Raw genomic sequence first — 72,089 nt, 5'->3', positions numbered from 1 at the left:
ACGAGATAAAACTCTTAAATTTGATAGATTCGAATTCGCGACAGGTTTTCATTAAGCTGCCGCGAAGTAATATAATGGGAGCTTCCGGCTTACGTAAAATGACGGGGAAGAAATCAGCAGAGGTGGATTGGAAATCAAAAGAGCCATATTAATGGTCAGTAATTTTGCGATGCGATTTTTTAAAACTTATTTGACGCCTTGAGCCATGAGCTTAGTATTCGGGCCTGTATCTTTTTCAAACCTGCGGTAATGAGGGGAAATGACTGAGTGAGGTATAGGTGAAGGGAGGGGTGGAGATGTATTTTGGATGGAATTGAGCCGCAGAATTCATTGTAATATGTGATATAGGATTTAGGGGTATTAGGTGTCGTGTTAGTCAGGGCTTAGCGGTGCAGCATTGGTGTGCAATGGTCCACCGAAAACGCTTCCTGCGATACCGAGGGAATTACACGCATTATGCCCATAACTTATGTTGGTGGATTTGACCACCGAGGTGGAATAAAAGAGATAGGCACTGTCTTCGTCAGATTCATTCTTCCTTCACACGATGCGCAACCACAACAAAATTTGAAGCCAAGTACTCGTAATATATATACGTACAGAAAAATGTTTAATGAATTTGTCAAATATTTAATGATTTGTATTGGGTATTGTGTAGATGTAACAAGAGGAAACCTACAGCAAATAATGATAATCATTTTCCAGGGCTTGGGATATAATTTTACTTCTTACAACTGCCAGTATTAAAATTCTATGTATAAAATAAAATTCTATCATTCATATATAATAAGACAAATGGAATACTAAATTGTTTGTTTTGTATATTCATATTTCTCGCCCAGTTATGATCGCACCAATTAAAGCATATAAGCATTATTTATATTCCCCTTTTATAACGTTTCCTAAAATTATTTTGACCTTTCACTCTTCCATAAATACCCTGATCAACCTTAAGGTCGGTTTGGTAGTTGATGGTAGAGTTCACCCAGTACTAAGCCCGACGGCGTGTAAAATTCATACATCAGGGTATATAAAAATCCATAAATCCAGTAATTAACCCGAAGGTCGGTTTGATAGGTGATGGTAGATTTCACCCAGTACTAAGTCAAATGGCGTGTGAAATTCACATATCATGGTAGGGAGGGCAGTTCCTTTCCCTGTGCCAGTTTTGGTTTCCCTGGGAGATCTAGTCCCCGAAAAAAACCACATAGCTTGGGTGGAGCTGCAGGTGCCTTGCAGCGAGTGCTTTGCCTTGGGAATCGAACCCGGGACCTTCCGGTCAGTAGTCCAACGCTTTACCCCTGGACTACCGCCACCGACTTCAGATTCTATATGTATATATATATATATATATATATATATATATATATATATATATATATATATATATATATATATATATATATATATATATATGTATATATATACATATATATAGAAACATATATATACATATATACATATATATATATATATATATATACATATAATTTAGCCCTAGCGAACAAAAGCACAGAAACACACAAAAAAGAAAAGAAACTCGCACATTTTCGAATTTTGGGTGGTACAAGCCCCCTTTCTCAAGTAAGAGAAGGAAAGAACTCTCCGTGTGCGCGCGTGTGTGTGTGTGTGGATCCTACTACTACATCCACTGAATAATGTCAGATGTGCAAAAGCCCTCAAACGTTTGCCCTTGTGAGGGTCCTATGAAAGAGAATGCTGACGTTTCCGGCCATGATGTTTCAAGCAGTCACCGCCGCCATTTCCAAACCGATGCATTCTGTGAAGTACGTCGTTCGCCCATCCCTCGGGATCTAAAATCAGTTCATTCGGGCAGTCACGTCACCCAAGTTATACTTCATCTTCCATTCTTGCCGCATACCAAATGAAATATATAGGCTCTGCAAATTAAGAAACGCTGAAAATTAATCTGTGGGGGCATGGCTGTCAGTGGGTTGAAAAAGTCGCCGTTGATGTACTTAGCTTTATCTGCTGCGGCACAGGATGAGAAACGGAAAACAATGATTAATACCGCGCAAGGTGACACTTGAAAAATATTATTTTAAGAAAAAATAAAATATCAATTGAAAGCTTTCCATGATGTTGAGGGCATATTCTGGGAAGATATTACTTATGATTTATTCAAGGGATCCTGAGGATGAAAATTGATACTTTCGTGAATGTTATGGTGTGTTAAGCAAAAAGGCCTATCTTTCGGTTCTCAATGTGATGGAATTATAAGATGAGAGAAAATCAAAAAAGGAGATTTTTGTTGGCCGTAAATAAATTTACCTTTGGCGCCGATTATATTTTTCATGTTCTCAACTCCCTTGCCAAACTGGGTCAAATCAAGTTTATTCCAAGAGTGTCAAAATAAAAATATCATAGAGGGAGCAATTTTTTTCAAGAGCGAAGTAGGAAAGATTCCCTTTGCCAGACTGGAAATGACGCAACAAGTGAAAGGGATTTCCTCGAGAAACTTTAATAGTATCGACAAGTGAAGACGATGACTCACAATGCTGAATACAGATGGTCAAAGTTATCATCATGCATCCTTTTTACGGATTTACCTATGATCAAAAATGGCTAGCATAAGAATTATTGAATATATTCGAACATTAGTATGTTTTTTGAATCTCTCATGTCATCTTAGTAGAAATGCTTTTTTTTCAAATCGATTTGGAGAAGGATAAAAATTGTATTCTGCGCGATTTTCGGCAAACGCACTGAATTGCAGATGCATGTGGTTATCGGAGAGGAAATATTTATTGAAGTATTTTATTTTTCGAGTTCAGTTTGTTTTTATGTTCAATAAAACCTCCGACTTCCCATCAGTCTGCGGATGAATTGAAATTATCTCCAATAACCAAAGATTTTCTTCGCCTCAAGTACATGTATACATGTGCAAGTAAGCATATGTATAATGACACTTTCGCACAAAGATTGTGGGTTCGAATTCCAATCGAAGAATAGTCCTCGTGTTGTTGCGTTCTCAAATGAAGTCATAAGTACTATGAAACATCTCAACGTGAACCAATTCCCCTGCGCTACGAACAAGGGCAATATTTTTCTGTGATAAATCTAAAGTTCTCCCATAAGAAAGCTCGCCATTGGTTCAGTCATAGTTATCTATTTTGACCCGGTTTTATTCAACTCTACACTCAATTATCTTGCATATGAAAACTTCTTCAGGTCTACGCATCATTCACGTCCTACATTTTCTGTTTACTGTGCCTCTTATCCGTGGTCTTACGTTCCAGTTCTTACTGTTTGATTTTCTTCATTTTAATGTTTATTAAGCAAGGTATTTAGACTCAGATATTCTCAAAGGACTTCTGACGTATAATCATTCTGCAGCATCAAACTTGTTCAAGTTCCGTTCTCCTTTTTTCTTCTGCTGCCACCGACAACTAGGTTTATCACATATGCGTAAATTTCGTATGCATGCCTTGAATGAAGAGATTTCTAATTTTGAAGAATATATTTTTCTTGGATATTGTTGGATTTTATCGACCGTATAAATATTTAAGGCTGTACGCTTACGATGCTATGATTTATTTGGTGAAAATTGCAATTTTTAATGGTTCAGTCCTCGTTGCATGACATTTTGGTGTCACGGTTTTAAATAGGTATTGATGGCATGGCACTCCCGTTTTAGGTATGCTCTCTTTGCAGCGATTGGGCCATTCGATGCGAAAAATCAACCGCGTGCCGTTTTAATCAAGTTCTTTAGGACTGATAGCACGTGTTTCGAGGTGGATAAGTGAATAATGTTCTTTAGGACTGACGTGTGTGAGGTAGAGGATTGCTTTGTATTTGGTCGCTGTGGAATTGATAAGGACCAGGACGAAAGACGGAAATCCCTTCATAAAATTAACATTCACTGATGATGGTGTCCCTTTCGACTGTTTAATGTTTACATATCGTTCACGAGTACGGTGGAACCTCCAGAATCTGGCACTCACACTAGAATACCTCGCATCAGGTTACTGATTAGTTTAGAAAAAATTCTTATATTTTGTCCAAGGTACGGTTATATTACGGAGCCCTCAGCCATGCAGCAAAGAGAAAGAGCAAATAGGAAATAGGGGTGAGCCAGAGAACTGACTTATTGACGATGGAAGTGGGAAAGCTATTTATTTCCATGTATTATCAGTATAAACTTAGATCAATTAGTTAAATTACAGGTATATTAGAAAACGATAAAAGCATTTGCAGTCTCTAATCGTTCAGTTTTATTTTTCACTACTACTGTGCATATCCTCATACTTCGCAAGATTGTCCACACCAGTAGAGGTCTCCTCCCTATAGCGGTCGACTCATCATTCACCGTACGTGACCGTTGTACGTAAGTAAGTCCCAATTTTTTCAAAACTTCAGACGTACGGTTTTTAGTCACCCTCAGAAGCCTACCAAAAACCTCTAGACAGAGATAATGGTGAAACTATTTTATCTTATAACTAGACTCCTGGCGTGACGTATTTCCTCCCGAAACACTCCTCTCGCGGGAAAAGTTTTCCAGTGTACGTGAATGCTCGGAGTTCGAAGCTAGCCTGTGCTCATTGCTCCAATGCGGCCAATGTTCTCTCACATTGGGCAACTTGTTTCCTGGTTGTCTGATAAATGGAGAGCGGCGGGTACCACGATCAGTTTTCCCCAAAACCACACAAGGATTCGCGAGTGAACGGATTCATCGTTTCACTTTATAAAATAAATCAGAAGAGTGATTTTCCACTGAATGACCAAGTCCGTTTTTGATTACGATTTTTCACATCCTGTTTTTTCTAGCACGATAAGATGAACATGGATTCGAGCGATGGAATAGTTTAAGGATGCCATCTCTCCACCCATTAGATGTAGGGAAAAATTTTAGATTGAGCAAGACAAGGTGTTAATAGCCATGAAGGGTTTCTAAAATGATCTGGGGCTTTGAATGTGAATTAATCCCGCTTTATGAGATAGTCAACAGTCATCGCGTAATAATATGACATCGTAATGATGATGTTTAGATTTAACACCGTCTTAAATACCTATATCAGGCGTAAAAATAAGTTTTAATCTCAGCATAGATAACAGGTAACCGCAGCATATATGCATTTGCAAAAACGAACATGTACGTAGCATGCCTATTACGGCATTTGTTTTGGGTTGACTCCAATAAAAGTTTTGTAATATTTTATTAAGTTTTTTTTCTCTATGCCCTGAATGGTTTCATTTGTTTTTTATATTGCTTGCATATACCCCCTGCATTTGGTAATGCATCGGTTTGCAATGAGAGAAAAAGAGGTTTTCAGGAGAGAAAAATTGAATAAAATAATAAAAATGTACAAAGTAATTATTTCAAATAATTTGACGATCTTATCTTCTAGACAACGGAAGGGGGCCATTTGGAGTCCGTCGGATATCGGCGTTACCAACGGATTTCCCTGACTCCAACTTCATGTTGTCTTTCGACATTATCGCGGTGTCGAGTCAAAGCTGGACGTCGTCGCTCGAGGTGTGCTTCGGGGAAGAGTGTTCGCTTCCTTGTGACTGGCGTCACCGCTTCCTGCGATGACTCCGTCAGTTGCCGCAGTTGGATGTCGCAACGGGCGGGGGGCGGGTGAGCATCGGTCCGGCTATCTCGAAGCTACGTCATGCTGACGGGTGAGTAATGCAAGCTATTCCTCCCGAGTTTCCTTGTCGTCGGAGGGTTCTGCCGATTCTACTGCGCAGGAAGAACAAGCCTGTGTGTATAATCGCCGAGGCCGCGGAAGTCAGGTTAGCTGACAGACAGCGGTCGTGCTCGTATCACTCCTCGGACATGGATAGCTAGCGTGGAGGAAACTAAACCTATTCATAAGTCGAATCGAGTGGAAAAAAATCGAATGCAAAATGAAAGGAGATTTGTTGATTCGCGTTAGTGTAACCGCATCTACATATACACAATACCCCGCAATGGTGTGTGGCGGGGAGGTTAGTCTACCAACAAAACAAGCACAAATATAAGTCCATACGTGCATTTGAATATATATTTGATCATATACGAAAACACACGTACGCATAGATACTATGCAATATTTTTTTGTTTGGCTAAATCACTATAAATGTTGGGTTTTTAAATAAATATATACTACCTTTGGGTTAAATTTTCTTGTTTGGGTATCATGCTTGGGGAGTGCTTGAATCCATCGACGGCGTCTGCCTCTCTTCACTTATCCCCGCAGTCGTATTAGCCATTATAATTTGTGGCCATAATAATTCCCTCTGTGTCACAAGCAAATTAAGAATAAACATAGAACACTTGTCGAGCGTCTCAGTTCCTGCGCAAGACTTAATTTCGTAATGAAGCGGAAAGAGAGAAAGCGGAAAGAAGAGGAAAAGCACTGCGTTCCATGTAGAATCGTTACGAGCGATTTAAAACGCCCCATCTATATTGTATAGCCGGGGTTGGGAGATACCAGAAGTACGAATATTACATGCAAAATTAAACCAGTAGATTAATGGGTACTTGCAGGATAATATGTAAATGTAGATTCTACTATGATTAGTTACTCAGGTTTTATGATACGACATAACCATGGTCGTTGGTGAACCTAAAATTCACGCATCAATATTCCTGGAGAGTTTACAAATACTTCGCAAGACTTAAGTGCAACATAACTTAATGAAATAGTCACACACTCAAACTTTGTATGCCAGTAAGGAGAATTTCTCGTTTGCAGTAATTTAAGGTCTCATGACAAAAGTATGCTAAAGAATCTTATTGCAAAAGTCATTTGACTGCCATTAGACTCCAGACGGCTTTGTCTAGAAAACAATATTAATTCAAAATTTTGTTTCGTCGATTAGTTACATGAAAAACCTCGCTCATCTCCTACGCGAGCGATTTTTTTCAGTAATTTATTAGGTCTTTCATAGTGTAAAATTGTATCTCATTTTCATATTGGTCATTGGTCTGAAATATACATTCGGCTGGATAACAAGAGTAATAAACGCACTGTAAGTGTAATGATTTCGCCTTTACTATGGCTTTTCCTGTCACAGTTACCTTTGAGCCGACCTTTGTTTGCATAGTGTGCGAAGGTAATCTCTGAACGTCTTAATCACGTACCACGAGCTGCATAATTTTAAGGATGATTTTAGAAGTTCTCTTGGACATACAAGGAAGTTCCTACTAATCTATTTTTCGGTGACTCCCTTCATGAACTTCGCCCTATAGCGTACACAATGGGTGCAAACTAATGTGTTTGTACTACGTAATCCACACGTATGAAAAGCACGTTCATTAAATCATAGGCAAGGTAGCATGCCTCATTAGTGTGTGCAAATCACTTCTTTTATGTTTACTCCCTTACCTTGAAGTAGTGCATATTTCCTAGAGAAAATTTTCACCTTACCGTTGGAAAGATAACATTATAACGTATCATTTGTAATTTGAGTATATTCATCCAAAAAAAATCACTTCAGTCTACTCCAAGGGGTGTTCGATGTGTTAGGCTCGAGTTCATGTAATACCTACCACCATCTGTAGTATCGTATCGATGAAAGATCTGGTACTCGAAATTTTCGACTCCACCGAAACACGCATTTTCGGTGGAGTCGAGAGTCCTCGGAGTTGTCATCTGGAATCAAACCAGGACCCTCCAGTCAGAAGGCTATCACTCTACCCTGTAGACTTCCACGGACGTCAAGAAAGCGAAAGAGTAATGAATTTTAAAGATGTTCTTCAGCTTGAGAAACGTCATTGTTGCTCCTTCGTAAACAGGGTATATAATTATTATTTACTCTCGAACGCCCTTGTATTAATCTAATATGAATTGTCCTAAGTGCTCGCTTAATTTAATACAATGTCGGCAGAAATCGTCCACTTATTACGTGTAAACTTTTACTCCATATTAATTGACAACTTCATGCTTTTCGTAATTTCATTTCAGCATAGGGGGCCTAATCATCAACAGACGTTGTGATTAACTTTGTAAAATACTCGGTGTGCTTATCCTCTAATAGATTTCGTAAGGACCCACTCACTAATATGAAGTTCCATGGGCAATTACGCACTTATTTCCAGTATAAGAACACATAAGATACGCTAAAATGCTGGAATTTAGTGAAATATTTTTATCGGAATTATATTATTACTATACGCCGCATCGTAAACACAAATTGTTTCATTAATAACGAAATTACATTTCTCGCAGACCCCACGAGGGTGATGTGCTTCCTCCGAGGGCCCTGCATCCACTAAATTAAGAAGCACGACTTAAACATTATAAAAGTACAATTCATTTCATTTTAATGTTGATAAAAAGTTTATAATCCTAGTGTCACATTTAATCGGTAGGCAGAATCACATTGAGAAGTTAAAAGGTAAATTGGCCGCCGAACCGATCGATCCGAGGAATATTTTTCCCACGCACAGTTCGAGTCCACAAAAGAGTGGGAAAAATATTTCCCGACGCCTTGTCATCAGAAATCGTCACTCGTAACAACTGCACACATTTATTGAACCCAAATAGAGCCAATAAATGCATCAGTTTTGCTTGAAATTATTCCCAGTTTGCAGTAAATCTAGCTGTGCCTTTCGTTCCTACGTATCTAGTTATTAAAGTTGCATAACCTATAGCTTTAGAATATGAATTTTTTTAAATTTATTCTCGATCCAGGTTCTAGCTCCTTACAATTTGTATGGAAATATGGAACGAGAATGTTCTCATATTTGCCAGGAAAACCAGAATAAGCCAAGGCCTAATAATTCCAGACGATGGTCAACTTTCAGGCGTGTTTGAATCGTTTAGAGATAATCTTAATTCGAAATCATTGGGCCACGTGGTGCAAATTGTAAAGAGATTTTACTGTGCCAGGACGAATAGGTATATCCATCCTCTCTCGAACTTGAACTGTTCGTAATTTTACGATGTGATTGGTTCTGTGCTTGGGACAGAGTGAGATAATCACTAATCCGCAGCAAAGTAATCACGCGGTACTCTATGCAATCACAAGTTTTGAGCGTTGGGATATATATCTTCCTATCCGCGAATATAATCTCTATTTCCAACATCCAAATAGGTAAGGGCGTCCATTGATCAGTAAATTAACTAATTTCACTCACGTCACCTGCATGCAAATTTAATCTCTTTAACGGGGTGTTTGGGTTAATTTTTTGGACGAAGTTAATGTAGATTTCATCACAAAATAAATAGCATGAACAAAGCGGCATCTTCGGGCAATTTTTTTTATATCCAAGGGGCTATTTCAATTTAATAGAAGACGCAAGTTCCCCGTGTTTTTTTAAATGTCAAAATGCCCAGAGGAATAAAGAAGTTCAACGACTTGGGAAAGTTGGATTGAAGGACCCCCGAGAGAGACAAAAGGGGGGAGGGAGGAGAGGACTGACGGGGAGGTGGGGGAGAAGACTCTGAGCTCCTAATCGCGGAATTATTTTCAACGTGGTGCATTTTTATCGTGCGGTTGGCACGCTGTTAGAGCTAAGGAGAGCGCGACAGTCGCTTCTTCCGCATCGCGTTCCCCGCCGGCGGGAGAACGAGTGGCTCCGACCGCAACAAGCGCCCGAGTCGATAGCCAACATCTCTTTCCTTCGATAGATATTTTCTTTCGAAAAGCGCCCAGATCGAGCTCCCTACGCGTGTTTACAACCTACATCCTCCTGATCCCACCTTTGATTGGCAGTCGGTGAAGGGTGGAAAATGATTCTTGCATTGAAAGTAAACCGATGGTCGATGAAAGTTACGCTTCGTTTGCTTTTATGCCAACGTAATTTTTTTTCAAACTGTAATCTACTTAGTTGACCAGAATCAGACTTTCTTGATAGGCATTAGCATAACTTTACAACGCATTGCATACCTATAACTACGGGTGAATTTGTGAAAGGTTTAATAAGATTCCAGTCATTGAACAATTTGTGCTGTAGATCACATTTTTAGACGTTAAATTGTTTCATTTTATTTTTATGCTTAAATTTACAGATTTTGTGTTACGAACTTAAGGTATCGATCGCTGGGTATGCTTACTTAAAAGTTAAGGTAGAATCAAAACGTTTTAAATGTGTCTGTAAATGAGGGATAATTTATGGAAAATTTATATCTAGGGGGAATTCCACTTGTTCATAATTTTTATTAATTAGCTTTTTCAAAAGCTACCCTTATTTGCTAGGTCATATTTTTTATACAAATTCTTGAGTCATATTGCATTTGAAAGTTATTTACACTACATGAGCCCAAAAACTAATCGGCACCCCGTTTTTGTATGTGACAGCTCGTTTTGCGGATATCACGTAATTGTGATTACCGTCCCAAAAAGCCCAATCGTGGCTGATTTAAGGGTATTCTTCATGTGCTGAAAATACGGATTTCCAGAATCACCGCCGTCGTATTTCAATTCGTTGCATTTACACTTCCAGACTGTCCAGTTTTCCACAGGTCGGAAGTGGCCTTAAATACCTGGTCCAAATCCTGAAATCTTGATTTATTAATAAAACTCGACTGAAGTGCTCTCTCGCGTAATCCCAATGTGGGAAATTCGAATGAGCCGCTTCCCAAAGAACACAATGGGACTAGAGCAACATGGCTCTTCTGCGATGGCTTAGCTAATACTTGAGGGACCGAATATGTGAAGCTTTTTGTATGATGCAATGTAACGCAAAACTAATTTGTTAGCAGAATTTGTAAATAATGGTTTCGGTGAACCCGGACTGTAACAACTATTGCAAATACCGTGCCATTTCCCATGGGATAATATATTCACTCAAATGTCATTCCGCGAGCCTCCTTAGGGACCGGTGACACATCCACCCACAACTGTGAGTTCAGGCAAGTAGTAGATGAACACTCATACCCTAACGAAATAACCAGACACCCACTCAGCCGGGGAAACCATGGATCCATGCCGACCTGTGACGGCGTGTGGCACCTCCAAAATAACTGTCCAGTTATAAATGATTATCATAGTTTATCTACACATTAAAGTTAGGTTTTGAACAGCACCCAAAAAAAACTATAATTGCGTTTTATGTATTGCGTGGACTTCCTCTTGTTCGCTTTGAATTATAATCTTCCTTAGTTGAGTGTACTTTCTGTAAGCCCAGCCTCGCTGAAAAGAGCCTGCGCGGAATGCCTGTACTTCGCGCTCCTCCGTAGATGGGAATATCCCTAATCTTACCATGTTCCTCCACGTGCGCTCTTCGAATGAATGTCAGTTGCTCTTTGACATATTATATTATTCGAATCCGCTGCTAATTAGATGACGGAGAGAGAGACAGGAAGAAAACTGGCCACACCTTAGGTTTCGTTGCTCAAATACGAAGGGAAAGGGCAGGAGAGTTGGGATATATATAGCTCAACCCACCGTTGGCCAAGGCTCTTGTCAACGCGGCTGTACTGTGACTACCTGCCTTCATACAGTCCATGTATTCTCCTCCCCACTTATCCAACATTCCTCCTTCCATTGCGTCCTTTAGCTTCTCATTACCTCCTTCGCCCACTTCTTGTGCCTTTTTCGGATTTCTCCCAGCGATTTCATCCCTCCTCCCACGATATTTACAATTTCGTCGAGCTTCCTTTCCATTCAACTTATGCTCTTCGTTCTTCGTAATATGGACATGAATACGTGGTAGTAGAAAATGATCCATGCATTGACATTCCACCGTGAATGGGAGTCGTCGCGAACAGTCCGCGCCTCCCCTGCTATTTCGTCGAAATGGAATCCGCGCGCGAAAGGGCGGGGTTAAACGGTGCGTGTGGGTTGGGATTCGCGGAGGGGGGTGTGTGAATTGTGCAGGGGGAAATCGTGTCCGCGGGGAGTACTTCGGGTGTGGGTGTGGAGTGTGTGGGTCGATTGCCCGGAGTGGGACATCACGGTCCCAGGCGTGCACTTTAGACCCGCCCCCTGCGGCACTCGCGCCATAATGGATTGGGATTTGGCTGTCCGGCCCAATAACACGTCCTCGGCTACCCTAGTCAAAGAAGCCGCTGAGCCCTCGTACCTGATCTCAAATAATTAGATCGAACCTATATCTAGATTCATGATTAAAATCCCTTGGATAATGAGGCGAGGTATGGAACACGTTTAGTCGACAGTCAGGCGATGATTGTAAGCTTTGAAAATATTCGTTAATTTTCGTCATTAAAATCTTTTCCCCCGCATAAATATCAAAACTATGATGTCACTTAATTACATTGGTAATTAGTCCTGGAACGTATCGGAGGCTTTGAGGTAGTTATGGTGCTGCAAGGGCATTTTTATTTTTTTAAGAATTTATATCGTTGCAAATAGGCAATCGTCCTGGTGACAACGGTCAAGTCTGGTCAACGGTCACTCTTACATTGCACATACATGCACACACAAGAAGAACAGATGTGAAAAAAATGCTCTTGTATTCAATGACAGTTTAGGATTACATAATATAGATGTAATTAATATTTCTCATAATGAACAAGTAAGTGTGACAGAATTATTACTTTAATTGAGGTGGATTGCCCTCCAACAGGATCGACTCTAGGAAGCTTACGTTTTAAAGTTCGGTTTAGGCCGCTTTCAGCAGGAAATTTCACTTCTTATCGCTGAGTACCAGCCAAAAGTATTAGCATGAATCAACATCTACATCTATACAATACTCTTCTATCCCAAGGCATGTGGCTGGGGTGTAGTGGAGCACCAGCCATAGATACACAACTAATTAGTGCAATAGAATATATATTTGCTCATATACTCAAATATTAGTGCATACACACATTTTTGCCAATACGCATTACGCAATTCATGATATTTTAGACTAAATCATTATATTTAATTTCGCAAGTATATATATTCGGATATTTTAGTTCGAATTTGTCATTATTGCGTATCTGGTAAGGAAAACACGGGTGCTGAATCTGTCTATCTCTCTTATTTTATCTCGGTGGTCTTATCTACAGGTGTAATTTGGTACCACACTAATTGTCTCGGCGTTTCAAGAAGAATCAGGTGTCCTCTTTTTTTTGAAAGCCTTGCCTACTATCTTCGTGAATCAAGATGCTCCCAACCTAATTCATCCGACATACCCGTCACTCTTACTCTTTCCTTGAGGCAATTTTTAGCGTACAAGTACTGCTCAGGGCAGTACTACTGTTTCATCTGAGGAAGACGGAGCTAAATTCCGTCGAAATTATTAAAAAATAGCGTTTGAGTGTTCTTTTTATGTGTTCTTTATTCAACACTTCCGTGTTACTTCGACGAAATCATATATATATATATATATATATATATATATATATATATATATATATATATATATATATATATATATACATATATAATTGAATTTTTAGCTTGGAAAAGTGGTGCATTAATCACCATGCTGTCGAAGAACCCTTACAAACCTAATTCTACAACTACAGAAGGAGAATATTGAAAAAGCGATGTAGAGGGAGGTGAAAAATGGATATTTTGGATGGAAATAAGAGATTTCAATTCTAAATGGTATTTACAAGAAATATGCCAACCAATTACAACCGTATGCTCATTATATAGTTATGTAGGAAAAATATTTATTTGCCGCAGACGAAAATTTTCCTGAAGTACTTGTTATTCTATCATGCTTCAAGTATTCCGGAATGATTTCAGGCGTGGCCAGCCAACCGTGCTCCCTTACCTCCCTTTTAACATGGAAATCCCAGACCATCCAATTTATGACATGGGAAATACCGAGGCCTCGCTCTCCTGCTACGCTGCTGGTTCTGCTTTCTAATGCAGAACATTTTTCATCATTATGCAACCGTTGATTAGTGGCCACTGCACGAAGTGGTGTTCCAGCACCGGACACCTTCAAACACAGACTTCTGCTCTAGCTCTAGCTTTCTTCCCCTCCGAAGCCGGCTGGCCCTTGGACTCGAGCGAACCATCACCGCGGCCAGGGGCCTCGATTAATTGTCCTTTCCATTTTACAAAAAACCGTTTGTATAAACGAGAGACTTGATCCTTTCCTTTCATTAAACATAATCAGCTTTTACCCTCTTATTTATTTTTTTCAAAAAAGTCTGAAGCATTTTTTTAGAGGCCACCACAACAATTCCCAGCTAACCATCATGGCTTGGACTGGAAACTGAATAGCCGGGTTATATGTTTTCTACAATTATTAAGCATAAAAATATAATGTTTCTTTTGCAAAAGAGGAGGGACACTGGGCTGTTTTTCCGACCTAAGAGATCGCCACCCAAGTCGTAGTGTTAGCCAAGTTGTAAGTTTGTTCTTTATGCCTAGAATCAAATCCATGTTAACTCTTATCTCAGTTCAGGGATGAATGAGAAAATATTAAAAATGTAAATATGCTTTGTTTGAATGACTTTTATCTGAGGCTACTTATCGGCGGACGACCAGAACCTTCATCTAATATCATGTAGCACAATTACATCTTGAAAACTTGGAGGACATCGGGCAGTCGGAAAATGCTCCTTAGCAGTGCGAAGGAATTTACTCATTAACTTATGATTATTTCTTGCGAATCTCACTTTGAGTTTGAATTTTAAACATTCCTCCGTCGTGTAGTTGAAAACTTAATTTTAGTTTATTTGTAGTACATTTTCAGTGTTACCAAGATATTCTTAACGACATCTCCTTGGCCTGATATGCATTTAATGGAAGGAAGCGGGCAGAATTAAGCGAGGGGTGGATTGTTTTCGCCCTTCCTTTACTTTTATTTTTTGGAAAATGCACTGATTCTTTTCGTTTACTCCGGAAAAAGATGTGTATGAAACTAATAATTTAGGAAATAATAAGATATGAAGTTAAGGGATAGTAATAGACATTTCTTTAATGCCCTCTTGAGGGGAATGCCCCACAGAAAGGCCTGTTTAAAGACGCGAGCCCCTTTCATGGTTCCTAAATCATGGGGCAGTTGTCTTTATTACGAGATAAAATTTATGGAGTGCCAGGATGCCCATAGGTCCTCCCTAGTCATTGAGTCAATTACTTGTAGTTGCTCCGGATACAGCGTGCTGTCTTCGGAGGTCGGCGACATCGTGTGAGCCGTCTCCCTCTTAAGAATTAATATTATCCACCTGTTGTGGAATGGCAATGTAATCAGGCGATGGCAGAAGTTTCTAGAGCTGGGTGTGTCGAACCAATCCCATTATCGTTAAAATACCACCTTCTTAAAAATACGTAACTCCGTGACCACTGAATTAAACCATTTGGGCTTTGCTAAAATTTCTTCTAAGGAAAAACCGTAGAGGCTTAATCACTGGAGAAATAATAATGTATTCTATGCTAGCATAATTTACACGAAACAAGGTAAGCATAATAGTGTTTTCTCATGTTGGAAAGAGCTCGTTTTTTCACCCGAGTTTAAATTCAAATGTTGAAGGCTTTGAACATTTTGTCCACAACCCAAAGCGTGGGACCATCTGGTTATAAAAAATCACAGGAAAGTCGCAGGAAGCATATAGAATACATAAGCCCATGAAGAATAAATAATTATTTAAAAGTGATGTTTTGTATAATTTAAAATAGGTGTTTACAGTGGCACACATGCTATACGTACTTTAGTCACCCATGAACAATCAGGGAACAACTTTCTAAAAATAACAACTTTCGGAATTGAACCAGATTCTTAATGTTTTCTCCTACGCCAACGAAATTGAAATTCACCTACTGATATTCACGACAACATTAACAGCGTGTCGCTGTAAGTTTAACAAATTAAACGTTGAAATTTGTATAGAATTTGAAGATTTAGCCCAGCATACGATCATCACAATGAGTATGTGCTACAGTTTCCTGAAATAGCCTTGAAGCTTTAAATGCTCTGGTAAATACTGATACCGACTTATGGTATGGTATCGCGTCACGTTCGAATTATATGACCAAAATTGAAAATTAAAGAGGTAACCGAAGATTTATTTATACAAAATAAGGAAAAATGAATCCTAGAAACTATTTTATTTCAAAGCTACTGGAAGCTTCAAATAGAAAGGTAGACACAGCTTCTGTTGTCCCATTTACCGCCCATGCTCAATCGCAATATTGGACTATCGTGCAGTGGTACTCACATTTGATTTTATTATCCCTAAGGAGGACCGTTATGAAACCAACACTTTAATCAAAGCTAATGCGCAAAAACCCATCCGAATCGCGTCGGCTTGCTGACACAGCGAAATAGTAGTCCATTTTAATCGCGAGCGCCGAAGGACTCCGTATCCTCGATTCACAAAATGAATCTCCGAGGCCCTCCATATAGCGTACACAACTATAGTTTCACCAATGGAAGCTCGAAGATTAGGTAGACCTCTTAAAGTATTATATAAATACATATCCTTAAATTTTAATACTTACTCGTGGGAATAATTATAGTCTTGAATCATTACATAAGTATACGACACCACCACGAGAAGTTAAATGCAAGGAAAGTTGACCGCCGATAGGATCGATTTATAATAAATCTTTTTTCCCTCTCACAATTCTTCTGATGGTGACAGTGGGAAACATCTAACTCTCCTAAAGTGAAATGACACGGAAAGCAGCTATAACCAGTTACTCTAGTCTCGCATCCTAACGTCCTCTGCGACACGCTTTCGTTGCGACTTGCAGGAAGTAAGATGTAGATTCTTTGCACATCTTTATCGGTTCTATCACACTCGTACATTTTTTCATACATTCTCCGAGGTTCATATTAATATGATGATATGCAAGGAAACCTTTTGTGACAGTAATAGCGGGCACTACGTGCATCAGTTCGGGCTTCCCGAAAAGAAAATGATGCGGAATTTCAATGATGGCCTACGTCTGGTATCCTGAAATGTCTTGCCACACACCCCCTTTGAGGCATGTAGGATGTAATATGTGGATTCTTGAATACTTATATTGTCTCTATCAAAATCACGCCATGTTAATGATGACAATGATGGTATTGAATAAACGGAATTTTAATCTGGTGCTCTAACAACTATTGAAACACGCTTTTGTGGCTGTTTGTTTGACATACGAGGTAGATCCATGTACTTACATACCTTCATTGCCTCTATCACACTCGTACATTGTTCATTGTACGGAATGTCAATAATCATCGACATAATTAATGTCTTGTGTCATGACGGTCCCTGCCATACACCATCGTCGTGGCTTGCAGGACGTAAGATGCAGTAGATGTGTATGTGTATACGTGTGAGTATTCGCATGGCGTGGGGCCGTCCTACTTGGGTAGCAGGCATCTAATCTACTCGGGTCCATACCTGCCTTAGGCTCACCTCCACTCAGGCAGCCACCACCGCGATATGACGTCGCCGCGATAAGGAACCCCCCCCTTCCCCTCCCTATGGTTCACATTGAGGGAGGAGGGTGGCCGGGCGGGCGGCGTGGGAGGGAGGGAGGGGTCCTCTCGGGAGGGTGTGGCGGGGGCTTGCCGCTCGTATGGGTGTATGCACCTGTTGGCAGCAAATGCGCCCCCGGCATTCGATCCCTCCCCTTTCCCCGTGCGTGAGGGGGGGTGTGGTGGGGAGGAGGAATCGACACCCACATTCATGCTGCCATCTCCTCCCTCCCGAACGCGCACACCAAACCCCTTCACCACTCCCAAAACCATCCCGAATGTCATCCTCTCTCCGCCGACATTCGCGGAATTCCGAATCGATCCTATATAAAAGGGCCATCTCCTTAGGGTACATCGCCAGTCGTTTTTATAAATTCCACGGTGTTTAATTTTCGGAAAACGGAATTTTGACCCCGGTCAAGGCAAAAACAATTGTCTTTATAATCGCAGTCCAAGTCTTTACCGACCAATGCAATAATTACAGAATGTAAAAATCATTCGCCTTGGTCAAGGCGAATGATTTTTACACTCTGAAATTATTGCATTGTAATGCATATTATCTGATGACTCAGTTAAAAGTTACTGTTGCGGCATCTCCCGCAGTTTCTTTGGAATTTTTCTATACCGACCGTTCAAGTGCTCCTTAAAGGTGGAGTTGTCACGGTTAGCATGTTAACAAGAGCATGATCTCCGTCAGAAATGTTTCATAAAATCGGGCGGAAGAAATCGAACCAAATCTTGGTTGGAATTTCTGCAAACGTTTGGCTTCCAGGATGGAGCTGATAACGATTTTTAAGGCGGTAATGGGCACAGCAGACACTCGGGAAGAACTGCGTTGCGTTTAAACGAATTTTAAGTAGTTACCTAAATTCATTCGTGGAAAAAAGAAATCCCTTCGATAACAAATTTGTACGGTGAGTAACCTTTGCCTGAGCCGTCGTTGTAATTTTAATTTCCAGAAAGTAAATTTTGTTCTTTTTGCACATGGGTAATTGCCGTTATTTGTTTGACCATGGTCCCGAATCTCTAAGTAACAATACAATTCACATATCGAAGGAATAATTCATGTACCTTGGGAGGACCTTGTTACGTAAATAAATACCCTCCCTCCCTGATATCACGTGTACATGTCAGAGAATGCACGATTTAGGGTGCTTCATATTTCATTCTCAATTATTTTCCGAGGTCTTTTAAATTGACTCGTTGGTTTGTGAAATGAGCCCATATTTGCGGTCAAAAGGATCTCCAAAGAAGTGCTGCGGCTGTAATTTGAATTTTTGAAAGACATTCATGAAACAGAACTGCTAAATGGAAATCAGTGGTTTAACATGTGCTTTCGGAGTAATTGTTGATTGCTGTGTGCAGATTATCTCATGCTTGAGACGGGTGGTGGATAGAACCTTCGGCTACCGACAAGGACGGCATGTGGAGATTCGGCTATAATGAATACGAGTAGTCCCACTGGACCCCCACGGCTAGAATCCACACAACGTGATTCTCCGAGATCCGGCACATCGTGGGAAACCGCAGGTGGTAATGGGACTGCTGACCCCATCCACCTCTTGCCCCTTGACTTTCACACGCCTTGGGGTGAAGGATCAGTGGAAGGAGGGGTCTGAATCCCCTGTATCAAAAACATATCCTTAAGACCACTCGTGTTGACAGTTAATGCGAAGACAAAGTGCACGCAAAGTTAATTGTTGACACATCATTGAAATAAAATTGGGGATAATTACTTCTATGTAACTTCCAGCGCGTACTGCGTGCATTTTAAGCGATGTAAATGCTCTACTGGACAAATAGCTCCGGCCTTCCCTTCCTCTAGCGTACATTACATCTTTCATCAAACGAAACATTTTTATTTTACAACTTGCCGAATTCATTTAAATATTTGTACATCACTGATATGATCATGATATGGGGCATTATTTCATCCCGAAATGAAAGACTGAATATGTTTCTTCCACTGGCACTCTATCGAGATAGTCTCTAAATTTAAATTTCCACGTTATGGTACGCTGCCACGAGATGTTAAATTTAAAAAGCCGATTTTCATACTTTTCTCCATATTCAAACCTAATCATAGTGTCCGTGTAACATTTCAATGCATAAATCACCAGTTTTTTATTTGGAAAGGTCAAATTTGACCCAAAATGTTTTAGCCTGTTATTATTTTTAAACATTTAAATTTATAATTGATGGTCGGCAGCGTTCTTGAGCTGAAAAAATACATGATTCAGTCATTTGAGCATGGAGCGTCATTGTTTAGATAGCTAGCCTATCAGGGGGGATGGATTGCATACAAAAGATGGCACTCGAACGAAATAAAATGAATTTCACTATGCCTAATCCTCATGCAAATATCAAGACATATTTTTGAATTAAGTCGTGTTTGTTTCTTTTCATACAAACTTCATCGGGTAAAGGAAACATGACCGTTTTTAATAAATGAAATATCTCTCAGGAATTCTGCCATCGTATTTCTTCTTGAATTAGTGCAGTTCCTTATAATTAGGATTGTATTTCGAGCCGTCTCCAAAATATTCAGATAAAGCAGCTCTGCTGTCGTGAAACGAGCTCCCTCCGAACCCTCGGGAATATTTCCTGTTTCTCTATACATTCAGAGACCAACGTTGTGCTTCCGAATCATTATATAGGTACAGTATTTTACCACCAAGGAAATAGCGAATTATTTGTTTTAACTTAGAAAATTTCCAGCCAATTACATTTGTGTAATATTTTTTGCAACAACATAGAAATGTTTGGATTTCAGGGCGGATTTGTCTAAAAGGTTTATACTTAAACAAATACTACAACATCACCGTGGATGAATATAATTTACCGTATCTAAGGCGGATATTGACAATGTGTAAAATTAATCCTGGTAGTAAAAAATTATCAAATCTGGATATACCTTTAGCGTGCTAACCTGTTACCATTTTCTAAGTTTTTATCCTCCGAGCCGAGTATCCGATGGAAACAATATGATATAAGTTACACATTCTCGAGCAATATTTTTTGGTGTCTCAGAGATTGAGTTTAAGTCTTGATTTTAAGTATTCCATATCTCATCATAAACAATATGAGAAATCGATTGTAGGTACATCAATAATATAATAAAATCGATAGTAGGCATTATGTTTACAGGAATTGCAGGATTACAGGAAACAAAGGTCTTCAAAACTAATCATTTAGGGATTTAATTTTGGAATCCGTCATGATGGCTGAAGTAAAATATCTTAATCGCCTGCATGCGCAACGAGGATTAGATGACCCTACTTACTGTGCGAATTATGGTTCCGTTTCGGTTGCATACAGTGCTATGATCATGGTTAATATCTTTGGTTATTTTCTGTCTGCATGTTATCTTTCTTACGGTGAAAGGATGTGGACAACAGTGTAAAGTTTACAAAAATGAGTCGCATTTTTCCGAGGAGCATTGGAGCCCTTCCTCTTTCAAGTTTCCCTTCCTCGATGCAGGCCTCTGCACCATTGGCGCCGAAGCGAAATGTATGCATGCATGTACTTCCGCGCCCCCTGGTCAATTCCTCTGGAAACCCTCCCCTCCTGCCCCTCGCCACTTCCCGAAACTACTCCACCCCCGACCCGCCACCCCCCACCGACGGGCAGCGACTCCTTTCACCGCGTCCATCTTACGACGGCGTCGGCGGGCTCTCTCACGCTTCCCCCCTCCACCTCCTTCCCCCCGGAAGTGCGCAGGAGGAGGGAGGAAGCGGCGGTGGTCCAGCAACAGGTCCTCGACGTGGTCACGGGGGCGGAATGGGCGGGAGGGTGGTGGGTGTGAGGAGTGGTCGGTGGGGCGAGGGGAAGGAATTAAGGAAGAAGAGGAGGAGGAGGGGTTTTGGAAGTCGGTGGGGTGGTGAAAGTTTGCGTCTGGAGTGCCGGTCGGGGATGGGTCCGCGAAGGTGTGGGCGAGGAGTGCGAGGTGGTGGCGTTTGGCATTTCGAAATACCTCTCTCGAGGCGTGAAAGGGGTTTCTCTCCCTACCCCCTAGCCGAGAGAACGAAGATGAGACCCAGGCTCAGAAGACTCAGGTACCCCATGACCCCCACTCCTCCCGTACACGCACACACGTACCCAGGTCCCATCTCTCTCCTTCTCCTGATGTCAGGGTTTCGGCATTATCCAGGCCACGCCGCGTCACCTTCGCTCCACCTCTTCCCCGCTCCGACTCCACCTATGGCGTAGCGGGAGGAAGTGCCCCCGGGGAAGGGTGCTTCCCTCCTGCGCACAGACCCTCCATCTCCGCCCTCGGCCGCTTCGCCACCAGTATCACGCTCCTGTCGTCTCTTGTCCCCAGTTCGCCCACACCGCTCCCGCCACCATCATCGACACCCTGTTTTGTCTAAATTTTAACCACCCACATTCACGAGGAATGAAGTACTAATTACATGAAGGTTAAATCAACGACTGAAGCGCAAATGTTTACTTTAAACGTCACGCCGAAAATGTTAGACTCCCTCCCACTGACGCTTCTTTGTGCTTTTTTGAATTGTTTCCGGCCTCGATGAACCCTCCTCTGCCTCCTCCCGTTTTTTGGAAGTTTTCTCTCTTTTGTGAGGCATTTAGTGCCGGAATCGTGAACCTGTAAGGTAATTTTTAGAAAAACAAATAATATTTTTTATTTTTTAAAATATTTTATTTTTTCATACTGTTCACTTAGATTTCTCAGTTGTTATTATGTTGAGTGATGAGCGGGATATTGAATATTTTATTGGTGACATTGAGAATATCGTAGCTAATTTTGTACTGTCTGCCATTATGACCGTTATGGAGAGTTTTAAATGATTATTTTTTACATGTCAGCATATTCCTTCCCTTCCAAACGATGTATACTGCTGTAGCCGAAGAAAAATGGACAGTCTATTGGAAGACTGTCAACAAATGTAGGTAACGAGAAAGTTTGATGCGGCGAGCCCCTTGGTGATCATATATGAAGCGAAATCTGAATATGTTTAGAAGTTTTGCATGAGTGAAAAGCAAGCTCGCTCTATCGTTTCCCATGAAAATAAATTAACGTTATGATTGATATTTTGAGAATAGGACTCTTAAGAGAAATAGGTAAACTATACTGCATCTGCGTAGTACCCTACCAAGCCGAGCATTCAGCGACAAAGATTTTATTTTAAGATTGGTGAACAATGTTAGTTTTCAATTAATATTTAAAACGTTTCAAATGATGAAGATAATTTTGATCATAGCTACCTGCACTTCGATATTGCAGTGTAAAGCAATTCTCTACGCATTCGTGACAAGCTGCTAGTAAGCAGAACATTAGTCCTGCTTAATGGTTGCAATACTACTAAGAGGATTTGGGAAAAAACTAAAAAAACAAATAAAATAAATGACCAGATAGTAGGCTTATTAGCATAGAGAAATTGTTTCCTTAACGTCAAGTCGGATTACAACTATTTTGATTGATACCTTATCATTCGCGGGAAGAAAAACAACTTAATGTTCGTTCCTTCACTTGATCTCCGTAATATTACTTCATGCTAGACGGACAGGGATACTAGAAATGAAGTTTTACGAGTGGTAGTGGAAGAAAGGGAGTGGCTGTATTTAACCCTGGAGTAAGAGCGTGTAGTCGTCGAGATCGACGTAAGCACCCCTCAATCCACCAGAAGGTTGTGTGGCAGAAAGTGCAAGCACCTGGTGGGAAGGGTAAGTGAGAACTGAGGAGAGGGTGAGGAAGGGAAAAGGTAATATATTCAGTAAAAAACTATCAACTAACGTGCAAATTTGTATACCTGCTGGAGGAAGACTTAATTCAAAACAAGTGTTAATTTCACATTGCCAATTAGTTATTTATAATGCGAAAAAAGGGAATTAAAATGAACCATAACAATTTATACGGCAGACCTCCACTATTATGGAGACAGGTCATGTTGAATTGAATAGTAAGAAGGGGAAATTCTACTATTTCATTGATATTCAACGAATGGTCTCCGCCCCTAAAGTCACAGGTGGGGAATGCGACACACCGTTGTAGGAACCGGACGACGTGAGGCATCCCCCCACAGAGAGAGACGAGGGATGGAAGCTTGAAAACAATAAAAAAGGGTAGGCAACATTTTACCGGGCACTACATTCATTAAATGGCTGTTCCATACGGTCATGCGGGAAGAAATTTGATTTGATACGGTCGGGACGTTTGATTTGTCTGATGTGGTCGGGACAGAAGGGAGAATTTTCGTAACCGGGGAGGGAAAGGAAGATAGGTAGTTTTTGCACGGCATGAAGTGAAGGGTTGAAGGCAGAAAGAAGAGAATTAAGTAGCAGGAACAAAAATTTAGGATGGAGGAAATATTTAAATGGTTTTCGGTGTCTCTTGAACTCCGTACACCGCCCTTCACCATAAACTCCGTACACCTCCGTACACCATAAACTTCGTTACCAGTAACATAAAGTTATTAACATTCGATGTCAAGAATGAGGTCTCCAATTCAATCTAGAATAATGAGAAGTAAATAAATTTGGAAATAGAAAACCTTAAGCTTTTATGTCTACATACACGAAGATTGTCCGAACAAGTAAAACTGCCAGAATAAATAAGGTTGTCGGAACAAATAAAAATACTATCTTGAGTTCTAGCGAGGGGAATACACGTTTTAGAATGTCTACGGAGCATCATTAAAGAAACTAGGGATCGAATAGTGGGGAAATATTTGAATGAACATGTTACGGAGAGATGTCATTTCGCGTAGGTCCTCACCAACAGAATACGTGTCGTATGCTGGGAACCCCTTGCGAAAGTGTAGTTCGGAATTAAGCAGGAAGAATAGCTGCCCGTTTGGTGCAGAATTTTTATGAACGTACGGACAACACTGTATCATTAGTGGATGGCCCCGTCTGAGAAGCACTTGCTGCGCGCGTGATACACCCACGATATGATTTATCGATTTATTGGGGGACTAAGTTATTCCTTCCGTGGAGAGACTACAGAGAGACAAGTAAATTCAATTCAGGATTGTTGACATTAGGAGTAATTTTTCACTCGTATAATTCGAGATCGCAATAGTAATGAATATAACTTTGGACAAATTGAGCTTCTTTCCTTACTGCTGAGCTAACTGAAAAGAGGTTTGAGCATATAACTTAAATTGTACCCGATGTTTGAATCCAATAACCAGCCACAGATAAGTAGGGATGTTTCAAGAGACTACTGATTGTGCCATTGGAATCTTCATTGGTTAATGCAGGAAGCTAGTTTTCATGATCTGTCGGTGAAAATGTTCTCTTGGCCGAAGATGCCGCACAAAGATTGAAATATCTCACAATTTACAATTGGAGTGTATTTGCAAATAAATTCAATGACTACCAATTTGTTCATTCTGCAGTTCATTGCCCAGCATTGCCAAAACATCAGTTCAGTCAACAACACTCTACTGTAATTGAAAATATGAACTTTGCAAAAATCTTCATTTACTGTCCATTTTGTTATATAAATAGCTCGTTTAATATATCTTTGCACAAAATAGGCGAAAATGTCGCATTACGAATTTTTTAGCGCTATGAAATATATGTTTCTATGGTTAATTATTTGTGAAATGTTGATGGATAGTTGTATATTACGTTATCATCGCAGGATATGAATAGAATTTTAACCAAATATTTGTCCGCGGCCTGATCATGTATCAGTTGATATAAAAACAGTGCGAACGGCTTGATCTCCGAGGGTTAGCCTAATGGTTCGGTTGCAGTAGTTTACCTAGACGTTTCATGCTTTTGATCGAGGTACGAGTAGTTCGGTGGGAGCTCCAGTTTCATCCATTCGCGGGGAGTGGCGTTTCGCCGAAACCGGTTTGCGGGGCGTTTGTCCGTAGGCTCCCTTGGTTTTCGGCGGCAGCAGCGCCGTCATTCCGTCCGCGGTCTCCCCAGACGTCCACATTTCAGACAGTCGCGCACAAGTCGGAAAGGGTGGAGGGGGAAATACGTATTTTTTTCGGGAGCCACAAGGTCGGGGTGAAGGCCGCGCGCGGGGTAGGTTGTTCTTTTTCACCGGGAGGCGAGGAGGGCGTGTCGCGCAGTCAGCCCCACTCTCCGCTCCCTCGCCGCACCCTCCCTCCCTTGCATAACGGGCCGCAGACGACGATGGAATTCGGCGTAGAGCGGGGGCCTGGCCCCCAGCCCCACTACTGTCTCCTTCACATGGCACCAAGCTTGACAGAACGGATATTATTGAGAGTAGACTGTCGGTCGGAGGTTTTTGATGGATCCAGTAGCTAAGCGTTGTCACAAATCAAAGACCAACGTACTTATACTCTCAAACCTCCATTAAAATAAACTATTCTTCAACTACACAAACTTTCTCCTTCCCTTCATTTCGTCCAAAATGTCTAATCTTTTCCTCCCTCAGTCTTGCTTTCCTATTATTCTTCCCTCTATCACGTTCTTAAACATTTCGTTGCCATTCAACATGCACTGCAACTATTTTTCCTACCTTCTTTAATTGTTTCACAACTTTTTACCCTCCCTAAGCATGGTTGGTATATCGATCATTTTCGTTTCCGTCCATCCCAATTTTTCCATCATCCTCCGCAGCCATGTCTTGTAATCATTCAATATCTCCTTGTCTCAATGATTAATTCCCCCATTCGTACCATAACGTTCTCCTTTTAAGTTTCAGCTAGACTTTAGCGTACATCTTTACTTGTTCTCTGTTGTCAACTCTCTCCTCTGATTAAAAGCTCATTTGCCAATGAAATACGCATTTTAATGTCTTTTAAATGTCGCTTTCCTGTAAAACATTTCCTAAATAAGTCAACTCTTCTACTGCATTAAGTATGCGTATGAAAAAGTATTTAGCTTATCCAGAGAGTACGGAGTATATTATAAGGTATGGAACGAGAGTGCCGCAGGTATCCGTATTTATTTCGCACAATCGCCGTCCTAGCCCTCTGGCTTGTTACCGTGCGAAAATCGAGATTGTGGAAAAAATTTATTCTTCGTATGGTTTGTTTATTGTATATGACAAATGGTTATGTTTTTTTTACTTTTCTATTCCCATTTTGATATCAGATTTAAAGACGGTTTTTAGAAAACATTTATATGTTCTACTCTTGAGTATATGTATTCTATGGAATATTTCTAGTTGTTATTGTGTAATGAAAACGCTATATTCAAACAGAAAATTGCAATTTGGGATACATTTTATTTTAAATCATTATAAAACGCATAATTATAAAGCATTTCAATCAGCGCTCTGGCCGCACGCCCCATATTCATATCTAAATACAGGTACGTATTAATCTAGGCGTTTGTTGCCTAACATAGAAAACTAACCGATATCAGGAACGAAAAAGTGCAACGTCATTATGGTACAACGGTTTTCGACCATTTCATTATGGTTTGTCATTTTATAAATACGGTACGAAATTACACTATGATATGTGAACAGGAAAAGTTCCCAGTTTGCAGTATTTTCTAACGCTTATTCTCTATATGACAAAATTGTGTGGAGAATATAATTGAGGGATGGTAAAGAGAAGAGGAGATCATGTTAGCTGGGATATGTTATGACCCCCCTCTCTAAGATATTTGGAAAATACAGCACACTGAATGGTAACGTTGAAACAATAGTCGGGTTAAAAAATAAATTCTGAAAGTTTACTCGTAATTTTCTTACTCGTTCTTTTAGTAGTAACTTTTTCTGTCCTCATTAAGATAGAAATCCGCGAAGCTTGTACAGTCAAGTTTACCCTATGATATTTCTTTGAAACAAAATGTGAAAAAATATGATACCTTAGTGTGCTGTCACAATTTTATGACAAGGAGCCCTTCTACCAACCACCCTCCACACGCACATTAACAGAAGGTTAGGGACATGCGAAGAAGTTCGATTCTCCAAAGTAACTAGATCGAAGTAACTGGGATCACAGTCAGCCGTACATCCCCAAGATGGCTTTAACATTCACTAGTGCTCTACGCATGATAGATGTCGAGAGTACTAAGTCTTTTAGTCAAGAGTTCTAAGTAAAATTGCCTTAAAAATCGGGCGCTTCGTTCAGAAAGCCGTCCTCTAACCAACTTAAACGGCAACTCTTCTGGCCTCTTTATCGTTCTTGGAAAATATGGTATCACAATCGTATTCATTCTGCAGTTCACTCTCTTTTATTTTTTAAACCAGATGTTCTTTATTTACATTTATTGAATTGTTTTAAGAAATAATTTATATTTTTTTACTCTTTAAATATTTCCGGAACCGCAAATTATGTGGCTCCACACATGAGAGTTAGGTCAGGCTTGTCAAACAGCGATTGGAATAGAAATGGCCGAGGGGAAATAGTTTGTTATAATAATATTATGCGTTGTTTAATAATGAACGTTTAACCGAAGTATTATCGCAAGAGATGAATCAATTGCTATATCTCAGTCTGCCTTCAATAAAAGAGCATTAAAATGTATCAATTTCGAAGAGTAAAAATTATTCGCCATGATCGGGATTCGTAACCGGATCCCAGTCAAAGCGAATAATTTTTACATTTTGGAATAGATGGAGTTTAATTCTCACTAGTGGATGACTTCATTAAAGTTACAGTCACGGCATCTCCCATAGTTATTTGAATTTTTCTAAAAAGAGTCTGAGAATTTGTACAAAAGAAATTACTATTGCTGTGATGGTGGTAGGTATCCCGCAGTTTTGAGGAAAAATTGCATTGGTATTTTCTATCGATATATACTACATTTTAATTCTATTGTTCTTCATTATACCAATGCTTCCTAATAAATAATTTTGCGATTTTTTCCGGCAGTGCTCAAGATTTGTAGATTCTTCTTTCTGCTGACTCTCGAGCAGGTGACGTAAAATTATCCATGTAACTTTGTGGTAACTTTGCGTTTTATTGAGCAATTTATCACGAGTAATATATTTTTTTGTTCTGTGTTAGTTTATTTATCATAATATAAAATTAACTCTAACGAGGATCTTTTGACGTTCAGACCACGAAAAAGTGGGTGAAAGTCCGGTGAAAGCATGGGCACCGGATAAAAATATCCTGGGAATATTGCTGAAAGACTGATTTTTGGGGAATGTAAGGGGGTTGAAATAAGCTGAAGGGAGAAATGGGTCTCTATGCATGGACTATATTGTAGTAAAATACAGCTGTAATATTGAATACTGAACAATTAAGCAATTGATGCACGGAACTCAAGTGAGTTTGATTGTTTTAAATATGTAGGTATAAGACTTCTGAGTCATTATTGAACCCATTTAAGTTTCTATAGGGAGTCATTGTACCGAGGAGCAGTGTTTTCTTATCAATAATCTCTTCATACATCATTAATTCATTCATAGGTGGTACCCTGTAAACAACTGCTTGGGTGTGTGACATGGAGTGCCTACACACCAGGCTGCTTTTGACACAAAATACTTTCCCCTCCTAGCTCAGTCGGGTGTGATTATGATCCATTCTCGTTCGTGTGAAAAATGATATCTTAAATCTACCTGTTCTGCACTTAACCTCTCTAATTTTATTGACTTGATCTCTCCTGCCGTAGCACGATGGGGCTAATAATACATTTTCAACATCATCGCTGGTACAAATCCTTCAAATGTATGCAACAGATTTAATCTGTCATTTAACCTTGATTCCGTGAGAGATTCCCAAACTAAGCCTTTAATAACTTTCATACACCATTCAGTTTATCATAACAACGTTTTACAAGTGTAACTCGTCTACACTGCACGCAATCCCATTCGGCATATATTTCCGGCATGTATTTTACTCGTATTATATATATTTATCCTTCCCTCGCCCTTTCGCTCGAACCCTTCCCTTTGACCGGGGAGTACCCCTTGGAGCTCTGCCTCTCATCTCGCCCACTGACACGAGGTATTCAAGATGTCATGCAACGAAAACGACGGTTTAAGACTAAAGAACGAAAAGGCAGAGTGAGTTATATTAATCGAAATTTTATGTGACGAAAAGTAATGACCCTGGTCACTGCCGTCATAGGATAAGCAGTTGGCCATCACCTTGATTGGTCTGAGTGGGATTAGTGGTCAATCAATCATTTCATTTCCATGCCCCAAAATGTGTGTGTGGAGGGTAGTTTTGAGCAGTTGGGAAACTTAGTCGTGGACATCAGAGGATAGGTGTAGACTTTTGTCTTTTGAAATGTGTGTGTGGAAGAGGACGTAAAAAAATAAAATGGAAAGAAAGGAAAAAAATAAAGAATACCTGTAGCTTTACTCGGTAGGGAAAAAGAGGAGGTTTTTGGAAGAAATTCAGAGAAGGCAGGAAAATTGTATGCAGGGCATCCTAACAAGCAATGAGATAGTGATATAGAGGTGACAGTGCACTGGTTACTCATTGCGACACTACCATACCTACGATAGCCGATCAGCTGCTGTTAATTGTCTTTCAAATCCACTCTTTCTAGTAGCTTTCCTAAACACGAAACCATATTAACAGGAAGTTAAAATTTCTACCGCGGAAAAATGAACCTAATTAATGCTGATTTTAATTTTTTAATCAAAATATTTTACTTTCTTGATATATTTTTCACGGAAAAAGATTCGTGAAAAATTTGTTGATCCACCTAATTTCTTCACGGTAGTGCTGCAAAAATTAGATTCGTTTTTGGCCGCTGACTGGATGTGAAACTTTATTTGCATCGGGAAAATAAAAATATTTTCACAATTTTAGTTGAGCAATCGTTTATTATGTTATATATAGTAATTCTCATTTTATGAGGCTGTGAATATTTGAGTAAGTTGAAATGGTCCACGAGTGCAGTTTAGAAGAACAATCCATTTGGATTTGCTGGCATATGAAATTCGAAAGAAAACCAAATAAATACATGGGACGGTTGAAATATATCTGAGTCTTCATTCCTAGTCAGTTATTCCCGTTGGTTTCCTTGTAGTATAAAGAAAGGGGAGTCTATCTATCGGCTGTCTCTCGTTCTTGTGGCGAGTCTAACTGTACTGAGGAGCAACGGGATCTCTGATGGCCAATTACATTTGTGACGGGCCGTAAGTTGACTGAAATTTTCACGCTCCGTTTCCAGCGTTCTCTTGGGAGTCCCCGCACCCTAATGGTCTCGACCAAACGTATGTTTCTTCTATTCCAGATCCAATGAGAGAACGGGTGTCGGAAAGTGTTCAATGGAGACAGCGTGCCTACATCGTCTCTAACGTGTCACCTGTGGTATTAGAGTGGTTTTGTTCTTCCTTGATTGTAGAGAGTGGATATATTTTCTCCCAATACCAAATTTGATATTCATATGTACTCGACCATGCAAGTTGCACGCTGAGGGGTTGGCGTTCCCGCGGCGGTCGAAAGGTTGCTTGCTCTCCCAGAGCTCCGCTCTGTCCCCGGGAGTGAAGACCACACTAGTTCACCCGTGCATACCTTGCTCTCAATTGTATTCCTGCTTCATGCGTCATGTTCTTCCTTTGCTCTCTCTAACTTCTCTCTCCCTCTCGCCGTTTTTCTCCCTCTTTGTGCCCTTGCTCCTGATACGTTCTAAGGAGCACTCCAGTATCACCAGTGACCTGCGTCGTGATGATTTCCATGAGAGGTAGTGGCAGATAACTGACTGTATATATCGCAGGGATACCTTCAGTCACACACACCTTCCAACAAGTTGTTCAGGTCAAGGAACCGTCCTCAAATCGCGTGTAAGGCCCTTTCCTGTTCTATTTGCCCTTCAACTTTGTAAGGATCCTAAATACTTGTCTCTCCATCCATCATTCTTCCTCATAAGTCTATATAATTAAAATAAATAGGCTCATTTTAAAGGATCATTTAGATGGTATGAAATCGTTTGTAACCACGAATATTGATGATTTCAATATACTGGTGAAGTACATTATCTTGAAAGACAACGTTTTTATTATTCCACCACAGTTATCAGCCTGAAGGTCGTTTTGATATTTAGATCTCACCTAGTACTCTGCACAACGGAGTGTAAAATGCAAAAAACAGGGTAATGGGGCCAGTTCCTTAACCTGCACCGCCTATGGTTTCCCAAGAAGATCTAGTACAAAATAATCGCACAGCTTGGGTAAAGCTGAGGCGTCACCTGGAATCGAAGTCGGGTCCTCCGGTCAGTAGTCCAAAGCTCTAGCAACTGGAGTACTACGCCCCTTCTACTACGTAGAATGCGTATAGTCAAAAGAAATGAACATTTCGATACTAATTTAGGTAGTGGCTGAAACGATGCAATAATAAACCTTAAGTAAGAAAACCTGAACCCCCTTGCCACCCTTTGATACTCCTCTCCTTTCTTCATCAAAACCCCGAATTAAAAGATTTAGAAAGGCCCTTATTTAGGGAAGTGACAGGTTTTGCAAATATAGATTGATTCCCGTGTGGCTTTAAAAACGGACGGAAATTAAAAGCAGAACATTTTGAGATTGAAAAAGAGTATCCATGTATTATGGCTACTTACATTAGATGTATCTATATCAAGTATCATTACAACAAAAAGTCACATGCTCAAATACTTAGAAATTAGGCTGGTAATGTAGTTCGATTGTGACTATCAGTAGGCGAGAAACTAAACGTAATGACGCAGGAACATGTCCAAGGCGGAATTTGAACGTCATATTTATCACGCGCCAATCTTACTTACCATTATTTCCTCACGTAGTTACCACAAAAGTTGAGCGGAAAGTTCCCGGACAGCAGTGCACATATTTTATGTAATTACGAGTTCGTATATGCTATATGATTATTATCGATGTTTATTAATTTTCGATCGTGACGAATGGTGCTTATTCAGACTGTTGATAGCTCACGAGGGATATTTGTAAATAATTATGCCCGAGGAAATACTGCAATAGTTACGAAATAATGAGGAATCAAATACTCGTGGCTCAAGAACGGCGCTTCGTGTTTTCGGGATAAGACCCATTTTTGTTTTACATCTTCACGTGATTATAATGGCTGCGTTCAATTTGCTTGGATCCTATTCCAATTAAGCTCGCGCCCCGCCGCGGGGAGTGGAAGCTTTGCATCGTTAGCGCGGCGCAATCCTTCAAAAAAAAAAGAAAGCGAGACTAAAGAGCCGCGCCGGCCGCGTGTGACGGCCCCCGATGGAATGCGCCATTGTCCGCACGCACGCACACCGAGAGAGGGGGACGAGGCTTAAGGGAGGTGGGGACGGACGGATGGATGGATGCAAACCTCCCCTCCGACTAACCGCCCGCCGATCGCCGTGATCGACTGGAGATCATTAAAGTTCCGATCGCGTCGAGGTACCCTTTGCGAGTGAGTTCAAATGGGCCGGCCTGGGTGGATCTCGAGGGGGAGGAGGGGAAGCTGTTGGAGGGGAGGGGGAGCTTATGTGACCGGTCGGCGCGCCAAAAGGGTAAGGCAGAGACCTCTGTGATTTCCGCCCGAAGCATCTTTTGACGGCTGACTGGGAGGATGTGGGGGCGGGCGAAGGGGTAATTATGCGCGCTGGGAAAAATGCCGCTGCCTCCCATTTCGGATTCGCTCCCGCGCCGCGAGAGCAGCGGCAGCACCACCGAGGAGGCCTTCGACGGCGGAGTCGCGGACGACGTAATTCTTTTTTTTTCGAGGCTCGCGGTTGAAATGGCTCTCGCGAAGGATAGCTTTGTCTGGTCGCTCGGTGAAATCATGAGAGTCACTTCAAAAGTCGTGACGACGGTTTTTTTTCCGGGCGAAAGCTTTATTCTTGTAGAAATCTCTAAATATACGCGTGAAACGGGTTAATATTCTCTTAGGTTAGGCTTTGTTTCAGATTTCCTTATATTGAGACATATTGATTGCAATTAATTATAATATGTCCCTCACTGTAAAAAGTGGTTAGTTAGAAGACAAGACTGTAAGGTCTCTCTCCCCCTCTCCCTCCCCAAAAAAAGGCGATTATTCTTGGAATCTAGTGAGTGCCAGGCGGATTGAGGCAAGAAAATATTTCGAAATCACCGTTCCGTATTCTTCTTCCTTCCGCGTAAATATTAAAACAATTTACTCCGTGGAATTAATAATCCCGGCTACTACTTTTTAAGTTATTATAGGTTTGTTGTGCAAATACAACTTGAGTTCTGTGATGAGGCAGTTACAGTTGTATTAATTTTTTATGACATTTAGGATCGAAGAGGATGATGGTTCCAAGATGCATTTTTCCATACCTTTTGAGTCTTCTTGGCTTTGAACTTACTTGATCCCAGTACAGCTAATCAGAAAGGAATAATGTCCTCTTTCACAGGGAGATATATTTTGACAATTCTTTCTAAAGAAAGTATTCATCCAAAAGTGAAATGCGCCAACTGACTTTTGGATTCACCCACGCAAAGGGTGGAGGGCATAATTACTTGATGTTTTTATTTGTAATTCATATTTGTCGTCACTTCTAATAGGGATAGCTATTAGGGAAGGCGATCGACTTCTTAGATCATTTGTGCTATTAGAGATACAGATATGTTGTTAATAATTTGGTGGAGGTAATGGGAATGGTATCGGGGTGAAGGGAAACCCAGAGTCTGCGTTGGTCTTCTATGAATAAAAGAAGCCAATAGTTCACCAATTTGACGTCCTATCCATTGGACGGCGTTTTCCACTGGGAGTACTCGCTGCATAGCACTCCAAGATCGGGATACCTCTGAAAATTTCTACCACCTCCGGGATTCTACGTAGTCTCGACACTGAGTGAGAAGTCAGTGCAATAGACACAGTACTAACCCATATGTATGCCTGTTTGAATAATCATGGATTAAATGAGATACTGTGCGTTCAAATGTGGATGTATCATGATGATTGGTCATTATTAGTACATGTACATATTTGTACCGTAGCCTCAGTTTTTTTTATTGAATTTTTATATTTTATGTGAAGTAGGGTGGTCTCTAAGCCAGGGAAGGTTGAACTCGTTGTCTACATGCAAAGAAAATTCACAGAAAAAATTGTGAAGTTAGAATATCTTGTGTTTTCTCGTAGTGAATTTCAGATATTATATCATTTTCACAAAAGGCAAATATTTATAATTATCATTTTTATAGTTTAATGGGATATCGTAAACATAGGCATACAAAGCACAAAAATTAGTCAAATCATTAAGACTTTCCATCCTTTGGATTTTTTCATAGTCGAATAATTTGTGAGATTGTGAACTTTGCGGTGCCAGGGGACGGATATCCCTTCCTCGTTTTGATGTTGTTTGCTCGAGTTCCATATGGTCGCGGTCGAAATTAGAACAGTTTCAAGAAATACGAGCGAAGAGAACCGAAGTGTCGAAGGCCGATAAATGTTTTCACTCTGCGACTCGCCCTTCTTCGAATTGTGTCCAATACACGATTATACTGACCTCCAAGCCGATGAATGTTTTTTATACCAATTGTACTGTGTTATGTGTTGGCGATAATATGTGATAATAATTCCTAAGGTAATTTCACCAAAAGCATGCCAGCAGCCACGTCTATTTGTGGAAGTTAATGCTTAAATAAAGCATCATACCGATTACTTACGGATCAAAAAGTAGATTTTCGACAATCTCTTGCCCCTGGTCCTATCATCGTTGTCTTAAGGGCACTTCCCCCTAATCTGAAACCTTGTTTGATAAGAGTTATTTTCTTCTTTGATTCATTCTGCTTTCTTCCGGCATCTTTTTTCCGTCCAAAAAAGCCTCTTCGCCCCTCTTTCCCGATTAAATAACATTCTACCTTCTACTACAGCTTCTCAGTATCTCCCGCGACCATTTCTCCTGCCTTCTTTAAATGGTTGTAAATTTATCTTTATTCAATTTATTGTTCTCCATACCTACATGTCAAAACCTTCCACTTATAAATCAAGTTTTTCCTCAAACACTGAAGCGTGAAGTGCTAAGCTTCATCGTAAAGCCTTTGCTGAACATTACTTCACGTTTTTACTCACTATCTCAGTTAATGGTGCCCTCCACTTGGCAAATCCTACTTTTTCCAGTTCAATCCTTCTTCTAATCCCACCCGCCACTGGGAACGTTTTCTTCCAAAATATGCCGGGGTAGTTTAACTGTTCCAAATGCCCTTAAATATTTACCAGTTTAATTTTAAAATCAGCCTATCTACTTCTCGAGAACCTCATTGGTTTCGCGTACTTGTGACCTATTGTCATCCAATACTTCATGCATTGATAATATGATGCGCTCAGCAATAACTGCAATTCATGCACTTAGAAATTATAATTGGAAAAATAAAATAAAATCACCGTGAGCAGACCCTGAATCGACCAATTGGTGCTCGAGTGTGGTATCCAGCCTCATTGGCCGGTGCAAATGCACCACATGTACATAGCCAACGCACATGAATAGCATAGGAGAGATCTGAGTCAGAATACCGGACAATAAAAATGATTTTTAGCATAAGGATATATTTTGACACGTTATTTTGTGGAGGAAACTGTTACGCATAGCAAAAGCTGTATTGGAAAATACACCAGGCGCATGCGCCGCTGCGCTCTCCGCATCCCCTCATCTTCTCTCATTCCCCTCGTTCGCGCTGTCGTTTAGGAAACGTCAAAGATTCGCAATCCCCATACACTCCATGTAAAAGTTTGAAGGAGATTGCTGTTCTTCATGTAAATCCCCGAGCTACCACCGTTCGGGTGATATTACGAAAACTAAACGAGTATTCGAGCATGAATGCAATGTTGACGTATCCATATACACCATCATCATAATATTTTACTCAATTTTAGTTTATTAAACAAATTCAAGAGTAGGTTAGGTAGTATTTCCCTTCCTGGAATAGCTAAACACCGAATTATGTAGACTTTTAAGTCTGGCTATTCGTGTTGAATTCTCGAGACACGCTTGTTCCTGTGGAGATAGTTACGTTTTGATTTATTTATTTCCGAAAGGATCACGACGGAAGATAATAAGTGGATATAATAGCATTAGCATCCTAAATAATGTCCTTTTTTTTAATTTTCCACAATTTTATTTCGTAGAAACGCGAGGCGGTTCACTTCACTATAGCACTAGCGTGCACGCTCAATGCCAGAGTGTATCTGGAAACTCGTCACAACGAAGTGAAAAGCGTCGTATCGCTATCAAATAAAAGAGTAGAAAATGACAAATTTCCTTTCTACTTTAGGCAATGATAATTTCTTTGAAATAACCCCAACTCGGTAAATGTTATTTCAATACTTCATTTTAAATTGTCCATGTACCCCAAACCGTCTTGTATTAAGTCTTTGACTTGACCAAGCATCGAGAGTCGTAATTGAAGTGGGAAACGGAGTCATTCTATTCCAGGGTTCAAATATCGTCAGCCTCTTTGCCACGTGTTGCCGGATGCCTTTGCACATAGGGTTTGTGGCTGTTTCGCTGTGCATTGGTTGGTTGTTGATGCTCTCTTTCTTCCCACCTTCTGGTCTTAAATTAAGCCTGGGGATTGGGGTACACTCAACCTTAAACTTTTACGAGGGGATGAAACACTTATTGGAACCTAAGCCTTGATCTAGCGTTTAAGGGATAAATTAAGAATGAATTCGTTGGATATGACGCAGTTGAGCAAATCAATGAAATATGTAGTCACTCTAGTTAAATCACTCACGATGATATCTATGCGTGAAAATGGTGCTTTACATGTATGTCAATTTTAACTGCAAATTTGGCATGTAGAACAGTTCAGGAAAATTTTTTGAAGTGAAAACTTTTACTTTTATATCCATATCCTACAAGTGCATATGTGTGACCGAGCTTAAGATCTAGCGTGCACGTGCTTAAGATCTTAAATTATTTTTGCCTATTATCAAATAATTTTTAATAATAATGTCTTTATTGATGCTAGATTGAGACTGGCTTTTTCCTTTTTCCACCTAACCCCACGTCGTTAACGTACATAAATACATAAAAAATCGTGGTATTTTAATGGAGCATGGGCGAAATAAATATTATTATTTTAGCATCTGAATTTTATGTGGACAACGGCCATGTTAAGCTTTTTTGACTTCCGATTTACATCAGATACAATGCTTTTTTAAATGAATTTTTTCCTTCTTTGTATTCACATTGAATTGACTGAAATACTTGTAACTTGGCATGGCAGTACAGTGGGTAGAGTGAAGGGCCCGAATTTGATTCCGAGTTTACGCCTCAGGGCACCGTCAGCTTCACCCAAGCTGTGTGATTTTTTAGTTACCATATCTTCCTGGGAAACCGCATGCGGTACAGGAAAAGGAACTCGCGGAAGGCAATGTGTGAATTTCGCACTCCGGGTTAACTGTTAGGCAAGGTGTATCTCACCTTTAATACCAAACTTCGGGTTGATTGCTGTGTGTTTTGTTTTATTATGCTAAATTCGCATCCGCATTATTATTTCTTTTCACCACGTGTTACTTCATCGAGTATTTTTTGGTTATCTCTTTCAATCATACTTCGAAATGAGGAAGTCGTAAAACAAGTGATATGATGTAACAGGAGGAAATGTGTCTTTCGTGGTAATACGTATTTGATGACTTAATTTAAGTTTCGAATTTATCTGTTACTTCATCAACTCCAATAGGTTCTCTCAGCAAAATACTCGCTTAAAATCAATTTGTATTTCCGAATAATCATTAATTTGTGATATCATTTTAATTTTATGCGATATTTTGACCTCTGATAATACCAATGGAGGCGTAAAGAAAAATCGCACTTTTCGATCATCAGTGCAAGAGCTCTTTTATGGTAAAATTGGGTTATTTTTATCTGATTTCTAACCCATCGAAAATAACTACTCATGTAATTAGGTTAAGAATTGAGGTAAATATTGAAGTAAGCCTTTTGGTAAACTAATTCAAATTCAGGAAAAACTGAGGAGTAAGTTGGTCAATGCTCAGCTTCAGGGTACTGGCCCAAAAAATATTTAAAAAATAAAAAAAAAGTTACTAGGCCATGGTGCATGAATGTTGAATTCGTGGACATGGAGGAGGCCTTCGAATGGAACAAAATGATCAGGATACTAGAAGCGCCTGGAATGGACTACAACGACAGATGAATAATTCGTAACCTCTGCAAGAGTGAGCCAACAGCCAAACAGAAGAATAATGCAATCCAAAAGAAACAAAGGAGGTAGAAAAGAGTGTAGCCTCTTGGCAGTACCGTTGAACGTACACCTAGAGGAGGCAATGAAAGAAGCACAAGAATTGGGCTTCAAGGGAGTCAAGGTTAAAATCGAAGAAATTAACATATTCCAGATAGTTGATGAAAAAGTAGCAGAAACGCGAGAGGACCTGCTAGAAACTCTGAATTCTATTGACCAAGTAATTCGGGAATATAATATTAGCACGAACGAGAAAAAAACTAGAATTCTTGCGTTTAGAAGAGAAAAACCTGAAGGAATCTGTCACATATCGAGGGATGTAAATAGACCAAATGGAATCATTTATCTGCCTGGGCTGCAGTATAACTTTGAATGGAAGATATTCGACCGACATCAAGGGAAGAATACCTCAAGCTAATAAGGCGTTCGTGATGGAGGCAACTACTATGATCAAAGGACCTAAGGTTGAAAACACGGAAGCAGTTCAGTAAAGCGTTCGTATAGAGCATAGCACTCTAATGATTAGAGACGTGGCACATTGGAAAAGTATATGCGAAGCACCCTCTAAAGTATAATACTTACGGAGAATACTGAGGACTAATTGGAAAAAGGCGAGGAACGATGAAGTATACAGGAGAACAGAAGAGGAGAGTATCATAGGGATAACTCAATGGAAAGTAAGAACTAAAAGGATTGGATACACCTTGGGGTACAACAGATAAGTGTAAAGCATAATAGAAGGGAACATTGAAGAAAAGATCCCGCGCAGAATACCAAGAGTCATAATATGAGATAGAATATGAAGGATCTAAAACAAAAGCTATCAGGGGGTGAGGGAATAAACAATTAATAGAGGATTTTGAAGGAGCGCAGTAAAAGTGCAGATCTTTGGATTGAAATGTGTCTATAGTATTATTTATATATATACACATTAATATATACATATATATAATAAAGGTATATACATCATGTATATATGCGTCCATATATTTATTTATTTAGAAAATTGATCCACATAGTAGTATTACATAGGCTGATATAAAAGAAGAAAATATAAGTGACGTGTGTATGCAAACATTAAAAAAATATATATGAAATATGAGAAAAATGAACCAATAATTTACAAGGGGTGAGAAAGAGCTGTGCAGAGGTTGGTTAATATGTTAAGGGAAAGGAAAAATAGCACATTGGTTTCAGGAAGTGGATTCAGAAGACAGGAGCGGAGGAAGAAGAGTGACTTTTCAATATGCGAAACCAAGGAAAAGCTAATTTAATATTATAATTCATTGTCACCACATGATACGAAAATGTTTACATATCTTCATTATTTCGCTACATTAAATCGTCTGGATGAAGATATGGATACATTTCTGAATTACGGCCCAAAATCATAAAGAAACTTTCGTATTCATTGAACTCATTGAGACCAAATACGTAATGGTGTGGTAGCATTACCTGCTGATTTGAAGGGGATTTGGATTCGAATAAATCAGAAAATTATCGTATGCTGCCGTATCCTGTAATTTAGACAGCACGTTAGCCTACTCTAATCGTAGCAGTTCATACGCGTATGTGCGTAAGTACTAGAGAGGGTTACCTGTGCCGCGTGAACGAGAAATGAGCGACCTTGTCTGTTGCGATTGTAATGGCTTCTAAAGCTGCTGATGAATCATCCCCTGAGGCATTCGAAAGACTTGTTGCAGTCGGCAGGAGAGCTGCCTGCCGATTAAATGGAAGCGACTCATTTGGGCTATCAGTTGAAACTTAGGGAAGGATTTTTTGTGTACCTTTAACAGGTGAACGTTGTTATCGTGACACCCACTAATAGAAACGTCCAGCGTATGAAATCGAAGCTTGTTTGGAGCTTTCTTTGAACTAGGTGGGTTACTACGAAGAGGTAATTAGGGGGATTCAACCCCCATTTGAGTTCTCATGAAGATCTGATCGATCCGAAAAATTACAAAAATCTAGCAAAGGCTGAGTAGCTGAGCGCAGTGGTGTCGCCCGGTTTGTACCCGGGTCCTCTAGTCGGTAATCGGAAGTTTTCCCGCTAGGTTACAATGGCATCAAATGTCTAATATTGATGCAAGTACAATGCTATTGCTAGAAATTATATTTTAATAATTCCATTTATTATTACACTTATAATAAATTCTATTTTAATTTTATTAAGTTACGAATGTTCATCGTATGCGACTCAACATATTTTGAATGAATCTGAATATGTGATCAAGAGTTCGACTATTATTTTATGCGGAAAAATGCGATTGCAAAAACAATCAGAAGAAGACCACCGCCGTCCCTGGCCAATTTCAAATCAACCAACGAAATATTGAAAGATAACCCAAGGTATACTTTTGTCAGTGTGATTGAGAAATCATATACTTCTTTGGACGTACCTGCTATAATCTGTGGAGAATGTTTCTGCAGATAAAGGAATGTCATGGAAAATGTATATAACTCTCTTGAACTGAAGGATATCAAAGGAATACAAAAATATTTCAAGGCTAAACTTAATTTTTCATCAAGTTGATCACATAAAAGAGTGGAAATTATTTTTCTAAACTCCATTCGCTTTTGAAGCAATTTTTACGAAATGGCCATATAAAGCGTCCGCCATTAGCATATCAGTTAATAGTCATTCGCTATTAGCCAATGAGTGGTATTTAAGCTGGCAACTTAGTTATCGTGGTTTTCTTGTTCATTTACACTGTATTTCTTCAAAAAAATCAAAGAGACATAGCCGGGGTGATTGAGTTCTAGGAAAAAAACTATTATAGCAGAAGCATTTTTAATAAATTGAGCAGAATTTGGACCAGAGTTTTCCAAACTTATTTTAATCCATACAATTCACTTTGTTACAGCATATTCCTGAAAGTATGAAATTACTTTTTACCTGCTATGTATGAAATTACTTGTGATTTCCAGGTAATTCCTGTTCCCAGGTTGCGAGAGAGAATTTTTAAGTGACTTGAGGAAAGCTGAAAAATATTTTGGAAGAATTTAAAACTTCCGAGAAAAATCAAAGAAACTGCATGCTAAAGAATTATCTATTTTAGAGTTCATGCAAAGTAATTATGGACATTCGCAATCAAATTTCAGCTTACACTCATTTTAATCCTTCTTGAATATCATCAAGTATTTAGGGTAAAATAACCATGAAAATAAGGACTTGAAATACTAAACGATGCTGAGGACAAGGAAGTTAGCAGGCCTGTGGGGGGTGAAGTGAAAAAATATAGCTGATTATGGGAGCGATAGTTATAAATTAAAATACAGAAAGGTGGCAACGTGGCATAGCCCGTTGTGCTTAATAGGAAACTGGGGAGAAATGTAAAGAGCATGGATCAGCTGAATGACAATATCATTAATAGAGATAGGATCAGGCATTACAATTACAGTAGTAATTCAGGAGTTCATGCCGGCAAGTGGTAGTAGTCAGAAGGAAATAAATCGTGTATACAATCAGTTAGATGAAATAATGGCGCATGCGCCTGAGAGAAGTTCTAGATACAAGGAATATCCCAAAAGTAGTAGGACTGAGCCAATGGTAAAAAAATGTATTGCCAGAATTGATACATTCACTCAAAATTCTTCGAAGGAGCACCCTTGTGCGTCCACACACCGCTGGCAGCGGGTTTTCCACTCATCGTACGCCTTCTGGAAGGCGGCGCCCGGAATGCTGCTAAGCTACCTCGTAACTGCATGTTGTAACCCTACCACCGAGACGTGGTGACGTCCTTTCAGAAGAGATTTGAGGCGGGGGAAGAGGAAGAAGTCTGGTGGGGCGAAGTCAGGGCTGTAGGATTGCTGAGACATGGTCGAGAAGCCAACATTTTCGTCACTTCTTGAGGTTGAACGGCGTCCTGCACGTGCGGCGCCTTCAAAATCTTCCCTACCCTCCCCAAACAACTTGTGCTACTCAAAAACACCCGACCTACTCATAGCCACATCACCATAAGCTGCCTTGAGCATGTCATCTTAGTGTGAACCTAGCTCATGTGTGATGGTAAAGGTGCGGTTGGTAATCTTTAAGTGACATTGTATATAAGAGCATTTTGTCTCATATCTATTCTTCTTGTATATTTATGTGAATTGTAAGAGTGACCATTGACCAGACTTTACAGTTACCACCAGGACAATTGCCTAATTGCAACGAGATGTGTATAATAATAATATCATGAGTCTGTTTCCCGGTTTCCCGCAAAATTAGATGGCGTTGCGCTATCCCAATAACCGGTTCATGGCGGAGCGTAACAAGGTCACGTTTTAAATGTTTCGCCAATCGAACTATCCGCACTCCGCAAAGGCTGGGAGCCCACTGCCACCAGCCTACAGCCTTTCCTGAGACTCCCCTCCCTCGAACCCAGCCAGAGAAACCGCCGCCCGTCCGCCCATCTATCCGGGAAAAATAAGTCATACTACTTTTGGGACATACCTTGTACGTTTGGAAAAGAGGGACGTATGCTAGAAGAAATTCTAAGAAGGCAAGACAAGTGGACACTGGAGATCTTGAGACGCATTGGCAATGCATAAGACGTAATAGAGGGCAGAATGCCGGGAAAGCGGGGTAGCGAGGGAAAAGGAATGGGTATTTTTGGTGAAATTAAAAAAGGTAGAAATTTTGTTGCGGTAAAAAAGGAATTATGGTAATATCGTACATGTATGTAGTGTGGGGTTCAATGGATGTTTTGCGTCATGTACAAGGTATACGTTAATTTCACGTCATAACCTGTATATATATGAGCCGCTGCTAGATGATTTACGTCGAATCCAGATTTTGAAATGAATTCAAATAAATAACATCACATATTTTTAATAATTGAAGGTTCTGGGAACAAATTTCACTTCTAAACGGGGAGGAAAAATTCTCTTGGATAAAATATGTTTTTGTTACTATTGAATTGTATAAAAGAACTGCTCACTGTAATTTCCTTGTTTGTAATTAGCTCGACCTATGTGAGCTCACAACGGTGTTAGTGGCGATAGGGTTTCTCAACCCTTGTCAACTGGCTTTACCTTTTTTTCATGTATGGGTCCTCATTCTCTGCTACCACTTCAAATTTTCTTGCTATTACCTTTGCTAACGCAGTGTTTTGGGGTCTCACCATTGAAAATACTAGGCATTCCCTACTGTTGACAATATTTTGGACAGCGATTGATGTATTTTAAGTTTGAAAGGCTAATAGACGATTGTCTGGAGAACATGGTGAAAAATACTTAGCACCTCAGTTGCGAATGCTAATTTTTTCATGTAGCGCTGAGTTTGCATATGAATTGGCTGACATGCATAAACGCGAGAGTGAGCAAGCAACCATTACTTTTTGGCTGGTCTTTTTTTGGAGTCTTTCGACACATTTCTTGTAAATACGTGCTTAACAAACGCTTATTTTCATGTGGAAGCGGTCTCCTCCCACTCGAATACTTTTATGTGTGTCAAGCATTCGATTTAGTAACCAACCGAATAATGGCGTAAGCTTCATAAGAGCATCCGCCCGGCAAGTGGAAAGATCCGAGGTTCGAGTCCCGGTCAAGGAAATATTTTTACTCTTGTGATCCGTTCGATTCCGCCTTCCCCACCTTTATTGTGTTCGTCCTTTATATGTGTTCCTATCCCTTTTCCTTATATCTGTTTCTGTATATATGAGTATTTATTCGCCGTTTGGCGGGATTTCGTGTTTGAATGTATATATATATATATATATATATATATATATATATATATATATATATATATATATATATATATATATATATATATATATATATATATATATATATATATATCAGTCACTTTAAACACTTATTTGAAGCTGTAGCCTCCCATATTTCCTTCAATGTAAATTCCTCCATACGACCCCAGGTACTAGCAAACATCGCCTCCCTCCAATTTTTTTATCGTTGTTATTTACTACACATTCAAATAATCAAAGTGTTCTAAAGGTTCGTGTGTCATTATTACATACGTTTATGTTTAATCGTATGCCAGCATACGGGTTGTACACTTAACTATCCTTTAAATGAATTTTTTTTTCTAATTATTATTATTACATGAATCTCGTAGCAATTAGACAATTTTCCTGGAGGCAATGGTCAAGTCTAGTCAACGGTCACTCTTATAATGCACATACTACATACATAAACAAGAAGAACAGATGTGAGACAACATGCTCTTATATACAATGACACTTTAAGATTATCAACCGCACCTTTTCCATCACACAAGAGCTAGGTTCACACTACATACTCGTACTATACCTACAACGCTCCATCCATTGCTGCACTTCGCCCATAATCACGCACTATTCACTTTCAGATAACATTCAAAATCATGCAACGTTAACACATCATTCACTTTTGCAATACAACTTCTCACGTCGTCCAAATCACATACAAGCAATATGTGAGAAAGTACAATAGTGTAATAATCACTAATCAATGAAGTTTATCACGCATTGGCTTCTTTACACTCATTCTTAAAACTCCTAAAATTGGATGTAAAGGGCTCAAAAAACTTCCAGGCAGCTGGTTCCATTCATCAATAGTTCTGTTTAAAAAAGAGTATGTTTCTTCTTTGTTTTTTGCGTTCTTATTTTTATTTGAAAACTGTGGTCGTTTTTTCCCTCTAAGTTTGGTTTTTCTATCTCTTTCCAAAAGTCTTCCCACGATTCGATATTTTTAACAATTCTATGCATCGCACCTATCCTCCTCCTTTTTCTTCTATTTTTCAAACTTCCATTTCAGTTTATCCATCATTTCCGTGACATTATCTGTTCTTTTGTACCTTTCGAGTACATACGAGGTCGCACTTCAAAAATTCATTTTTTGTGATCTTGTTCAGCTCCTCTTTCGAAGCAGTCTTTATATCGTCAATCGTAGCGTAGCGACCTCCTTTCATGGGCCTCTTCAGTTTCGGGAACAAGATAAAGTCCCTGGGGGCCAGATCTGGGGAATACGGTGGGTGCGGCATCATTAGTGTGTTGTTTTAGCCACAAATTCGCGCACAAGAAACGATGTTTGAGTCGGGCGTTGTCATGGTGCCAAAAGCCAATTTTTGTTCTTCCACAAATCTGGGCGTATGTAGCTGATTGCTTCGCGCAAATTGCGTATAACTTGCAGGTAATATTCCTTTTTGCCGTTCTACCATGTAGCACGAACTCATGATGCACCACGCCCCTGAAATCGAAGAAAACTCTAAGCAAAACATTCACATTCGACCGGACTCCGTGCGCTTTTTTCGGTCTTGGCTCGAGCTGCAGCTTCCATTGGGATGATTGAGCACGTCATAACCATAAACCCATGATTCGTTACCAGTTATGACCGTCTGGAGCAAATTTAGGTCGTCTATCACCTCATTAGCAATGTTAATGCGTTGCTGTTTTTGGTCAAAATTGAGCAATTTTGTACGAATTTCGCGGCAACCCGTGTCATGCCCAAATTATTGATAAAAATCGAATGGCACGAGCCAATCGATATGCTTAGGTCCTCAGCAACGTCTCTAACGGTGGTTTGACGATTGGCCAACACTATTTTCTTCATTTCATTAATGTTTTGTCTGTTGTTGTCGTGCTCGAGCGTCCGGCACGCTCTTCGTCGTTCACATCTTCTCGGCCCTCTAAGACATTTTGTACCACCGATAAACGTTACTTCGGTTCAAGGTAGCTTCTCCATATGCCACAGTCAATATCTGTAATGCCTCCGCGCACTTAATGTCGTCTTTCACACAAAATTTAATACAGATTCTTTGATCCATTTTTTGGAACAAGCAAAAATCGAAGACAAGCCAAAACACGTGCAAGCAAAACAGCTGTCAACGATTAACTGAAAATTCAAAATGGCCGAAATTTTCGGCATTATAGAAACATAAGTACCAACATAACGCCACAAAAAATCGAAAATAAAATATACGTAACGCGCGAAAATTCAAAATTCGCGATACTTTTTGAACAGACCTCGTATCTTGTTGCCTTTCTTGGAACTTTTTCTATCTTTTTAATATGCCCCACCTCATATTGATCCCATACTATGGACGAGTATTTTAGGATAGGCCTAACCAGTACCATATGCTTTTTCTTTTTGGGCTACACTTCTTCCTTTTAAACTTCTTATTACCCAATGAAGTATTTTAAATGCCTTCCGTGTCACATTATCTACTTGGACTCCCTAGTTATGTAAACGCCTTAATATTTGTAATGACTGCTACATGGGATTATTTCTCCAAAGTGGGTGTAAATATTCTTTTGTGCATTTTTTATTTAAAAAAATTATGTGCTTATTCTTACTAACATTAATGCCTATGTTATTATTTGTAACCCAGTCACCAAGGCGATCGTTGTCATTTTGTAGTATTACGCAGTTATTTACATGCTCTACCTGTCTATAATGCAGTCATCAGCAAAGAGTCTTACTTAGGAATGTAAATTATTTGGTAGATCATTTACGTAAATTAGTAGGAGTAATGTCCCTAGAACACTACCTTGTGGAACTCCTTCTATAACATTCACCACTTTTAAAAAGGAATCCTTTATTTTTACTAGTTGAATTTTGCCTGTAAGAAAATTTTTTATCCATTGCTTTACCCTCAATTCCAATGGTAACGACTCCAACTTTAACAATAACCTATCGTGAGGTACTCGGACGAAAGCTGCCGAATAATCAGCGATTACCTCATCAACACCCTTTCCTGCATCTATTGCGTCACCGATATATTGGCTTAATCCCAATTACTCTTTATGGCTACTCGCTTTGACTTTACTTTCTGGAAGAAGTTCACCAATACCTCATTAATGTTTCTCTGCGTTCATTCAATGGTCTCATTCATACAAACAATTCTTTGATCTACTTCAAATTTTCCTTACACAAGCTTGCATTTAATGCTTCGCTCAGGTCCATCATTCATTCTCCTTCGCTCTTGCTTTCTTTTCAGTAAATTTCCTTTCCATTTTGCTTGTCGATTAAATTATTTTCTTTGGTTCATCTTACTTTATTCGCTCCTGTCGGCCTGCACTGTACCTATGGCCCATGATTTTTTTTTCATTTGTCTCCTGTAACCTACAGCTTCCTTCACTGTTCCTATTATCCTCATCCCTTGCTCTACATGTTTCCGTGTTAATGATATCCTCCAGTTTTCTCCTCTGTCAATATCGAAATATTAACCACGACTCTGCATCCTTCAACCTACCCATCGCAAGTTCTAAATTGTTTTTTCAACTCCTTGAATTGAAGTGGGAATATCAGTAATGTGCTAACTACCGATATTCGTCCCTGGGTAGATTTCTCCATCCTTTACTTGATTCCTCAATCTTCAGTTCAAAAGGATATGGTTTGATTCCACATCTATTCTGGTCCCAAGGCTTCACTCAAGTCCCTGAGTCATCTTCATATATGCTTGAGCTTACCACATTTAGTCTTCGTTTTCCATAGAGCACCAATGAACTCATTACACTACTTATATTTTTCTAGCCCATCTTCCAAAGTTTTTTCTATCTTTGCCCTCCATAACAGCCCACGGATATTAAATGTTTTCATTTCTTCATTTTTTCATTACTTGAAAATCACTACCATGCATACCATCATTCCTGTTTATGGAAAATGTTTGCAATCATTTTTTAGTCCTCTATTAAAAAGTATTATTAGAAAATGACATGAAATCATCAGATGGTTAGGCTTAAATAACTGTTGGGTCACAGTTTTCCTGAATTATATTCTCAACCTAATTTCCGTTGATATAAGCACGCATAATTTGAGGAAATATATGATGAAGACGTTGAAAATTAAATGAGTGATTGATCGGGATAGAGGGAGTCTTTCGTCTCTGTCGTAGACGGCATTCATCCGAGCCACCTTTCAGTTTCATTCTCGCACGACCCGAGAAGTGAGATCCCCCTGCAATTGTGGGACCAAGTAAAAATAACTGGCCCAAAGAAAAAGTCATTTTTTCGCACACGGGCTGAACAACACCCATCAATATTTTATTGGTAATTGCTAAATAATAAAGGACACTAAGCGGAGCTAAACGTTAAACTCAACATCGCCTATATTATGACGGAGAAGAGTAAAAACTTTAACACAGTAATCAACCCGAAGGTCGGTTTGGTAGCCGTCGGTAGAGTTCACTCCATACTAAAGCCCGAAGGCGTTTAAAATTCACACATCAGGGTAGTGGAGCCACCTTTCCCTGTGACGGTTATGGTTTCCCAGGAACATCTGATACAGCGGTAACGGGGATGGAAGGGGTGTGTGAAATCCGTGAGGATAATTGAAAGAGGGATCAGGCGATGCGGTCCTTGTCTGAATTAAACCACTGTCAGATTTGCGGATAAAAACGCATCAGCAGGGGTCATGGAGATGGTCGGGGGCTTCTTAAGTGATGTAAAACTGAGGTAGATGTGGAGAGGCTGGTTTCTGTTAGATTTTTGGCGATGCTTGATTTTTCCGTACTGCTGAAGTGTGTCAAATGCCCCTCGAATCTGATGAGGATTTGAAGCTTTTTTGTCTCGTTTATGTTTAGGTGCAATTTCAAAGGCGCTGAATTCGGTATTTACTGTTTTTCTTAAGATTAGGGCTACCATCTTTGGCATTGGGGAGCAGGCTTCTTATTTGAATTATATTCTAGAAAAGCGTCTACATTACTCAAGTTTTTATATTTTGATCGAGATTTAAAAAAAATTATATTCAAGCTTATTTTAGAAATATTATAAGAATCTCTCGTCATCTTTCACATCGTTTACCTCTTTCTAAATTGTGTAGAATGTAATGTTAATAGGTACTAATTACCCAATGGTTAAGCCTTTCGTGCGTTCCTTCGCGTCAAGTTGTCTCTTGGCGACAACAGTTTCTTCAGCAATGCTGCTGGCGTCTTCAGGTGAGATGTGGCGTTGCGTCGATTTTGGCCGTCTTGCGAGGATGTAGGGGAATGGGAGCCCTAGGCTAGTCCACTTGGAAGCGGAAACCTCAAAATTCACAGTTACTAATTAGTTAAAATTATGGCTCTCTCATTGACTATGGACAATAAGTCGTTTTACTGATTTATTTAAAAGAATTAGATTTAAGGGAACAGCAATGCATAGAATAAGGTGCATAGAAAATTTCAATATTGGTTGGGCTAAAGCCTTTCAAATAAAAGTATAATATCACATAACGATGACCAATTTTCTCCATTTTCACAAATTCACTGAAAACGTTCATTATTGATGGCTGCCAAACAAATACTAAACAACGTGGCGTCTTTAAACTTGAAACGTATGCTTTATAGATTGCATACTTTCTAATACAGCGATATTTTTCAAACAACTACCACCATCTCTAGGTCAGGTAGGGTACGTCTAGGACCACCTTCGTACTTGTAAACGAGCGAAAATCCATTTGAATATTCTTAGTGCACAATTTAATAGAGGATACTTTAACCTTTCTCAACTAGGTCCTGCTATTATAATATCAAGAGCATTTTAAGTAGTTATAATGAAAAATATACATTGTTTAATAGCCTTGAAACTCGTCTTCCATCAAACCATCAGTCAAAAATTCCAAGCAGTAGTAATATTACTGTTTGAAGTTTCGGCAGAAATTTTAACTTTCATTTTTCACCAAAAGTATCTTCCGGAATATTACTCATAAAATACAAATTTAATTAAAAACATGGGAAAATACAAGTACAAGTAATTATACACATATGTAAAGAAAAATGGTATAGGTTGGATGCCACAAAAACATCGAACCTAACATGGAAACACGAAACACGCAGGAACGTCTGTGGATCGCCATAAAAGAATCTTGAGTTCATCAAAATATTATTGAGTTAATACTCGAAAGAAAAAGTTAGGGGAGAATTTATTTCGCGTTGGAGAGACTTCGTCTTGAATGCACGTCGAGAATTTAGGAACTAGAGCCGTGAGTCTCATTCTGGGATGAGGTAAGGAGACAGGCTGTAAGTTTTGTGAAAAATTGTAATCAATAAACAAAAAGAGTCAATAAACATCAATAAGTGGAAGCATTACGAAGAGTTACGGTGACTTGGCTACCGAAGAGAACTATTCAAGGGATCCTTTTTTCCCTGGCAGTATACGTGATGCCAGCGGTAGAATAAATCACGTAATGCAACCTAACAACTTCCAGAAAATAAAAAGGAGTCAATGCTAATGATCACCAATTATCATAATGGCAGGTGACTTGGTCTGCCACTGCATTCAGCTTTCGTGGCGGCTTGTTGGGTAAGAAGGAAATGTTAGATAAAATATTCTTCGGTAAAAGTCCTTCAGCAAATTTTGTAGTGTGAATTAGACAAGAAACAATTCATATTTTTAGAATCATTCATCCATTTTTATTTGAGTGTTTCGTCAGGATTAATCATTAAAGAGGCCGTATATATTCCTGTTTGAATTTCACTTAGAGTTACCGGAGAACTGAGCTTATAGGTGAGGAGACAACCATGATCCAACAATCAATAACTTTTGCCATTTTACACTTTTGGGTTGTAGAATAGGTCTTCTTTCTCCGGGGAATGAGGTCACTGTAGTTGTTTCTATACTGGGTTCTCAGCCAGAAGGTCCAGGTTCAAATCCCGTTGGCGAAAGAATTTCTCAGAGGTACTCCATTCTTTGAAAAATCCTACATCTACCAAATTACCCAACTATCCCTAATGGTCCAGTTGACCTCAGCTAACGGTCACCTCCCCTAATAATCAAGAATCATTACGTTTATCCCAGTCGTCTATGACCTTAAAAAGTCGGAAACAGATGAAACTTTCAAGGTGTGGCTGTGGACAATTGTGGCTGTCCAGCAAACACGATAATCGGCGTAGCCCAGAGCCCGTCATGTGTTTAATTAGGGATAAATTAAGCGTGCTTCGTTTAAAATAAATTCTGGACGCGTACATAAGTGCAGAGGACTGTATCTGGACGGAACTGAGGCACGCGGATGGTGAACACGTTGCAACGGGAATCGTTTTCGGATATCCACGGTTTACGGTTTCTCTCGTTCGTTTCCACGTCTCATTTATTTCCGAGCCGTTCAATGTATCGGAGTGCTGCATTCGTCTCGCTGAGCTGTACTGTTCCCGCGACGGATTTATGTTTCTCGGCGTATTCAAATTCACCGATTACATATCCTCCTGGGTTTATCAAGGTAGAGGTAAAAATATTTCAAAGAAAATTGCGGAAAATTTCGCAACATTATATTAAGAAGTTTCTGGCTGGTTTGTAGACAAATGCGATAATTTCGCAGTGCTTAAAATCATTCGTCTTTAGCGGGATTCGAACCCGGATACCTCGTACGACGGTCCAGTATATTGGAGTACCATGATACAAGTAACGGGACGCCGCGGGAGATCATGGAGGATTAGGCTGGAACAGCTGAATTTATTAACTATCTCTGTTCACTTCCTAAATATTAAAAGTAAAAAAGATGTTAATTGTATTTAATATACTTTGGCATGCGGGCATAGTATAATTATTGTTTTGTCAGCTACCTTTTTAGGTCGGTTTTGGATGGACACCGACTGAACATCGCTACATTTATTCGATGGTTTCTGGCTCAACTTTGTGGAAGTTCATGTTCATGGACAGAAGAACATAAGAACAGAACGCAGTACCTGATGATGACGCCTGAGCGTCAAAACTAGTGGTACCAAAATATAGAACAGTGGAAAAATACATTGTGTTCTTCATACCATGATCGCTACATTTCTCAGTTTCGTCCAACAAGACACAACCCGCCCTCCCACGCTACATTTAACTGTTCCTCAATTCGGCATACTTCATTCCTCCCTTCATCCCGTTCAATATGCATATCCTTTTCCTCTCTCTACCTCGACTGCCCAAAGTTCTCCCTTCTACTACAGTTTTCAGCATTTCATCGCCAATTAAAATGCTCTGCATCAAGCTTTGATGTCCCCTTTGGATTTCCCCCAGCAACCCTCTCACCTCCACCAAAATGCCTAGAAATTCTTTTGTTTTCCTTTCTGTCCATTTTACCATTTATATCCTTCTCCAAGCCCAAATCTTAAAAGCGCCCAACTTACGCCAATCATCTTCCTTCAATTACCTTGTGTCGGCGTCGTTAAAAAAAAACGCTCCATATAAGTTTTGACGAGTATTTTCTTAGCATCCTTAATCAACGACCCTGTCATCAATTGTCTCATCCTCGTGAAAGCTTTTTTGTCAAACTGAATTGCTCTTCTTTTAAACCCATACTTCTTAAACCATCTAGGTCCACAACAATTTGAATATAGCTAAACTGTTCGATCGCCTTTGGTTTTTGCTCTCCTATTCTGACGTTGAATATAGCCTTCCTCAAATTAAAAGAAACTACAGGAGATGCGGCGACAGTAACTTGAAACGGAGTTATCCGCTAATGCGTATTACAATAAAAACATTTCAGAGAGTAAAAATCATTCTTCTCGACCGGAAATCAAACCCAGGTAAACTACTGAGGTGTTCTCATGCATACAAGTATACTTCCTTCTTAATATATGTATATATACTCGTGTGTGTGTATGTATATTCACATATGTGCATATATATATATATATACATACATACATATATATATATATATATATATATATATATATATATATATATATATATATATATATATATATATAAATATTTTATATATACATATAAATACATACACGAATGTATATATATTTTAAAAAACCGTAAACACAGTAATCAACCCGAAGGTCGGTTTGGTAGGTGATGGTGGAGTTCACCCTACCCTGATATATGAATGTTCACACATCAGGGTAGGGGGGCCAGTTCCTTTCTCAGGAAGATCTGGTACCCGAAAAATCACATAGCTCGGGTGGAGCTGCAGGTGGCCAGAGTGAATAGCCTGGGAATCTAACCCGGGCCTTACCGGTCAGTAGTCCAACGCTCAACCCACTGGACTACCGCGACCCCATTATTAACTGGCATACGTCCGTATATCAAAACCCGGTGCGTATCCCTCCCTGTTAGTGCGAAAGTTTTTTGTACTATGTTAAATAATCAGAAGTGCTCTTTGTTTAAAGGGTCCGCTTCCATCCACGGAAACCCTATGTGAGTAATATGTGAAGATATGTAAGGTGTACGTACAGTGATGACAAATAAATTCAGAGGCTGTCATAGGATGGAGGCTTCACTGAACTTGGGGAGGTGGCGGTATTTTTTAAAGGCAAATAGTGTTGTTGTTATTGTCATTAGTGGGGGCTATCGGCAGCCGAGGTCATTGGAGCCATTGCGGCGGGTGTGGAAGGGGAGGGGGTTCGGAGCAAGGAAGAAGGGGAGAGGGGTGGGGACAGCCGCATAGCCCACTTCTGCGGGGGAGGTGTCGACGGGTGCAGAATGTGGGTGGCATGCACCGAGTCCGTCGCTCCTTCTCTCCCCACGCGGAGCGGATGAGAGTCAGCGATATGTCCAGCTATCAGTTCGGATAGCCGGATTCCACACGGGGATCGCCGTGGATCGCTCTGCGGGGAAATGTGTTCAAGGAAGCCAAGCTTCTCTGGCTGTGGCATTTTTTCGCAAAACAATCTACCGAGATGACCACAGAGGCTCAGCGCAGAGCTAAGAGTCTTAAAATATCTGTGTCGGCAAATAGTGTAAACCTTTAGGGCTGAATTTAAGGGAGAAAATACTAATTCTCATGGACCGGGATCCGAAACCCGATCACTCGATTTTCCTACGAGATATCAAGTTATGCTGCAGATGAGTCATTATGACGCATTGTAATTCAAACTCCGCATTTGTGTGAAAACCTGCTTTCGTTTCGACTTTTCAGGAGTATTATTTAAAAACATTATTCTCAGGTTGCCTACGACATGAGAATATTTCATTTAAGACTCGAGGTATCAAGGTGAATTTTAAAACAAAATCATCAAAATAATGTCAGGATTATAGCTTGCGTTTTGCTGTTGCGATAATGTAACGTAAGGCGTTTATGATAAAAATGCCTATTACGATAGCACATACTTCTACGTAGATTGTGTAATATGGAGTCGTTGATGATTAGCGGTCAGAACCCAATTATGAATCAAAATCCATGAAACTACTCCTGTGCCTGCTGGGGTATTTAGGTTGGTAACTCGCTTGCCTGCTAACCCAATGATCGTGGATTTGAGTTCACTTTTGGGCGTGGACCTTGTGGGATGAGGTGGTTTGGCCCTTGGGACTGACATCCAATGACAAGGCAGGATGGCTTGTCAGAATCCGAGGGGCAAACGGAGGAGTATACATTTTCCCAGAGAAAAATAAAATGGTTATACTGAGTACCTCTAATATATGAAAATCGTCCTTACAAATTTAAAAATATGCCTCGCATATAATACCAGCGTAATGGAGTACTGTATCCCTTAGAAGTCATGGCACGAGACTTTATTTTGATTGAGGTGTGATGACAGGGGATCGTTATTAAATGGTTTGAGCTCTTGTCCAACTGTGAATGCCTTAAAACGTGCGTGTTTATCGCCGTTAATCACTCCGTAAATAAATAATCAAAACTGGCCTCCTTGCATTTCGATTTGAATGAATTCAATTGGGTGTGAAACGGTATTGCTATGAAATATGCCAGCAGTAAATGTATTGCTGGCGCAGTGAATGAATCTTTCGCTCCGTCGGTTGGCCCTTCGGCTCCCGGCGACGCACCCGCTGCCTCACCGGGCGCCAGGCAGGCAGTGCCCGGAGTAATCCGGAGGGGATTATTACGCGGAGCAAGCGTGCGTGACGCCCGTATTAATATTCCGACACGCGCGATACGAGGACGCGCGTCTCCGTGGGTTAAGTGACCTCGCGGGGCGGCCCGTAAAATGCGAGATCTTCACGCGCCCCTCTCTTCCCGATCCGTGGCGTTTTTTGACGTATGCTTTTCGAATAAATCCGCCGTTCCCAACCCCCTTCCTTCCCGCAGACCCTGTGTTGCGCCTCCCTCCGCCCCCCGACCAATGCGCTTCAACGAGGCGTCGATCACAAGAAATACAATGCCCCACCAACCCCACCCTACAGCCCTTCTCATTCCCCGCCCCACCCACCCACTCCCCCTCGCGATTCTACCCCTCTCTCTCCCTCTTTCTCTCTCTCTCTACCTCGAGCGCGCGAACGAAAAACGAAAAATTGCCGCCGAAATAAAAACAACAAAACAAGAGAGGAGCGTAAAACGAAAAAAAAAATATTTTTTTTTCGTGGAGGAGAAGAAAATAAAATTAGGGATGGGGTGGGGGAAAGGGGTGGAAAAAATAAAATACGCCGAGTGGGCATGGGGGGAAAATTCCTCTCGATGGCAGCGCCTCTATGTTCCAGCGAACTAAAACCCCTGGAGCAAAAAGTCGCCCTCTCGCCGGGGAGAGGGTCGGGGAGGGGGTGGCGGAGGGTGGAGGGGAAGCAAGGGGGAGGAAACTTGAGGGTATGGGGAGGGGAGAGTTAGGACGGGAAGGACGATAGGGTTGATAGGGGCGGAAGGAGGTAGGGGCGGTGGAAGGGGGTGAGAGAGGATCGGGTAGTTTGCGTTGCCTAGCAACGGCCCTCTCTCCGCCAACATCACCTGCACTTCGGTTGATGATGCGGCTGAGAGAGAGAAAGAGGGAGAGAGAGAGATAGAGGAAAGGAGCGCGGCTTGTCCGCTCCCCCGACTGCAGCGCCGTGCCTCCCCGCCGCGGGATCCCGGCCAACCACCTCCTGCTCCTCAGCTGGTTTGATTTGGACGGCGTTGTTGAGTTGGCCCGTGTGTGGTTTTCGCGTGCAAGGCGCGCAGTATGACCTACCCGAGACTTGCAACGCGAAGCCCAGATGCCAATTCCTCCGGGTCTCCCATTGCCCATGCGTATGCAAGCGTTGGAAGTTAACCCGGTTGCTCTGTTGGAAACTGGCAATCGATAAAATGAGCTTTGTGCGAAGGGTCAAAGGTTGTTTGCCTGGATTTAATCTCACGGGACCCGCCTGACGATTGTTATAATTTCAAAGTTGTATGATTTCGGTGTTCCGGAGCCTAGTCCGGGAGTGAGGCAAATCGATATAGTCTTCCGCCATCATTCCACGAGGAATTCGTGCTCGTTTTGTGGGTCCGACCACTTCTTACGCGACATTGTTCGATTCATCGATTATAATGTACGAGTTACAAGTTTGCTTGAAAGCTTGAAAGTACCGAGAGCCGACATCATCGAATGTTCGTTATACTTCAGGGACAGATGCATGAGTAGACTTCGTACGATTTCACATCCGGTTTTTAAACTAGACTCTCAAAATTTATCTTATGATGTAAAAAAACGCATATGTAAGTGCACTAGTTGCAGAATTTTTGAAACATTTGTGTGGGTAAATTATAAAACAAATGGTCAGAATCATGTTTAAATGCGTGCCCCCGAACCGTGTTCGCATTATGCAAAAATTTGTATCAAATTAGCTCGACTCATGACCCGGTAAACTCTGGAAACAGGTAAAATAAAATTAAGGACGAAATACCTGTTCTCTCATTTCGAACATGTTCAAATTGTAAAATCAAGCAATGAGGTCTTGTAAGCATGAAAATCTTTAGAGCATATTGTTCAGAAGTCTAGGTCAATCGCAGATTTTAAGCTCAAAAGTTATCATTACTCCGCCAAAATTTCCAAAAATGTTTTTATTGATTCTCTGGGTCTGGAACTGCCGGAAGTATTGGATTGAGCTTCAATAGAAAACCTAAATCTCTTCATCCCTCTTGCCGGTATTTTTGCCACGTTGTTTGTGGGGTAGGGATTGGTCGAGTACTGTCATCATTCGTCATCTTTTGCCAAAACGGAGCAAATGTAGTCATTATTAAAGTGTAGTATGTTTGAGGAAAAATTACATGGAGAGAAAGAGAGACTTAGCGAGGATTATTCATTCACTTCTATGAGGGATGAAATCTGAGTGCCATGACCCTTGGACGGTCCCTCCTTTGGCCGGAGCTCTTTCTGCACTCGGCTGTTTCAGTCGACCTCTAAGGCACTCGGCGCGGCCAGCGGTCAATGCCATTGAAGCTTCCTCCGAGAATTGACCCTGGAGTCTCGATAAACGCCTTCACTACCTGCGGCAACATTTCGATCGCCCTTTATTCAATTTTCCGGCAGAAATTAAATACCTTAATGTATTCCTCAGCTTGCTATCACCATAATCTTTTGTGATTGCAAGTGTTGCTTGGGATCAAACTTTTTCCCATTGTCAATTAATAAAGTTCAATGAAATGCAGGGGTATGATAAATTTGCTGCGTTTCGATCTGAAAATTAAGCAAATGTAGAGAGCAAAAATTAAAGTATAAATTTTGACAGAAACATGAAGCTGTTTGGAGGAACAGACCGACGTCAAATAATTGATCGCAAAGCCAATCGGCGTCATAGATATAATGTATAGTGGCTGTAGAATTAATTATTTGAATGTTAAGTAAACAGAGATTCAAATAATGGTGTGCATTATATCCAGTTTCTTAGGACTTTTATATTAAAATCGGTGAATAATATTCATACCGCATCTTTGAAAATATTATTACCTTCGAAATTAAAATATTTCCGAATCATCATCAAGTAAAAACGTTGATTATTTAGGTTGCCAGCGGGAATCAACGGGAAAGTTAATGTTTTCGTGATCAACCTTAAGAAAATGGACCTTTTTCTTTCCGTTCTGTTGTAAATACCACAACACATGGTCTCCTTCATCACCATCGTCCTGTGAGAAAATGTTTATAGTGAGTAAAGTGGATTAAGATATTTTTTTCAAAAATAGGCCAATTTGGTTAGTCCGAATGATAGAGCCTAATCCAAAGATCACGGATTTACGTCCCAATCGGGAAAGAATGGATGTGCCGTAATCTCCTGTTCTTCGGTATTCTGGGAACTACAGCTCTCAACACTTTTACGTTGCCCGCTAAGAATGAGCGTGTGTGTGTGAGCATGTGTGTGTGTGGGTAGCGTCATTGCAGGGGTAGAAGGTTAGACTACTGACCACTTTATATACTGATTGACTTTATATATACGAGGTATGTTCAATAAGTAAGGTGACTTTTCGAATTTCGCGGGCGGTATACATTCGATATTTTTTTGTTTTGTTGTGTCGGTACAAATGTCCCAAACATTTGTTTACAGCTGCAATGTATAGCGTATTTCGTGTGCTGGTGACAGATATAAATTTTAAACATGTTTTGGTGTGCACGGCGGATTTCTGCAATAATAAAAAGGATCAAGGAGTTTAAATCAAATTGTGTGTAAAAAATGGAATTAACTGCTCCAAAACACTTGAAATGTTGACAGTGGAATGCAATGAGTGTGCTCTGAGTAAAAACATGTATACAAATGGTACAAGCTATTCCAAGATGGCCGAGAAGATGGCAATGACGAACCTCGCTATGGACGCCCCAGCACGTCAACGACAGATGAAAACGTTGAAGCAGTGAAGAAAATTGTTTTGAAAAATCGTCGAATCACAATTGGAGAAGTTACTGAGGATTTTTGCATATCGGTCGGCTCGTGCTATGCAATGTTTTCGAATGTTTTGGGTATGAGACGTTTGTCAGCGCAATTTGTTCCGAAACTGCTTAATCTTGACCAGAAGGACCGTCGCGTGAGCATCGCTCAGGAGTGATGACCGATTTTCTCAATAGCATCATAACTGGTGACGAAACATGGGTATATAGTTATGACGTCGAAACCAAAGCTCAATCGTCTCAATGGAAGAACCAAAGAGAACCAAGACGGAAAAAAGCACGCCAAGTTCGATCAAATGTAAAGGTTTTGCTCACTGTTTCCTTCCGTTACCGTGGCGATGTGCTTCAGGAGTTCTACTTACCTCAAGGCCGTACAGAATATGGAGTATTGCCTTTTGGGCAATACTCCAAATTTTGTACGGCCGTTTTGCGCCGTTTGGGAGAAGTAATACGAGAAAAATGCCCTAAATTGTGGAAAAACAAATTCATGGCTTTTACATCAAGAAAATGCACCTGCTAACTCATCGTTGCTTGTGAAAGAACTATTGGCCAAATACAACTGAATAATCATGCCTCAGCCATCACATTCACCGGATGTGGCCCTCTACGACTTTTTTTGGTTCCCAAAACTGAAGAGACCTATAAAAGGACGGATATTTGCAATGATTGAGGAGATTAAGACTGCATCGGTGGAAGAGATCTAGGCTATACCAGAACTTGCTTATCAGAATTGCTCCGAAGATTGTAAAAAACGTTGGCACAAGTGTATTATGTCTGGGGAAGATTACTGTAAAAGAAACAACTTGAATATCGAAGAATAAATAAATATTTTTACATGCAAACATAAAGTCACTTTACTTTTTGATCACAACTGGTATGCACGATATATATTTATTTATAAGATAATTCACCGGTTAAGGTAGGTTTTTGGTTGGACACAACTAACAAATAAATATTTTATTAATCCTTACAAACACAAAATCCAGCAACCCACTCTAAATCAGGACTCTTAATCTCTGAGTACCCTATCCCTCCCTTCACCCCGTCCGACATCCCTATCCTGTTCCTTCCCTTTCCTCGTTTGCCTAACATTTTCCCCTCAATTACGGTCTTCAACATCCCACTGCCGGCCATTACCCCCCTTAATCCACTTTTCCTGCCTCCAAAGGTTTTCTCCCAACAAACCCCTCTCTTCGCCCACCATACCAAGTACTTCCTCATTTGTTTTCTTCTCTGTCCATTCCGCTTTCTCCATTCTTCTCCACACCCGCATTTCAAAAGCCCCCAGTCTACTTCTATCCTCCTACCTCAATGACCACGTTTCCGCGCCGTTCATAGCTACGCTCCACATAAATGTTTTCCCGAGCCTTTTCTTAGTATCTCTACTCAACGTCCATGCCAGCGACTCCCTCCTCATTGTGAAAGCCTCTTTGCCTAGCGCAATTCTTCTCCTTACATCCCTTCTACTTTGACCGTGTTGGTTCAAAACACTTCCGAGGAACGTAAACCGGTCCATACCCTCCTATTTTAACGTTAACCTTAGCCTTTTTCTTTCCGGAAAATAGCATAACCTTTGTTTTATTCATATTGATTCTCATCCCATACCTAGCGCACTGTTTTTCCAATTCACTCATCAATGCTTGCAACCCTTAGGCTGACTGACAAACTAGAGTCTGGTCATCAGTAAACCTGACTAACCAATTTTACGAATTCCCCGCCGACTTTCATTCCTATCTCCAGTTCTTCCTATGCCTCTTTAATCATTTCTTCAACATTTACGTGAACAGCCACGGTGATAATGGACAAGCCTGATTTACACCTCTTCCTTACACTGCCCATCCGGACTCCCCGTTCCCCTCTCACACCTGAGCAGTCTGAGACATGTACAGGTTATGAATTGGTCTCCTGTCCCTCCAATCTTTTCGCATTTTCTGCAAAATACTCATTAGTTTTTCCCAATTCACTCTATCAAACGCCTTTTCGAAATCTACGAAACAGGCAAATACCTCCTGGTTGTATTATGTATTCCTCTCGATTAATAATCTCTTTACTGCAATGGCATAACTTGTACCTCTCCCCTTCCTAAACCCAAACTGGTCATCCCCTAAGTAATCATTTACCCTATTCTCCAAGCTTTTGTTTATGATCCTGAGAACAACTTTAGCTGCGTGGGATATCAAACTTATAGTTCTGTAGTCCTCACTTGATGTAGCCTTTATCTTTATCGCAATAGGAACCAACAACGATATTACAAAGCGTTCCGGTCATATTCCTTCCTAATAGAATCTTCGAATCAGTCCAAATAGCCTCTTCCTCCCACATTTTCCTAAACCTTTTAGTAGTTCAGAGGCAGTTTTCCGCCCTTAGGGCGTCATTTGATTTCGTTTACCTTGATGCTATTTGTATCTCATCGTCGAGTATGCCTGGACCTAAGCTATCTTCCTCTAAGTCATGTTCCTATTCAATGTCATCCATCTGTTGTCATCCTCCAAGGCCTGATTTAGTTTCATCCCGCTACAGCCCTTTCTACCTCATGGTCGAGTATGCCTGGATCTTCCTCTACGTCATGATCGTTTTCTATATATTAGTATACATATATATATACATATATATATATTTACATATATATATACATATGTGTGTGTGTATAGATATATATATATATATATATATATATATATATATATATATATATATATACTATATATATATATATACATTCAAACACGAAATCCCGCCAAACGGCGAACAAATACTCATTTATATAGAAACAGATATAAGGAAAAGGGATAGGAACACAGACGAAGGACGAACACAGGAGAGGTGGGGAAGGCGTAATCCAGCAGATCACGAATGTACATCCCGGTCTAGGAAATATTTTTACATTCGTGATCTGCTGGATTCCACCTTCCCCACCTCTCCTGTGTTCGTCCTTTGTGTGTGTTCCTATCCCTTTTCCTTATATCTGTTTCTATATATATATATATATATATATATATATATATATATATATATATATATATATATATATATTAAGCGAGAATTGGAAAAGGGAAAAATAGATATCTTAGGTCTATGCGAGGTGAGATGGAAGGATAGCGGGGATTACTGGCGTGATAATTGTAGAATAATATACAGCGGCGGGGACGAGAGCCAACGAGGGGTTGCCATAGTATTAAATAAAGAAGTAGGAAGAAGCGTAGTCAACATAGAACAGGGAACAGAACCGACGAACTTGGCTATTATTCAGGTATACATACCACCGAGCAACCATACGGAGGAAGAGGTCGAAAGGATATACGATCAATTAGAGGACATAATCGTGTGTGTTCCCGCAGGGAAAAATTTGATAGTGATGGGGGATTTGAATGCGACGGTAGGCGAAGGAAGAGATGGTGATGAGGTGGGGGACTACGGTTTAGGCACGAGGAGTGACCGCGGGGAGAAAGCAGTTGAGTTCTGCAGGAGACAGGGGTTAGTCATCACCAACACTTGGATTAGACACCACAAAAGACGCAGGTATACATGAAAAATGCCAGGTGACTCAGAAAGGTATCAGCTTATATCCTGGTTAGACACAGGTTTAGGAACAGTGTGATAAATTCACACAGCTTCCCGGGATCGGATCCTCTTTCCCAACAACTGACCACAACTCAGTTGTTAGGAAAGAGGCTTTCACAATGAGGAAGGAGTCGCTGGCATGGACGTTGAGTAGAGATACTAAGAAAAGGCTCGGGAAAACTTTTATGTGGAGCGTAGCTATGAACGGCGCGGAAACGTGGTCATTGAGGTAGGAGGATAGAAGTAGACTGGGGGCTTTTGAAATGTGGGTGTGGAGAAGAATGGAGAAGGCGGAATGGACAGAGAAGAAAACAAATGAGGAAGTACTTGGTATGGTGGGCGAAGAGAGGGGTTTGTTGGGAGAAAACCTTTGGAGGCAGGAAAAGTGGATTAAGGGGGGTAATGGCCGGCAGTGGGATGTTGAAGACTGTAATTGAGGGGAAAATTTTAGGCAAACGAGGAAAGGGAAGGAACAGGATAGGGATGTCGGACGGGGTGAAGGGAGGGAGAGGGTACTCAGAGATTAAGAGAGTCCTGATTTAGAGTGGGTTGCTGGATTTTGTGTTTGTAAGGATTAATAAAATATTTATTTGTTAGTTGTGTCCAACCAAAAACCTACCTTTACCGGTAGATTACCTTGTAAATAAATAAAAAATATATAGAGGTCACTATACTCCAGGGGTAGAGCGTTTGGACTAGTGACGCGGGTGCGATTCCCGGGGTAGCCTATCTGGACACCCTCAGCTCTACCCAGGCTGTGCGATTTTTCGGAATCCAGATCTTCCTGGAAAACCATAAACGGCGCAGGGAAAGGAACCGCTTAACCTGATGTGTGAATTTTACACTCCGTCGGGCTTAGTACTGGGTGAACTCTACCATCACCAACCAAACCGACCTTCGGGTTGTTTACTGTGTTTATTGTTTGTTGCTTATACAACCATACACTCATACTATATATTTAAATTAGGAAATTTCACTTTTAATTCATCTTAGAACCACTGTTTCTTGAATTCATACGGGTTCATGTGGCACTGCAATATTTTAAGAATTAAATTTCTTGTCTTTTGGATGTCATTCTTTTACCAACATGAGGGAGTTCTCCTGATATTTTCATTAGATTTGCTCCATCACGCCTTTGTTTTCTTGGATAGGAATCCGTATTTACCGTACAAAAATAATTAATGAAGGCGATGTAAGCCTCGGTATTTAAGCATGTATGAAAACCGCGTGAGATCAAATAATATGGATTAGAATAAATGTCCAGGATTGGCTGTTCCCGCGTATCAATTATTCGTTGAGTGTGACTGTATCTCAATAGTTTTCCTCGTTTTTTTAAACGTGTGGCGAACGTGTTGCTAATAAGTCTTTTACTCTATTTCGATGGTATAGAAGATGCTCGCACGATACTTGCAATCGAGGCGTTAGGAATGACTCTTTGGTAAAATATTTCTTCGTTAATTTTTTACCCTATAAGTTTAAATATAGGTTCATTAAAAAATATCTATTAAAAGGAACACGATTTTAATATAATCTCAAAACAATTTTTCCTTTCCTAGTGCATGCTAGAAATATTAGTCGGGTTAATTCTATCTTGGTGCGATCAGTTTTTCACCCAGAGGCCCTTCCTACAACAGACTCGGCTCTTGTGAATCAACGGCAGGTTTGCTTAATGCCGGGACCCATGGCAAACAGGCGAAGCGATTGCGTCATGCGCCATTGTTTTAGACCACCACCTAACTCAATTAGAGTTAATTTATTCTTAAACGAAAATTATTTTCTTCCAATGAGTATTGATTTCGCCGCGGCTATTTTGGTCTTCACTATTTTATCCCTCCGCAAAGTTTTACTCATTTTCCAAATTCGTATTCACCATCAGATATTTTCTTTAAATTTTCAGATGATTTTCCTATTCTTATTAAGTTAACTTTATTTCAGGGTTAAACACCAGTTTTATTTTTATTGTTTTAAAATAAATGTTTACTTACTTTACTTCGGATAGAAATATTATTTCTATTGCATGCTGTAATATGATTTAAAATTTTAAATTATGTACAATAGTCTTCTTCGTTTTCTCACTCCTCCGACATATATCCATATCACCAGTTGCATGCACGTTTACAATCGGAAGGATACTCATTTTTCAGCATCGAGTTTTAAACTTGTACACCGGACGTATTTTCCGTTGGAAACTTAATCTTACAAAATAAAAAAGCTTAAATCTTACAAAAATAAAACTTTAAAATTTAAATTATAAATATATAAATGAAAGTATATTCTGATATTTTTTATGGTTTCCAAGAGCAGATGGCTAAATGCAAACATACCGTACGCACCCAATAGCGAGAATTGCTGAAATGAGTATATCAATATTTTTCAATCAAGAAGTTGTGGAGGGGAAGGGTCTCTGGAATAAAAACCGACATAAGATGCTAAGAGAATAATATCACGAAACCAGATAATTATGATGCGATAGAGCTGAAAGTCGCGGATACGTGCTTTCCGCAACTGCTTGAATTATACAGACGGCGGATCAGTGGCTGAAGCTGTTCATATTTTTCACGAATATGCATTTAGTTCATATTTGCCCTAGTAAATGGTATCGCGTTAAATAAATCGTTATCCTAAGAGTTCAGTTGGGGAACGTGTTTGTATCGGCGACGTTTGTGTGCGTTCAAAACGTTTTCAACAGTAAGCTGAAGTCTGATAACATTTTGGAATAAGGTTGATAGAGATTAGTTTCTCTAGCGCCGTACCTTACTCAAGAATTGAATGGTAGTAATTATTACTTTGCAGCTTATTTTGATTTTTATACTAGTGGGATCAAGAATACACGCACCAAGTCGCGTTTTGCAGGACCAGATAATGATGCTTTCGTGTATTATAATACTTAACATTAATCCCATGTCAATTTTAACAATTTTGTTACCATGATTTTATAATCGATAATATCTATACTGATGATTATGTTGCGTGTGGTTTTGTACGTAGCGGAAACTTGGCGAATGAAGCAGTAGGATAGGCGTGGATAGACGGTTTTTGAGTGGAGGACAGGAGGAAGGTTTTTGCGCATGTGGAGGAGGACAGAAAAACTTAAATGGACGTGAAAGAAAGTATACGAAGAGATACTAGCCATGATGGGGGAGGAGACAGGGTTGTTGGGAGCAATCCAAAGGAGGCACGAGTGGTGGATGCAACGCATTTTGAGTGGCGATGGAATGTTGAAGACTGATAGAATGGAGGACGCTAGACAGGCGAGGTAGGGGAAGAAAAAGAATGAATACGTACGTGGAGCAGAAAAATGAATGGAGGAAGAATATGTGCATTGATAAAGAACAGTTGAATGTAGAGTTGAGTGTCAGGTTTTTGCATTTTTAGACGAAGATAAGAAATATAATGATGTTGATTCTGTATCCATACAAATTCTACCTTTAACGGTGCTCTCATGAAAAATTAGAAAATGTTTACACAAATCAGCGCCTGGTCGGCCAACTGCAATTCGATAATAACTCCAATTTTCAACTGCTCAAACCCCTTGATAATCATGTGTGAAATATTGGAACAATCGACATGGTCTGGCCTGCATTTTGGTTTCACTGAAGAGAGATTTCTAGAATTACTGGATATTCATAAACGTTACGTATTTCGCAAGATTTTATAGGTTAGTTTAGTTAGGACGGTTTATAGAGCTGCGGATGAATGACTCTTCCTCTGCTTGAACCGTACTTACTGGTCTCACTAATGTTCTTTCCCGAATGATTGAATATCTAAACTTGTCTTGCATCTCTCGTAAAAGCGGTGAAGAGCCTAATCTCCGTGGTTAGCAAGAAACCCGCGCGCAGCAGAGGCTAATTTTTTCCGTACTCCCACCGTCGCACCCTCCAATTGCGAACTCTTCCGAATCTAGGGACGCCAGGGATGCGAGCTGCTCAGAATAGGACGCAAGGCGAGAATGGGAACTAACTACCCGTGGAGGAGAAGCGGGAAAGACTTTAAAGGCTATGTTTTCGGTCGCTTTAAAAACCTTGTTTGATGACTTCCAAACTATTATTATCCGTTGGAATTAGTTAACGTTAAGCTAAACTCTCGCAGTGTCCCAAACTTCTGCAGATGGCATGTAAAAGGGGATATATATTAGGGGCACAGTTACTACATTTATATATTACAGCTACTCCCGAGCAGACAAATATGAATCCAGTTTTCTCGGAACAGTTGAAGCTCGATATTCTGGCGCATGCGCGCCACCGTCGCCCTCGTCCTCCTAGTTCCGTCCGCCTCGTCCTCCCTTTTGTGTGAGCGGGCGACGAGGAAGAATGAGGAATCTAACACAATATATATATTCCGTCTGCCGTTAGAAAGCTCCCGCACACGTGATCGATCCATTCGCTCATTCCCCACGCACTCGCAAATTTCCGACCAAATGAAAGTGTGGGGCACTCGCTGATGGGTAGGTTTTTAGATATAATATAGTATATGTACATGTATACATACTCACACACACATAATATCCATACACATACAGACCACCCTCGAGGATATTCTATTAATCCGTGGGCATTATTTTCCCGAAACACTTGGAACAAAATTCCACTGTCGACCTCCCGTTCGAAAATCCGCAGCCAAAAATCTCTTCCTTTTAATCCGCCCAATTGGAACACTGGGATGTACAACTCTCGAGTGAATTTATTATTATCATCAGCGTGCATTCAGCGGGTTTCTCCAATGCGTGAATGAGAGCCATCTCGTCCCCTCTTGCTTTGTTGCGTTTCGCAGAAAGATTTTTCTTGACTATCACATTTTGTTCTATACGCACTTATTATATTGTTCGTGGAATTAGATATCATAGTCATTTTAATAGGTATTAATATTACCTTCCCAGAATAGAGGTCGTGAAAATTATAACTCAAACTTGAATTGGTGACATACCATCCTTAGTGTGGAAATGTTAAACAATTTAGAGAAATTTCGCAGTAATTTTATCTGCATGACAAATGTTTCAGCCTTTGAACGTCTGCACTGATGTTGACCTTTAAACGTTGAAACACCAGTCATGCAAAGAGAGCATGACTGGTGAAAGAGAGCATATAGTGAAAATTGACTTAATTATTATATCTTTCCAATCATTCATAGTTCCTTACACTTTTAGGTCTTTCATCTCTTGCTTCCCATCTTTATTCATCCAGGACCCTTTCAATCCGTCATTCCTTCTATTTATGTCTTCACTTGACCATCGTTTCTTTGGATATTCTTTGAGTTTCCCTCTGCTTTTGTTGAGGGCCTAGCAATAGACTTCTCTCTTCGTTCACCCTTGCGACCTTGTCTCTAGTCACGGCTTGGTCAATCCATATTAACACCAATCACGTTATAGCATTCCATCCCTTTCCGTGTATGAAGCATGTTAGTCAGGACGAAAAATTTCTCTGATTTCTTAAAGTGGTCGCAGATTCTAGGAGGTGGGAACCGAAGGTCAGAGTAAGGCGCTTGAATGATTCTCTACACGAAACTCAATAAGGGATTGGAATATCGCTGAAAAATATTACATTATCGGGATTCGACCTCAGTTCTCCGGCGAAGGGAGACAAAGTACTGATTTACATATCCAGGACTCGATTAGAATGAAGCATATCCTTTGGAATTACAGTGGTAGAGTAATTACGGACATGATTCATGTAAACGCACATTCATACCTTGCATCATGAATACATATATCTTCAATTTAAACATCATGGTTTCCCGGTAGAGTTATTAAGTTATACATTTGGGAAAAAGCGCATTTAATTAAAATATTAACATTTTATCTTAGGGAAATATTGAACATAAACTAGGCACGAGAATATATAATGAAAAACGAAAGAAATTCTGCTGTCAAATCCTAAGGTGTTGATCTGATCTGTTAGTTTTTCAAACATTTATACTGTAATTTTGTTCGTTTTAAGTGAGGATTCATTCCGTTGAAGGTGAATTTTTAATTACTTTTTTTGAAATATCGCGTAGGTATATTGAACACTGCGATAGAGGCGAGAATGTTAGGTAAACGAGGAAGGGGCAGGGATAGGGATAGGGATGTTGGATGGAATGAGTGATGGAAGGAAGGAAGTACGCAGAATTGAATAAGGGTTAGTTGTACCGTACGATGTTGGGTTGTGTTTTGTTAGGAGAGGCAAGAGATGTATTGGGCAGGTTGTGTCCATCTAAAACCTACCTTAACCCGTAGATTACCAATAATCGTAGAAATAAGTATCCCTAAAATCACGCCTGAGTGAGAGGTGCCTAATTCAGCTACCTCCTATTGAGTCAGGTTATGACCCAGGAGGATGTGATTGTAAAAATACTATTCTATTTTTCACATATTATTGTTTTCTTCAAGTACGGAATCATTTTTTTCAAACACCCGCTTTGAAAATTATTATTAAAGGTTCTCGTAATAATTAATGATATCGAGAAGATAGAAAATATATGAATGGATGTCCATACTTTTTGCTGCAATAATCGTTTAAACTAATGAACTGTGAGCTGGTATCCCCACCAGGATCTCCATCCTTCTTCAAGTATTAGCCAGTATAATATTTTTTTTAAGAAAATCGGTTTGTAATTTTGGAACATATCATGTGTTAATATTCAATGACCGCGACATGATGCCAAAACTTGGACCATTTTCAGAATATTTTAAAATGGCAACCAAGGTACTAGTTGCCATTGAATTTGAAGGATCAAAATTACTCCCTGTTGAAGGAATTAATGAAATGAAGGAAATAATGTTGATGGCTGGGTAGCTGGTATGAAATAGTGATGATGATGACTCCCAAGACTCCGACAGTTGTGAAACCAATGCTCTTTCTACATCCTGATGTCCACATTCTCGATATCGGGAGTTGAACAATTGGGTGCGATAAAACATGCAGGTAATTATTAATGTAAATCCTACGCCAGCGGGTAAACTGCAATCACAATTAGCTATAAGAAGCGTAGAGCTATTGCGTTTGTCTCCTACCGTGTGCAAAAGAAAAATATTTAAAATATTTTCTAAAACTTGATACCGAATATGAGGAATTGATCCAATGGAATATCCTTTTATTACGTTAAAGAGCTCTTTCCTCCCGGCAAATACGTGGTACATTGAACTTAACTGTATTGCAGTGTCACGATGTTGTGCACAGCCTTAGTTAACACTAGAATTCAATCACGCGTACCTACGCTAGTGTAAGTGTAGGTAGAAGCGAGTAAGTAGGCAGTGGAGCACACTAATTCGTGTTCGAGAAGCGCCTTCATAAACATATGGTCTGTCCACGGGATCTCCTCTGTTCCCTCTCCTATTGTCACATTTAAGTTAGTTTGCACATAACTTATTATAGAGTTCATGGACTTAGACAAAATAATCATCACAACAGATATTAACATTCGTTTCACAGATTATAAGCAATGGCAACATTTTTTGCCTCTAGACATGAAAAACTCGTCAGTTACATTTGCTCCTCAATCATTGCAATTCCGAAATATTTTCTTGTCCGTCGAAAAAGAAATGCGTGTTACCAGTACTGTGTGAATGGGTCAGTTTTAATGATTGGCCGAAAAACTTTGCCTTCGCCAGTCACTTAGGATTTCTCAATCACAGTGATTTTCTACAGATCATTTCTCTCTTACTCAGTGATTCACCGTAAATTTCAATATCATCCCTCCCCATCGCCCATCTTCAATACTTAACTTGAATGCATATAATTCACCAGCGCTGGCAATGGAGAGAGATTTATTTAGTTTGGTGGAGAGAATAATTATTAGAAATACAATAGCAACTGTCTGTAAAAGAATTATACCTTTCAAGACAGAAAATTCCATTTCATTATGATGTGCTTAGTCATATTACGAGGCTTCTTCCGTACTAGCGGTCAAATTACTAGGAGAGCTCCCTTTAAGCTGCCTTTTACGTGTCCTAAATCCACCTCCGCGATGGTGATCTGGACAAATGACACGTTTGGATGCAGACGTGTTGTACTTCCCAACATATATAGTTCTGTGACTTAGTACGCTTGCGCATTAAAAATGCATATTCGACCCCTTATCTTGGTGAAGTCTGAATTTTAAGTGGAGTTTATTGTTTCCAAAGTCTTAATTTTAAAGTTTCATTTTTAAAGTCAACCAAAATGCCTCAAACAAGGTATTACATGCCTCAAACAAGGTGAAAAGAAATTTAACACTTCCACAATAAAGATATAATATTTCACGACCATGGTTTCGATGCTGCGCATCATCATAAGGTGATGCGCCGCATCGAAACCATGATCATCAAGGCAATACATGGATCAAGCACAGTAACCTTAAAGCTTGTTTGATAGGTGAGGATAGGTTCACTCGTTTTATTAACTTGATAGGCGAAATTCACACATCAGGTTAATGAGGGGGACATGTCACCTAACCCTGTTAACATGTAGTGTCCTAGGAAGATCTGGTTCCCGAAAAAGCAAACAGTATGATTGAAGGTAAGGGTGGCCAGGGGTGTCACCCGGGTTCGCACCCGGACCTTCCAATTTCACCGAGCTATTTCGCACCGAGCACCCTTGACTATAACGCCATTTGGATAACATATAATGCATTAAACCGCCTAATAATATCCGTTGTTTTATTTTTCAGTCCCTCATTCGGCTTGCCTTTTTATTTCATTTGTTCTTTGATTTCATACTCCTTAGGCTCCTGAGGGTAGCATTTAGTTTATGGTGTGGGTATTGGTTATTGTCGAGTATGGAATCGGTACCAGATAGCCTTTTGCATGTTATTTGGTGAACGAAAGATTTTGTGTGCGTGAATTCCGCTTGACTGTTTGCATTTTTCCTGATAGTGGTTTTTCGTTTTTGAGCATTGGAAACGGGATTTTGCATATTGCTCAATATGTGGCTGTTTTAACTCATCGTAAGAGTATTGTTGATTTGTACAGCAAAAGAGCTCATGGCCGACGGTAGCTTTAAGCAACAGGGGTTTATGGTTGTAAATGTTTCGCAGTATCATTTTTTCTTTGTTTCCAATCCGATTTCTAATGCCCAAAGAGTTCAAAAACATCAAAGCGACGCGAGCTCGTCTCCTAGTAGACGTCGACGTGCTGCGCTGCTGCTCGTTGCGCCGCCGCCACAATCGCTCCCGTATGCGCAGGGGGAGGAAGAGAGAGAGAGAGACAGCTCGGGATCATCCGCGCATTCATTCCCCGCCCCTGACGGCTGCCCTTACGGCCCGCGGGAGAAGAGTTTTCGGAGGTGAAGAACCGCTGCTGATTTGGCTCGATGCATGTTCAGGTGCTCAAGCCGCCCAAGCGATTCTGCATCGTTCATTTGATACGCATCAGCGAGTAATGACGCACTACGTGCCGCGGTGGTGGCATTCGACTCCGTGGTCTTTTTTGGCCTCCACCACTGGTGAGGTGATTAACGGCAGTTCGTTGTGTTAGAGAATATTTATTTCGATGCTCATGCACCATTTACAATCAGTCGTCTATATAAAAATTAATCCTATAGTAGGGCATTTTATAGTAATTGATGGCACTCTTGCTCATTGTATTTCGTCACTGATCCATTTTCAATTGCCCTAATTTTGTCTGTTTCCATGTATCGACACAATGCGTGCTTCCACATATTCTTCGTCGTTTTCAGGCCTGGTTTTTCATGCTGCATTTGTGGGCTCGCAATGAAGCGTTTCTCATCTAAGGTTGTGTCTCAGCTGGGTCTATCATACTTCGTATATCATTCACTATCGCCCTATTGGTTGATGCATGTAATCAGTAGGTAATGTAAGGGCAGTAAAATAACTACTAATTGTGTAAATTCGGATTCGTCCGAAGCTGCAGGTACGTAAAGGTACTCATTTTA

This window comes from Hetaerina americana, unplaced genomic scaffold (genome assembly GCF_022747635.1).
Source record: "Hetaerina americana unplaced genomic scaffold, ioHetAmer1.1.p SCAF_9, whole genome shotgun sequence".
In the NCBI taxonomy this organism is placed as follows: Eukaryota; Metazoa; Arthropoda; class Insecta; order Odonata; family Calopterygidae; genus Hetaerina; species Hetaerina americana.
This window is presented reverse-complemented; position numbering follows the sequence as displayed.